Here is a 72,089-nt window from a genome sequence, read left to right as displayed (position 1 = left end):
TTCATTACAAAGTGTGCATGTTTGGGTGATTTTTTTTTCCAAATGTATTACTATGCATGTAATTAATGTAATCTCTATTTTTCCACTCCACCACCCAGTAGATGATCTGACTCAAGGTACTGTCATATTCAGAGATAATCTTCTTCACTGTAAACAACACCACGTATTTTGGGCTTTTACAGATGCTCGCTCGGGCCACCACCACTGAACAGCTTGCTCGACGCAAAGACTAAGTAGCGTCGGCCCCCATCCCGGGAGCCGACCCCCGTATCTGGGTTTCCGCATCGTTAGGGGCCGGCGATGCAAGATTTTGATTGATACGGGGGTGTCGGTCTCCCTCACCGACCTCGACGTTCCCTCAACCCACCACTCCATTTCCATTAAAGGGGTTGGAGGCAGCTCGGTTATTGCACGCCGAATCGAGGCTGTCCTCTTAGAGGTAGACAACATTTTACTCCCCGTACATTTCTGGGTTTGCCCAAACTCGGAGGGGACGATCATGGGTATCGAACTCCTGGGAGAGCTGGGGTCGGTGGTGGATGCGTTCCACCGTCGCCTCCTGTGGACATCCCGCGATATTCACAAGAGCTCCCACGAGGGGAGATGGGTGCCCACTCAATCCGTCGCTACACTTGCACCCAGTGTGCCCGTCGCCCGGGACTGGGCCAAGGACGGTGCCTTCGGAGACGTCTGCCAACTAGTCCCGGAGGAGTGGGCCACGAGCAAGCAGGACTGCGGCCTGGTCCGTTTTCCTCCTGAGTGGATACCCGGGCCCGTAAACGCCCCGCACCGACAATACCCGATTAAACATGAGGCGCTGCACGCCACTGAGGCAATCGTTGCCGAACTCACCCGACACGGCGCCCTGCGCCCGACAGTGTCCACCACCAACTCCCCTATATGGCCAGTCCGGAAGCCGGATGGCAGCTACAGGCTCACCATCGACTACACGGCACTTAATAGGGTCACACCCAAAGAACACCCTATCGTAGCCAGCCCGACCACCATCTTCAACGGCCTTGAACCCTCACATCGGATATTTACGGACCTGGACGTGGCGAATGGCGTTTGGTCCATTCCCCTGCACCGTGACTCACAGGACAAGTTTGCCTTCACGCTGTGGGACAGGCAGTACACATGGACCCGCCTGCCACAGGGCTTCCACAATAGCCCTAACATTTTCCACAGGGTCATGAGCCGGACCCTGGAGGGGTGCGACCTCTTCCCCTTCTCGAGCACCCTCCTTCAATATGTAGACGACCTGTTGATCGCGTCCGTGGACTTGCGCCAACACCTGGGGGCCCTGGCCGCCGTCCAGCAGACACTGGCCCGGGCAGGATTCAAAATAAGTCCCACGAAGTCTCAGGTCGGACTTGCTAAAGTCCGCTACCTGGGACACGACATCAGCCAGGGGAGCAAGACCTAACCCGCCGACCGCAATTAGGCCATTGACGACATGCCGTGGCCGGGCACAGTCAGGGGAATCCGCCGCATCTTGGGGCTTTTTAACTCCTGCCGTCCCTTCATTGCACATTTCGCCACTATCGCCGAACCCATTCAGCGCCTGGTGAAGGGGGGCAGGCCGGGAGCGGAGAGGGTGGTATGGGGACCCGAACAGGATGATGCTTATTCTATGTTAAAGTCCAATCTCCTCAGCGCCCCAGCCCTGCGCCTCCCCGACCTATCCAAGCCCTTCCACATCTTCTACGGTCTCGAGGGGGGGTTTTACAGCGCTGTGATCACGCAAACCTCAGGCGACCACATGAGACCAGTCGGTTACTACTCCACAAAGGAGTCCCCTGTCGTGAAGGGCATGCACCGCTGCGTGGCGGCGCTGGATTGCGCCGCATGGGTGGTCCGGGTCTGTGAGCCGGTCACTATGTCTGGACAGATAATACTACACACTAGACACACGATAGTTGAACTCCTGAACACGGGCCGCCTCCGGACGGTCTCGCATGCCCGCAGGGCAACTTGGGAGGCGGTTCTCCTCCCCCGGGACGAGTCTATTCAGATCGTTAGGGACACAGGACCAAACCCCGCCGACGGGATTACCGCGGTGGGGGAACCCCACCATTGCCAGGCCGCCATCGATTCGGCGGAGGGGGACTGCGTGGCCGAGAGCCCGGTCACTGCTCCCGACCTGACCATGTATGTGGACGGCTCACGTAGGCTTGTCGATGGGTCCTACCAAACGGGATGGGCGGTGGTCGACCATCCCGGACCACCCGAGCACAGGGAAAGATGGGGGACGACACCTCCGCCCAGGTCGCGGAGTTGGTTGCCCTCACCGCCGCACTCCGCCTGGGAGCAGGCAAGCGGGTGGACATCTTTACCGACAGCCAGTACGCTTTCGGGGTAGTCCATGATTACATGGCAGCATGGAGCCGCGGGGGCTTTATCACGGCCAGCGGTGGTCAGATTAAACACGAAAATACGGTTGGCATCCTGGTGGCGGCCGCACGCCTCCCCCTGCTCGCTGCGGTGATAAAAATCAATTGCGTGCAGCCCGGTGAGTTTGAGGACTGGCTGGCAAAGGGCGCAGCCGCGGCCCCGATGGGGTGTGGCGGCACGGCACCCGCGGCTATCAGAACGACCACGAGCCGGACCATGCGGGCCGCGACGGAATGCTTGCTAGGCTCCAGACTGACTGGTAGTGGCCCGGCCTCGGCCGCCACGTGGCCAAACACTGCCGCCGATGCGTTGTCTGCGCCCAGCACAACCCGGGGCGGCCCCTGCGCATTCCCCTGGCGCACCAGCCATGGCCCAAGGGGCCCTGGGAGAAAATCCAAGTTGATTTCACAGGATCCCTACCCCCCAGTGGTGGCAAGAAGTATTGCCTGGTGATCGTTGACCATTTCACGTACTGGATAGAAGCTTTCCCTACACGGGACTGTACATCCGCCACCGTGGCCAGAGTGCTGGCCTTCGACATCTTCCCTGGCTAGGGGGTCAAACTCCAGATCAGGGCACGCACTTCACCGGACGCGCAATGAAACTGGCCTGTCGCCTCCAAGGCATCGGACAGCGCTTCCACGTCCTGTTCCATCCCCAGAGCTCCGGGATGGTCGAGTGCATGAACCGGACCCTCAAAGCGGCGATCGCGAAGGCCTCACTCCCTTCGCGCTCAAGACGGGTAGGGCCATGCGACTACCAGAGAACGTCATGGTCGGGGGGGAATACATGGCCCCCCTGAGGGACACGATGACGCGCTATATCAGGCAGCTGGATACGCAGCTGCGGGCCCTTAGACAAACTGCGCGCGACCAGCAGGACATCAGGGACCAGGCAAATCTGCAACCGCATCTGCCCGCCCAACCCCTTCTCGGCGTTGGGGACAAAGTCCTAGTCAGGACCGCCCCCGACCGACCCGGCTTCGCCTCCCGGTGGCTCGGACCGCACGAAATCATCCTCACCAGCGACACGTGCGCCTGTGTCGACATGAAGGGAAAGGGCAGGTGGAAACACTGGTCCCAGCTTAAGCCCTACACTTAAGCCCCGACCGGGCAGACACCTCCCCCACCCCCGACTTGACTCTAACCGCCCCCTTTCTCCTTACAGTGCAACGGGTGGACCGGTTCCAGGGAGACCTGCTCCTACACACACTAACCCTACACCCTTGGTAAGGGTGCCTCTCTCACTCTCTTCCCACAGATCATGCTTCTCCGGTGCACCGCTCTCCTCCCTGCTCTCCTCTTCGCCCTACGACTGGCGCCTTCCTTCCCCGAAATACATGACAACTTCTACCGCCACGGTGTTGCCTTCAACGCGTCCTACGCCATCTGTATTCCTGCAAGGGACAAGCCTGATGTGATCGACGTGTTCTACAACGCCTGGCTGGAGGTCCTCCCGGGCGCACAGACACTCTGGGGCCCCCCGCGGCCGACCTGCCTCAGGCGTGCTGAGGCGATGGACTTGGGGGGTTGCATGTTCGGGACAATGTGTGCCATGCCAGAGGACCTCTCCTCTGCCCCGGTATTTGATGCCTTTACAGTATGGGATTTGTTTGTTTGCGGATATTCCGAGCCGACTGATGCCGCGGTAGTCTCTTTGTATTTGTGCTTTCCACCCGCCCCGACCACACCGCCCCCGACCACGACTCCCGAGATATTGCCATGCCCCTCCCTGGGACCGGGGCCCGCGGGGGGACTAGTATTGTGGGATGAGGGAGAGGCCCTTCATGACAACGTCCGACACGTGGTCGTGCCTGTGCTGGTCAATATATCGGGCATCTGGGTACCGGACTATTGCACAACACAGGTATGCAACCTATACGCCATGACGGGGAAGGAGGTTATAGAGAGGGCCATAGACGCCATGGGGGCAACCCACTACCGAATTTACATACATAACACGCACACACAACGACACAGACGGGACATAGTCAACGATGCTCTCACAGGACTCAACATGGGGACATCCGTAGTAAACTCCCTCGACATTCAGGGCCTTAAGGAAAAGGTCGAGCAACTAAAAGGGGTAATGGGGGACCTGCTACAGAGGTCTCTCACAAATCAGGCAGACCAGGCACGCCTGGGGGAAGAGGAGCAAACATCCAGCTCGACGGCATTGCAGTCCTGGAGACACACGCCAACACCATTAACCGCCTTGTAGACCGGGAAAGGGAAAACACGGCCCATATCCACGAGGGACAGCTGTGCCATGCGTATGGCCTGTGGATGGTAGCCCAGATCTGGCATAACCTTGACCAGGTCCAAAGTGGGGAGCTGCCCGACTGGATCGACAGCGCCAAACTGGCCTCACTCGCGGGGCGCTCCGGGCCGCTCGACAGCCGGACTCTGAAGGGTATGAGCAGAGTATACCCAGTGGTTCCCGACTGTGAGGTCAGTGAGGCGACAGGAGTCGGGATTGTCCTCCTGATCCCCGTGGTCACCCCAGAGTCGGGGCCATTTCCCCTGTTTCACATTGAGAACATCGGAGTCATACGGGAAAACGCTTCCCTCAAATTTCGATTAGCTCACCACACAGCCATATCTCGAAACGGCGCTTTGTCCGGGGTGCCGCTTACAGGCTGCAAGCAGCGGGGGGCAATTACCATCTGCCCTCACCCCTTACGAAGGAGTGAAACAGCGGAATGCGGGTTCAACCGGACACAGGGCTGTACCCTTGAAATCGAGTTCTGCTTCACCCCCAGGCGCCCAGTCACGATTGGGCAAGCTCACATCTCAGAGGTCCGACGACGGAACCCCGAGTCCATACAAACTACTGATAAATTCAGGGACACCCTCAGAGAATATCAGGAGCGTGAACAAGCCCCCATCCCACATTTGGCTGAGGTCTTACGGGAGCTTAGGACCCGGGTAGGACACTCAGTGAAATTGTATCACCAGTTGCAGTCGCATGTAAAGGACCTAGAGGAGGACTCAGACACAGCTCTGTAGTCCCAGGGGTGGGCACAGAGGGTGTGGGATTGGGGCCTGAACGGAAACATCCATCCCTGGATCCGAATCATCTTGCACACCATTGTAGGCAAACAGTTACTGCTGGCTCTGGCCTGGCTCCTGCTAGCGTGTCATTCATGCCGCCAGCACAAGAAACGAAAGGCCAGGAAGACCATGCTCCACGCCATCGACTCCTGGCGGGCGATCAGGCACCGTGAGCTCACAGGGCTTAAGTTAATGTGACCATCTCCCAGGACTATCCAAAGGCCCCATGACTGCAGCATGACGGCCGGCAGAATGTACCAGGCGAGGAGCCGACTTTTAAAATATCAGCATCGTGGGTGTGGACGTGTCCAACCCCTTGCCGAAAGGGGGGACTGCAAGCGGGCATCAGAGCCGCCCTGCTTTTGCCACGGGACTATGTCTATATCAGGAAACTATAAGAATTCATTTTGTGTTTTAAACAGCAGTCGCAGCTTTAAACCTACAGATCTCAGCAGCTGCCGGTCCGCCCACGTGACCGGGCTATAGGAGACAGAGGACAGATCAAATCCACACTAGACCAACACTACCCATGACTCATAAACCAAAACTCCGGAATTAATTAATATGGAAACCCATCTCCTAATCACATGAAGAGACTGACTGAAACACACCCATACTCATCGATACAGAACCATCCTGACACAAAGGACAGGCATCCACCAGACAGGAACAGACAGACCAATACACACCAGCACCCCAAGGGAACAAAGGGGGGTGCTAGCCCCTGCCCTCACAAAGAGAGACAAGCAGATAATACCCGGACCCGTTTGACATAAACCAATTAGCACCCTATTGTGCGTGCCCTGCAACTCTCCTGGGACGAGGAGAAAGTGAGGTCTGCAGATGCTGGAGATCACAGCTGAAAATGTGTTGCTGGTAAAGCACAGCAGGTCAGTCAGCATCCAAGGAACAGGCGTATGCCCGAAACGTCGATTCTCCTGTTCCTTGGATGCTGACTGACCTACTGTGCTTTACCAGCAACACATTTTCAACTCTCTTGGGACGGCAGGAAACATACTATTTGCACCTACTCCAGTGATGATGGGGAACTATCATCCCATTCATCCTCAAATTCAACACATCCTGACAACTAAAAGTATATAATATGTAGCAGCGCGCGGGAACAGGAAAGCAGCAGAGATTCGGACCTCGTTTGGTCTCCATCGGCGTTACTGTAGCAATAAACGTTACCGATTGTTGAACCTCACTCTCGGCTCGGACTGATATCATTTCATCCGCGCTAACAGAACCTTTCTGTTCAGAGAGCAAACCTACATCTAGCAACAGTTTATTCCTGTTCATAAGGAGGGAAAGATTGTCAGGTGCAGAGTATGCTGTACAGCTAGTAATTGAGACTCTGGTCAACAAACAGAAGGAAGCAAATGATAGGTTTGGACAGCAGGGATGAAGCCATCAAGGAATACAAGGACAGCAGATGTATACTCAAAAGGGAAATCAGTAGGGAAAAATGGGAACAAGAGAATGCTTCAGTAAATAGGCTCAGGGAGAATCTAAAGGCATTCTATAAATGCAGTAAGTGCAAGACAGTAACTGGGGAGAGAACAGGTGACCTTAAAGAATTACGGGCAGGCTATCTGTGGAAGCACAGTTGTTGGCTGACATGCTGTCTGACTAATTCATATCAGTATTTGCTGTGGAGACGCTTACGGAATCTAGAGAACTTGTGGCAATAAATAATAACTTGAGAAGTGTCTATACTAGAGAAGAGGAAGAATGGAAGTCTTAAAATGCACAAAGGCAGATATAGCCCCGTTGAGATATAACGGCTTGAGCCCGTTAATGAGATGTTTGCATCATGGAGAGCTACAGATGACGTGCCAGAAGATTAAAGGTTGGCAAATATAAGTAAAATTATTTCGGAAAGGTGGTAATGAAATGCCAGGGAATGGCACACCAGTGAACGAGACGTCAGTGGTGGGCAAGGTCTTCGACAGTATTCTGAGAGAATGGAATTACTTGTATTTGGGAATGCAGCATCTGATATGGGGTAGTCAGCATGGCTTTGTGCGTGGGAAATCGTGTCTCATTAACTTGACTGAATGTTTTAACGAAATTGTGAAGAAAATTGATGAAGGCACAGCAGTGGATGTTGCCTACATGACCCTCAGTAAGGTGTTCGACAATTTTCCATCGGGTAATCTGTTAGCAAAGTTAGATAATATGGAATCTGGTGAGAACTGGATATAATTAGCTGGAGTGGAAGAAACTGGGTTGTTGTTGGAGTTTTGTTGTTTGAAATTCAGGCTTATTGCCAGCATTCCGCCTCATGGATCAAAGGCCATATGATCCATCGAAACAACACTGGCTCCTCAAAGAGCATCACACCAGACACACGGGAAACCTATCCCTATAGCTCTGCATTCCCATAGCTAACGAGCACATCATTTGATTCCACAATACAATTTACCATGGACAATCCACCAAATCAGTGGGTTTTTCGACTGTGAGATGGAAAACTGAGCACCTGGAAGAAATACACGCAGACACGGGGACAATGTTAAAACTCATTATAGGCAGCCAGCACAGGGTGAAATCAAACCCCGCCCTAGGCACAGTGATAACCCCTGAGCCACTGAGCCACCCCAATAACCAGATGAGAGTAACTCTGAGTTTCCACTTTCTTCGGATCTGTCACATCAGTTCAGTGGGGGTACCTCTGAGATGACGTTCTCTTCTGCTCCCCGAGGATTCACAGCCGACCCCCAGACTCTGACGAGCAGTAACTTCAGCGGTGTCTGACTTCTCCTGCACTGATTCCCTCACCACTTACCCTTCTTTCTTGATCATGTCGTTCATTAATATTGTATGAACAATACTTGCCGATCTAAAAAAAAACGAAATGCAGGCACTGGAGCTCGGAAACAAAAAACTGTTCTGATGAAAAGCCATCTAAGATTTCTTCCCAAACATGCTACCACACCTGTTGAGTTTCATCGCCAATTTCTGTAATATGTAATTTCATGTTTATAACATGAACGCAATTGTCACTGCAGTATTGCCTTCGAAATACAACTCCCAACATATATGCTTCTCTTTGCAATTTCTGAACTCCAGCAAAATGTGTTTGTGAACCTGGGTGCCTTGGGCTGTGGTGACATTCGTGGTAGATTCAGCGCGGTGTTTCCTGAGACCATTCGTGATGTGAAGGTAATTTCGCTGCCTCTTGTTTAGTCTTCTCAAATGGGATGGCGAGATTCTCCCTGGGTCTCCCTTTACGCTGATAGAGTGGAGAACGACAATATTTTCCCGTCAATACTTTCCTCTCGGTGGCTGAGATTGCTGTAACCGGGGAGGGGGTTAACTTGAGATCAGATCAGCATGGTTTGGTGTCATGGCCTCCACTCATTATCCATCTGGAATAGGAATCCTGCTTGTGACCATCCCCGCCGAGAAGGAGGTTCATGCCCATGTTGACATTACGTGTTTGGGAAGCGCAGCAATTTACCCCTGCTTTCCACGTGCAAAATCAATATCAGGGGCTGAGCAGAGTAGCTCTGAACAGCCTTTGCTTGTCCCAGTGCACTATGGGCTTTCAAAGATGGTACTGATTCCTGGGATGTTGGTTAATTCCAGGATCTCAGCTGAATGTGGAGTTGCGCTGGGGATGATGTGGAATAAGAATTGGGAGAAACCTAACCTTATTCTCAGCGTGAGGGGTCGGAAACCTATTAAAGTGGGGAGTTGTTGAAACCCACTCAGACTCACGGTGGGAGTCTCTCCGCAAAATCAACTTAACTGGCACTTCCATTAAATAAAAACAATGCATATGAACATAAGAACCCGAAGCAGGAGTCGGCCATCTGGGCATTTGGATTCAGAAAGATCAGGGCTGTCCATGTCAATAGACTCAACTCCACTTACCCGCCCTCTCATAAAAAATTATGATTCCTTTCCCATACAAAAAAATCATCTTTATTTGCCGGTAAAATATTTAACGAGGTAACCTCAACTGCTTCAATCAGCAGGAAATTCCACAAAGTAACAACACTTTGGGTGAAGAGGTTTCTGCTCAACTCAGTCATAAATCTACTCTCCTTCATTTTCAGATTAGTTCTAACTTCAACCAACAGTCGAACGGACCTCCGTGCTTCGAATTCATGTCTTTCCCTTTCATAATTTTATATGTTTCCATAAAATCTGCCACCCCCAATTATTCTAATTTTCCCTGCATCTCATCCGCCCAAATCATGAACCATCTATCCACCGAAATAAAGGGAAAATATGAAACTGCTATTGGACGGAAACCATCAATGACAAACAACAAGACAATCTTTGTAAACAAAGAAAACGTTCAAATCTGGCCTACAGTAGCGATTATGAATTTGTGGTTGAGTAGTATTCATGACAGCTGAACTGAACAGTGTGCAGTTTAATTTCTTGGCGAGTCCTTTCGTTTAAACAGAACGAGAATTACCAGGCGTTATGAAATCTCTGGTTAAGAATCTGGCCCGTGCACTCACTGAACTTCCACTGGATCGACTGTCGCATCCTGATTTAGAATATATTTAAGACAGAAAGCTATAATTTAGATGTCCTATTATTTTCAATCTTTTGAATGTGTTGCTGAATACACGACTAGCTGAGGGTGACAAAACTCTTCCAGTTTCTAGCTCTTTATCATTTCTGATCGATGATACCACAGTCTAGTGGAAGCCTCCGACAAGACCTCCTTTTCTGTCAACAAGAGATCACCTAACTGTCGTGGACAGGACGTTTAGCTGTGGCTGTCCCACTCCTGCGTTTCTGCCCCATTCCTTTTCCTCTTTCCCAAAACAATGATAGAGATCCCTTTGTCCTCCCATCAAACTTTGCTCGAATCTATATTCAAGTAATATTTTTCCGCCAATTCCATTTTTGCCAGCATGATAACGTTACCAAATAGGTCTTGCCCTTCCTTCCACTATCAGCATTCCGCTGGGACCGTTTCCTCTGTGACACATTCCATCAAGCTGTACAATTCCCCAGTCCTCCATGGCACCTTCTTATGCAACTGAAGAAGATGCAACACTTGCCCATTCAACTCTTCCTTCCTCATTGTCCAAAGTCCCAAACACACCTTCCTCGTGAAGCAACATTTCACTTGTACTCTTTCACTGCTCACAATGCAGTCTCCTTCACATTTGCGAGACCAGAAACTGCATTGAGGAGCACTCTCTGTTGGAATAAGCATGGCCTTCTCATTGATTCCCATTTGAATAATCTACTTTACTGCCAGGCTAACATTTCTGTCCTGGGCTTGTGTACTGTTCCAATGAAGCACAGCCCAAGATCGAGTAAAATCTTACTTTAAACTTTGATACGTTCCAGCCGTTAGGAGTATGCATTCAATTCCATAACTTCACAATCAGTCCCCATTATGACTGTTTTCCGTTTTTCATACACTATCCCTCCTGATCTCCCTATGAACGTATATGGTCATCCCTCCTTTATCTTGCACTCAATACGGAAAACCGATTTCCCCATTTCACACATTAATTTACACTCATTTTGCTTCAGTCTCTCTTTCACCAAAATGAAAAGCTCGTTAGCTTTTTGCATTGTATGACTACACACTCTGTTTCCCGTCACCCATCCTCCACCCATTCTGAAGAATTGTCAAACTGAAAATGAAACGTCACTCTCTTTCTTTGTCTCTGCAGACGCTGTTAGATGTTTTGCGTTTTTCCACAAATGAACAGAGGCAAAACATTTCGTTTTCAAAAGAAAAACAAAGGATTGTGGATACTGGAAATCTTTAACATGAATAAAAACTGTAGGAGAAATTGAGAAGTTTTAAGAAGGGTCACTGGACGCAAAAGATGAGCTCTCCTTTCACTCCACAGATGCTGCCAGACCTGTATCGTTTCTCCAACAATTTCTGTATTTGAAAAACTTCCAAAGAGTGTGTCAAATCTGCTCAAATGCCCTGTCCAACATGGAGTGTCATACAAGGGGAAGTGAATGATCAAATCAGGTGCACAAAGTAATTGCTTCAATAAATGTACAAGATTGGCATTACTGGCACCATGGAACTCTAAATAGAGAGAGAACAACAGTGTGAAACACATTCACTGAATCACAGAAGATGACACTGCGGGATTGGAAAAAAATGAATTGCTAATGATGCTTTGAAGAATGTGGCAAAGAATGAGAATAATAAAATGAAAATCTTACAACAACAGAAACTAGACTATGTCGCGTTGAACGGGGTGATGGGTCAATGGGTCTTTGCGTGAATTTTGGGGGCAGGCAGAAAAATTTTAATGCGTACAGTGCAGCTCCAACTGGATATTTATGTGGTGCTGTAGACCACCGCAGCAGCAGGAGCAGACTTATATTCAACCATAATGTGTAACTCTTTGCCCGGCATATTCTCTGATTCTATCGTTAGCATCAAGCCAACCTATGGTTCAGTAATGAGTATGGATGAACCTGCCAGGGTCAGAACCACGTCTATCTAAATCCGAACACAACCTCCTAACCGGACGGCACTTGACTGCTTACGTTCCAAACAGGAGAAAGTGAGGTCTGCAGATGCTGGAGATCAGAGCTGGAAATGTGTTGCTGGAAAAGTGCAGCAGGTCAGGCAGCATCCAGGGAACAGGAGAATCAACGTTTCGGGCATAAGCCCTTCTTCCTGACCTGCTGCACTTTTCCAGCAACACATTTCCAGCTACGTTCCAAACAGCAGAAATAAAATCCACTGGTCAGGGTGAAAAGATCACTAGACTAACAGAACAGATCGAAGCTCTGCTGTCCTGTCCATCGAGTCGTAAATGATGATGGACGATAAAACAACACATTGAAGGATATAGCTCCACAATGTATCTACTCAAAATAACGGAAAAGGTCTGGACATCGATGTAAAAACTCGGATGTAGTATCTGTACCATTATCAGCCAGATATGTCGTGTCTGTTATCCATCTGACACCCGTCAAGATGCTTACAGAATCATAGATGTCCGTGTTCAACCAATTCGATTCACTGCACGTGAGATGAAGAAAAAGAGGATATGACAGGAGATATGGCAAAGGCAATGGGCCATGACACCATTCCAGGAATAGGACTGAAGAGTTGTGCTGAACCACAAGCCGTGTCTCTGCGGAAGCTTTTACATTCCAGCTGTAACTCTGATATCTATCTGCCTATGTGGAAAATTATTCATTATGTCCAGTTCTTTAATAGGAGAATCATTACAATCTGACCAATTACCACACCACCAGTCTCATCACGAAAGACAAAATGGTCGAAATTCTTTTTGACAGAGCCGTCAAGCAGACACAGAAATACCATGTCCAGTTTGGCTTCCGAGGGGTCTCAATGTGGAGATGGTGTTGTTGTGGAAAAGTCGCTAGATTACTGATAACACCAGGTTATTCATCTGGCAGTTGCTGGAAATTAAAAGCAATTAATAAAATATCATGATCTGAAATCTGGTGTCTATAATAGAGACCTTGAAGCCAATGTCGATTTAATAGATCAAGTTAGTTCCCCAATGTACTTTCAGGAAACAAATCTCCCATGAATTCCTGGTCTGCCCGACGTGTAACTCCAGACGCATAGAAAGTGATAAAACCGTCAATGGTCTCTGAAGCAACCAAACAGGACCTTCAATTGCAATGTCATCAAGTATAAAACTGTCCTGCACACGGTGTACCAACCTCGGTATTGGAAAACACAATGGGAAGCACATTCCTGTTGACACAGCCTTCCTGACATCTAAGAACTTGCAAAAACATTTACAGAGCTTTCCCACACATGGCGTCAGGACACGAGCAGTCCATTAAACCCATATAGTCTCTCTCATCCTAGTCTATGGTTGAATATCACCTCAGTGCACTTTTTCCAAATATTGTATATACCACGTATCCTGACTGACCACCAGAAAAACATATGTAGGAATTGAACTCCAATGGATTCTTTGGGCCATCGATATCTATCTCATTCAATATAGTCATCGATGATCATTTATCGCCAGACCATCAACCTTTTTAACGCCTAGATACCGTTATTAAATTCAGTGCCTTGACTTCCACAGGAGAACATGTCAGTTAGAACATCGCACCACAGGACAGGCCTTTCTGCACTCGATTTTGCACCGACCTGTGGAACCAATCTGAACCCTATCTATTCCGACACGATTCCATTTACATCCATATGTTTAACCAATGACTATTTAAACGCTCTTAAACTTGGTGAGTCTACGACGGTTGCAGGTCATACATTCCACGCCCATACTATCCTCTGAGTAAAGAAACTACCTCTGCTATCTTCCTGCATCTGTCATCCTTCAAGTTTTAGCTACGTCCCCTCGCGCAAGCAATCAACATCCAAGGGAAAATGCTCTCACTATCCACTTTATATACCCTTCCGATTTTCTTGTTTGTCTCAAACAAATTTTCTCCCAAATTCTTCCCTCTAACGAAACCAGACTCAAGGACCCTAGCCTTTCCTCATGTAACCAAATCTTTAATAAAGGTGCGTTCCTTACTTCTATGGACGCTGTGATGTGTCCCTGGTCGACAGTGAAGACTGGATTCCTTCAGCCATCCTGCCAGATTCCGCAAGGTCGCTCTGTCTCAGATTTTCAGTGAGAGTCCACATTATGGGTCACACTTATGTGCCCATTATCAGCGAGTTACAGCTCAGGTCGAACACACAGCAAAAAGGCAGAAAGACACATAAAATCTTTCAGAATGGCGTAACTGATACACTTCCAGCTTTGAGCACATATACCCCCTACAACCCCCTTTGATTACTCTTGGAGGTGTGCTGAAAAGTCCCTCTGTAATTGGCTCTCACGTACAGTACCTTCAACAGTTCAAGCTTGCTCATTACTGAGATCGACATGAATGTTTTCCACCCCGCGTCCCACCCCCATATGATATTTTCCAGACTCTTAACTCTCTTCCTGAGGCTTTTCAAAATTAATACTGTATTCAAGTAACGTTTGCCAGCTGCACAGTGTTACCTGCGAATTAATTGGATTTAAGCATCTTTTATCAATCTTATTACAGAACTAAAGTAGTCTGTTCATTTTTGATCAGTATCAACAAACGAATCGTGAGAGTCCCTGAAGAAAATCGCTAATTTGCAATCCCGGTATAAAAAGGGAATAAGGCACAAGTTGGTAAAAAGGAAAAGGAGTAGCCTAACCTCGGTTGTAGTTAATATCCTGGAATCCACGGTGAAGAATGAGATTTCTGAATGTTTCGAACTGTATCTAAATTTGGCTGTGTGGCAGAAGGCAGCGAGTTGGGATAAAACAGTCGTTTTCAGGATGGTAGCCGATGACAAATGGTGCGCTGCAAGGCTGATTGTATGGACCACAACAATTCACTTTATACATTAACTGTCCGGAAGAAGGAACTGAAGGATTTCTGGCCTTATTTGCAGAACGATACAAATATTGGAAGATGGAGAGGGAGCATGAAGGAGACATGCAGGGCTGCATAAGGATTTGGACACAGTAGGAGAGTGGGCAAAGAAATGGCAGTCTTATGTGTTGGAAAGTTTTCCAGGTTCACCAGTCACTGAGTGGAAACCTTTATCCTCATCTCAATGCAGAGAGGCCTGTCCATACCAAATGCTGTGGCCCCTTGTTTTAGACATGCCAGCCAGAGAAATTATCATATCTCCTACAAATCCTTTTCGTATTGTCAGTGCTTTAACTATTTCATTGAGATCTCCAGTCATTTTTCTAAAATGCATAGAATACAGGTCATTTCGACACAAAATTTGCTACCACAACAAGGCGGTCGTCCTAGTTATTAGTATGGTCAGCCTTTCCTGCTCTCCCTCAATATCAGGGACAATATCAATATTGGACTTTATAAGGTAAGGAAGACAAAACTGAGCACAATACTGCAAAATGTTCGAGATAAGGATTCATCATCGTCCTATTTTGCTGCAGTGAGACACCCTTACTCCTGTACTTGAATCCCCCTGAAATAAAGGTCAGCATGCCATTTATCATCCTTACTGCTCATTGCTCCTGCAATATTGCTTTCAGTGACTGGTGGACAAGGATATCCAGATCCTTTTCAATGTTACAGCTACCCACCTGTTCGGTCGATTTACGTTGCTCAGCATGCCAATATCATTCCCGTACTGATGCCTGGTTTCAGGGCACAATGTCCTGCATTGACCTCAGAGGTCTGCGCTGAAGAAAACAATAAAATGAGCATAAATCACTTCATAGATCAATAATTTTTACACAATCCTTCTTCAAATATAGGCTACTGTTCTCTATCTATCACCAAAGTGCACGAATACAAAATTGCTCTTCTGTTGCCATGTATTTCCCCGTTCACTCCACTTGTCTCAGTCAACTTGGAGCGTTTTTTAAACTTCATACTCACCTGACATTGTTTCGTGACAGCAGCAGGCGTGTGAAAAAAAAACAAATGTTTGATGTGTATCGCCAGGTTGGGGCGCAAGCACCGATCCATGCAATACCACATGAGACGTCTGATCCAAAAGCATATTATTTTCTGTCAGTTCTCAAATTCTTAAAACATGCCAACATATTAGCCAGCAGTCCATAAGATTTGATTTTTCCTTGTCAGCTTGGGTCTGTATTGATACTTTATCTGATAACCTAAATGTGTTGAGTCGATTGTTTCTCCATAATATATCTACCAGTCCGATTCTCAGACATGATTCCCAGTTCATAAATCTATTTTGGCTATCACTCCCAACTTTTTCTCTGAAACAATTTATTTCCTAATTATATTCCTTTATTATTTTTCTCAAAAGGCTTGGAATTCAAGCATTATTGCAAATTTGTTGTTTGCCATGTTTCCAGCCAAAGACTCCCGAGCAGTCGGCCTAGATTTGTTCAGGGACGATCACGCAGAATTAAGCTGACTGCTTTGGTTTGACACAGTAACTTGCAACTTGATGCGATGTACTTGGATTTGGCAAGAGAACACATGGTATACTATTTAAAAACAGAAACTAATGGGCACAGGTGGAAGAAGCAAACAACCAAGAGAAGAGCAAGGTAAGGCATTTGGGGACATCAACAGAAGAGAAGAATGCACAGTAAGTGAGAGGATAGACAGTATGTTCAAAACACAGAAGTTAAATGGACACTTCAACCATCTCGGTAAGTGATAGAATGGCTTCATTTCCTCTGTCAGTCAAACTGCAAAATATAAGAGTAGGATGTTTATGCTGGAAATGAGCAAATAATGTGTTCAGTCGCAGCTTATATACTGTGTGCAATTCTGGTCGCCCTGCCACAGGAAAAGATGGAATTGGACTGGAGAGAGTACAGAGGAAATTCGCTAATCTGTGAAAGTGAACTTACAGTAAAGTGGAAAGTTTGGAACAGACGATTCTGAGAGGAGATTTGATTAACAATGTTGTTCAAAAATACTGATCAACATGGTGACCTCAGCAATGTCCTGGACTACTACAACATGCTATCCCAACTCCGACTCTCAATGTTTTCATTGTGACATCAAGTTAGGGGAATGTGGGTCCTGCAGATGCTGGAGATCAGATTGTTGCTGGAAAAGCACAGCAAGTCAGGCAGCATCCGATGATCAGGAAAATCGACGTTTCGGACAAACGCCATTCATCTGGGAACATGAGTCTGTTTTTGCTCTCTTCCTCTTTGGCGAATGTTCTTTCTGAGGTTGCAGGTTTCTTCGAATTTGTTCCATTTCGTGATAACAAACGTGTCATCCAAATAGCGTACGTAAAGACTGATTTGGATCGTGGGAAGCGTTTTTCGTGAGAATCACTGCGTAACTACTTCTGCTAAGAATCCTGGTATTGGTGGTCCCATGCATGTACAGTTGCTTTGTTTGTATGTCCTGTCGTTGAAGGTGAAATGAGTAGTTTGGCACAGGTCTACTACCTTGAAGATGCTGTTCTTGCTGATGGAGTTGGTGCTGTCTGATAATTGCGTCCTTGGGTCGTCTCGAAGTGCAGTCAGTGTTTCTTTGATCAGGCAAATGTTAATTTATTTGAATAGGGCCGTTACATTGAAGGTAACCATGACTTCGTCTTCACCAAGCTTGGTGTTTTGGATTATGAACAAGAATTGTCAGGTGGAGTGGATGCAATAGCTTCTAATAGGTGTTTCAGTTTTTGTTGAAGTTCCTTTGCTAGTCTGCATGTCGGTGCGGTATGACTCTGGGTCTGAAGTGCCCTCCTGGTTTTTGTACCTTCGATAATTCCGAGAAAATGGATGCATAGGATCCAACAGGTTTCATTCTTTGGCTGTCAGTCGTATTCATTTCGTCTGTTTTGTAGAGTTTATTCAGGTGAGCTGTGATCCGGTTATCTTGCGTTGGAATCAGGTCCGTTGCCACCCGTCGGTAAGTGTAGATTTCGGCGAGTTGTGAGTTGGGCTTTTCATATTCTGTTTAGGATGACAGTCATGTGCCATTTTTAGTCGGGTAGTATTACAATATTTTAATATTTTCTGAGTCCTTCCAGGGCATTCCTTTCTTGTGTGTTGAGCGTGTTCGCTTTTTCCTCCTGTTTATTATTGGTTTTAGTGCCTGTCTGATGGTCTGCAGAGTTTCTTCCATAAGACCATTTTCTGTTGGATTGGATTGCAGTGCTACTCGAAATTCGCTTTGCCCCCTTCCCTTTGACTAATACTGCATATGTCACACAGGCAGGAAACTAGCGGCCAGGATACACAAGTACCAAATAGCCACCAAAAGACATAACCAACTCACTAGCATCTTTACGGACATTCGAAGAAGGACACCACTTCGACTGGGACAATACATTCATCCCAGGACAGGCTTAAAAAAAGATGGGTACAGGAATTCTTGGAGTCCTGGTTTCAAAACGATAATCCATCAATTAACACATTGGTTTGGCACCAATTCGCCAACCTCTTAAAGAAGACACCAGAACTGTTATCACGGGTCATAACCGACCAAGACTAATAAACAGAAAGCGGGACAGTACACCAGCAATTCAGCGAAGGCTCACTGATGATGTTACCTAGCATCGTGACGAAACGTCTGATAATAAATCTTCCAGCACAGCGAGCAAGTTGACAACTTGAACTGCAAATACGTCATGCCTTATGCTGTCTGCTCCGTTCACTGTGAGTGATCTTACCTCGTTGCAGGATTTATTGAAGTCTCCGGATCTTCCTTCCCTCTATCTCACCAATTGCTTTAAAAGAGGTGATGAGTGAGACTCGAAGCTTTTGTGAAGTCTACTGAGTCATGCATTTCCTGCCTAGCTACTGCAGACAGAGAAATAGAGAGATTCGGAAAGTAGAGTGTCACAGTGAGTGTTACACTTGGGGAATGGCAGTGAGTCCCCTGGAGACCTGCAATATCCCAGAGTGGCCTGTGATGCCTCAATTCCATGGAGCAGAGAATTTCGTACACTCCGGATCTACAGTAGCTGGAAAAGGTGAAGCCAGAGACAGTTAGACACACATGGTGAGCTACTGAGTGAAAGCACCAGAGTTCAGCAAGGTATCAGGATCAAACAATGTTCACGACGAAGGTGGTTGATTCATTGTAGAATTGTATCAGTACTCAGGGGTGAGTGAGATATTAGTGGACATACGATGGCCGAGTGTTATTCACAAGACCGATCAGCAAGGGATATGCATCTGATAGATTAATATCTTTCAGGTAAGGAAATTTGTTAAAGGCAGCTGTCTGTCGTACATATCATCCAGACCCAGAACAATGTGTTTGAGTCTCAACTGATCTCTGAAATTGTCTAGCAATCCACTAAGTTCGAGGCGAGCTAGGGCAAGAAACACTGAGCAGCAAGAAACATCAACATCGCAGACGTCAAATAAACAGAACTCTGCTGGGACACGTGTCCAGGCCAATCACCTTGGTAGGATTATTCAAAGGTTTTTAACCTGTCAGAGAAGGCGCAGGGATAGGGTTAAGGCGAAAGGAGCTTTCCGAATTCAAAGACAAATTGTGAAGTGTTGGAAAAGCATTTGGGGCATGGCTGAAGACAAGGAGAATGGAACTAGAAGGGACAGAGTTGATATGAAACTGCACATCAACTGATAGGTTAGTTAGAGGAAATTGTGAGACCATGTAAATTATAATGCCCTTGTTTTGGATAAGACAAATTATCTGCAATAAGATAGCTGGACACAGACATAAATTAGATTCAGACACTAGACAGACGTAGTTGCAGAGTTAACATTTTGTGGGACATAAATATTCAACGGTACACAACTTTATGGAGGCTCAAACAGAATGGAAAAGCTGGATGGCTAACCCTGACAAAGGCAATACAAAGGAATCATTTGACCGAAGATTATACAGTGGAATCCGCCTGAATGCAAATTCTATGTACTACGTGTCAAAAGCACGAGCAGGAGAACAGGTATTTGGCTACCGAGCAACATTCAATTACTCAGCACGGCGTTTACCAGGAATTATTGGAATTTGTAACAAAATGTATTGTGATAATTTTGGGAGACCTCTAACTTTCGACAATTTGGGGCAGTCACACTAGCAAGAGTGATAATCAAAGAGGAGTTTGAAGAATGCTGTTTGGCAATATTTCATTGAATAACATATTGTGCAGTGGTCATGGACGTAGCTATCTCAGATCGATGAGGTGATGAATGTGAGTGCATGAATGATATCACACTGAGCGATCCTCAGCGAAATTGTAATATATCGGAATTCAAATAGATGATGCATTTTAAAAATGACCAGTAGGCACACCCAACAACCAGAAACAAAGGCGATAACATGAGTTTCATTGGAGAACTGTCCAAAGTAAACAGGGCACACAGACTGAAAGGTACTATTGGAAGTGAACAGTGGAAAACATTCGAGGGAACTGTGTAAAATATTCAACAAATAGACAAAACTCAACACGACATTCCCAACTGTGCTTCTCACAGGACGGAAAGGATCAAATTTAATTAAGAATGCTTAGAAGACAAGAAAAAACTCTAACAGTCCCGAAGAAACGAACGGTTTAGAAATATGGAAGTATTTGATAAAGGGATAGCACAGAGTCTCCAGGAGGAGGAGGCCAATGGGAAGGGGAATCATTATCAGAGTTTAATAAGAAGATAGGAACAGGGAGGGTTCAGGACGATGGAGATGTTGAGAGTGCTACAGAGAGTGGCAAGGTCCTGAAGAATATTACGGAGGCAGTATGCATTTCTGTAGCTGGAGGAGTTTGTAACTGTAGCGATGGAAGTATGCATTTTAGTTTATGCATGTCACTGAGGATGTCACTGGCTGGACCCACTGTCCACTGCTACTTGCATACATTGTTCACTGCTACTTGCCCGAGGCCGCTCAGAGTCAGCCATATTTCTGTGGGTCTGGGGTCTCCTGTGAGCCAGAACAGGTAAGAATGTTAGATGTCCTTCCCTAAAGGACATGCATAAATCAGATAATCAACAATAATTTTATGGCCGTTCCACTAATGTCTTGTACAGCCAGAAAATGACATCCCAACTCCTATTCTCAATGTTCTGACCAATGAGAGCAAGCAACACCAGCCTGATTACCTTCAACACAACTTTTGAAGAACTGTTGTTACATTCCTCGGTTTCTCTGTTTGACAAAACTTCCCAGGGCACGAAGATCAACTAGTCTAGTCCTGCTCTGATTTGTTTTAGCAAAATGTAACGTCGTTTAGTTCTCCACTTGCTATACCTCAACACTGTATCAGCACTGTTGATTTCGTTTTACTCTTCGAAAATCCACTTCACCATCGACTGCACTGCCAATTTCATTGTCTCTTATAAACTTGTTAAACATAACACCTGCACTCTCATACAAAGCGTTTATATAAATGATGCACAACAGTGGATCGGTATCGAACTTCACAGCACACCATTGGTCACAGGGCTGCACTTTGTGCAAAAAACAACTATGAACACGCTCTGTCTCTGACGGTCAATTACATGTTGAAACCAATTGGTAGGCACTCCTTGGTCGTGTGTGGTCGAAACGTATTAACCAGTCTGGGGTGGGCAATAAACAAAGAAATAAATAACGTCTGTGAAACTGGTATGGCAATTATCATGGGGAACTTTCATCTATGTGTAAACTGGTGGAACCAGCTTGGTCAGAGTCGACTTGAACAGCAGTTCGTTCTGTGTTTCCGTGATTGTTGACTTGAACAGTATGGAACATAAGCAATGAAGGAGCAAGCTATCCGAGATCTGATCCTGCGTGATGAGACAGGAATATTTAATGACCTGTTCGTTAGAAATCTTCTTGGAAGGAGTGATCACAGTATTTTCAATTTAGAGTACAGATGGAGTGTGTTAACATAAAATCCAATACAAGTATCACGTGCTTAAACATAGGAGTCGCCAATAGATTGATCGAGGACTTGGCTCAAATAGACTGGAAACAAAGAGTATAATGTGATCATGTTGACTACCAACGGAGAACATTCAAAGTATTATTTTTCAAAGTGCTCAGCCAAAGCATATTCCAGTGAAAAGGAAGGAATGTCAGAAAAGGTGTAATCTGCAATGGGTATTTAAGGAAATAAGGGAGTATAACAAATTGAAAGAGAATAGATACAAATTTATTTCCAAAAACAGCAGGGAACGAAAAGATTGGGAAAACTTCAAACGTCAAGGCAAAGTCACAAAATGCATTATGAAGAATAGTAAGGTAGAACACGTGATAAACTTTCACAGAAGACAAAGAAAGTTCACAAATTTTTCTATAAATATAAACAACGCAAAAGAGTAGCTAAAGTAAATGTTAGTTATTTAGATGATGAGGATGGGCAGTTAGTTATGGAACACGAATAATTGGCTGAGGCATTTCGTTATGGAACATGATAAAATGTCTGAGGCATTAGACAGGTGTTTTGCATCTCTCTTCACAATGGAGGGCACTATTAACATGTCAGAAATTGACAATGAGACGAACGTAGGTAAGAAGAGCGGTGTTCGGAAACCTGTTGCTTGCAAACAAAACTGTTGATTTATAACCTGGTTTTGTGTGATTTTTAACTTTGTCCACCCCATGTCCAACACCGGCACATTCAATTTTTTTTCAGGAATAACAGTAGAAACGATTATTACTTGCATGGCAAAAACGTTGCAGCACACTACTGTGCAGGGGGACCTGGGTGCCCTTGTGCATGAATCACAGAAGCTTGGTCTGAAGGTGCGATCATTAATTAGGAAGGCAACTTAAATATTGTCCTTCTTTGGTGAAGGGACTGAGATTAAAAGCTCAGAGTTTTATATTGCGACTGTACAAGTTCCTGGTGAATCCACAACGAGATTACTGTGTGAGGTTTGGTCTCCTTCCTTGGGAAAGGATGTATTGCCACTGGAGAGTGTGCAGCGGACGTTAACAAGCTTGATTTCCGTGTTGAGAGTGTTTGCTTATGCGGAGTACAAAGAGTAGATTGGGACTATATTCATCAGAATTCGAACGAATCGGAGTAATCTCAGAGAAACATAAGAAATTATGAATGGAATAGATAAGATAGACGTAGAGAGAATGTTCCACTGCCAAGGAAGGCTAGGACAAGAGGGTATAGCAACAAGATTATAGGGAGCAGAGTTCGGACTGAATTGAGAAGAAAGTTTTACACCCAGAGCGCTTTTAATCTATGTAATTCCTAGCGCAGTCAAGCGCTACTTTACTTCAGTCAATGTTTTTAAAGCTAAGGACGACATATTTTTGAAAACAAAATGAATGCAGGGATACGGTGTGTGCGCGGGTATGTCCAGGGAAAGGCAAACCATGACCTTATTGAATGGTGCAGCAGGCATGAAGGGTCGGACGGCCTACCCCTGCTCGTAGTTCTTACGTTCTTTACTTTTGCCATGCAGAACCTTGTCAAAAGCCTTGCTACAGTCCATGTCGATAACGTCGACTGCTCTGCCATGATCTGTCACCTCCTCAAAAGCTATTCAGATTTGTCAGAAATGACTTTCCATGCACCAGGCCATGGTGACTATTGCTTATTCTGTATTGCTTTTCCAAATGCATGATAATCTTTTTCTCTCAGAATCTGCTCCAACAACGGATGCAACGCATTCCTTAGTCGTATTGGTCTTTAGTGGCTGACAATGATACAAATATATTGCGTGTGACCGCACAATTTGTTTCTTGAGAGTCTCACAAGATATTGGGACACATCTGCTCGTGTCCCGATTTTTAATAAACCTTTCTTTGCATTTCAAGACATCCAGCACATCCTGTTCCACAATGTGAACAACTTTCAAGATATTACCATGAGTTACCTAAGTTCCCGAGCTTCCCTGACTTTCTCCAGAGGAAGTCCTAACACAAAACATTTGTTTCAGACCTACGCCATCAACAGTGGCTCCACAGCAACAGGTTCATTGAACGTTAAGTGGCCTTAGTTTCTCACTCGCTAATATTTATCCCTTTCTAAACTGTTCAAAATGCACCTGGAAATTCAAATATCCCCTAACCTGCAATCCTCTATCCCACCCCTATCAATTGTGCCATTAATGGTCACGCCAAAAGTAAAATCCAGCAGGTTTTTAAATATTCCTCTTTTATTAAATCATGCGTATCCCACTGTTTCTAAGTGTACAGTTATTTATATTATATATCCTTTTTAACACAATCCAGCTCTACTGCTAGACTAGCACCATTTGTTTTCAGACTGACTGCACATAGAGTTCTGAGAATCCAAGATTCTCAGTGCTTGTGCCAGGGTTTATACTGGGCGGTTAGAAATTTGGAACAGGCAGCGTACAGGTCACCATGTAATAGAGAAAGCAAACAAGATGCTGTCATTTATGACAAAGGGAATGGAGTGTAAAAATGGGGGAAGTCTGTCTAAAACTATACAAGTAACAAATCGGATGAAACCCAGATCATTGTGAACAAGTGCCCTGAGGGAAAAGAGTTTCTGACCGTCCATGCTATTCACGCCTCGCCTAATGGTATATACCAGGATCAAGTCGCCTCTCAAGCTTCCTCCACTCTAGAAAAACAATGCAACTGTGAACAGCCTCTCCTCATAGTTAACACATGTTCATACAGGTAACACTTCTACTTACAGTTATCACAATCTCATCCTGGCAACATCTGGTAAACCTCTTTTCTACCTTCTCCAAAGTCTCCATGTCCTTCCTAAAGTGTGGCGATGAGAGCTACACATACCATTACAAACTGAGCCGATTGAAGGTTTATTCAGCTACAGAATGATATGCAAACGTCTGAAATTAAGGCTGTGATCGATGGAGGCAAGCATGCCATACACCTTCTTTCTCATCACATCCTGCTGTGTTGTTATTTTCAGGAAGCTATGGATTTGAATCTGAGATCCAACAGCTTATCAAAGTACTCAAGTGTCCAGCTATTTATAATGTATTTTTCTCTGCCATTTGACTTCCCAAAATGCTTTACCTCATTCTTGTCACGATGAAATGTATTTTCCATTTCTACACACAAAGTTCCAGCTGACCGACATACTGCTGCATTATTGTGCATTCTTCATTATCCACAATTCCCCCAGCTAGCCCAAGACGTAAATGCCTTTCCAAATGTCATCTGTAAAATTACTAATCAGAACGCTGACATTTTACTCTTAATTACGGATATAAATTGCAAATAATGATCGCAGCACTGATTCTCGAGAAACATCACTGGCCACAGACATCCAATCAGAAATAAATCCTCCGCAAATCTCTGCTACTATGAGAAATAAAACTCTGCAACCAACTGAATAAATACCATGAAATCCATAGATTGTGATTTAATCTTGCAGATCAACCTGCTATTGTCAAGTGCTTCAGTAATGGCAACGTGAACAATCTCCATCGCCTTACGTTGAACATGTATTTTTGTCACTTCGCTTTGTTTTACCTTGTGTGAGAGTCTGTGACCAGAAACAATCACATTCGAACAAGAGCTCACTAATTTAATAAACAAATGAGGAGGATTTTAGGCTCTCAAATGATAATGAAACTGTGGATTTCCTTACTATAGAGCACTGTCGAGTCTGGGTCATGAAGCATATTTACAATAGAGATTATCAAATTTAGATTAGTCAGTGAAAGAAGGATTACATCGACAGCTTTGTTATAAATGCCAGGAGTGTTTCAGTCATATTTTGTGTTTGAGACATGCTTGAGATTACAGAGAGTCTGGATTAGATTCCAGAGATAGGGAGAGGTGTAAGGCTGTGGAAAATTACAGTGACCAAACTGAGCAGGCTGTCGGAATCTTCGGTGTAATCGAGAATGTGATAGATTTCCAGCAGTCGTGGTGTCTGGAGAATATTACACGAATAGGCAGGATGGTATGGACTGGAGAATATTACAGTGATAGGGAGGATGTGATGGACCTCAGTATGTTACAGGTTTGGAGAGTATGGTATGGACAGGAGAATGTTGCAGCTTTAGGGAATGTGGACTGGATTGGAGAATGTTACAGGGCTTTGGAGGATGGCCTGGACTAGAGATAATTAAAGTGATAGGGAAGTTGGTATGGACTGGAGACCGTTAGAGATAGAGATGCTTTAATGCACTGGAAGATATTTCAGAGAGAGGGAGTAATGTGCATGCTGCATGGTGTGACGGATGAGGAGGCTGGTTGAGGCTGGAGGAGGTTACAGCCATGGAAGGGGTTGTGAGAGACTAGAGTCACTTATGAACATAGGATGTGCTACAGGGAAAGAAGCGGTTTGCAGATATAAAGACGATGCAATAGCCTCAAAACAGTCACGCTGATGCGGAGGTACATAGCAAATGAACGAGTTTACACACGTAAGGTGGACTGTGGGGAGTTGAAGAGGTTACAGAGATGGAGACTGTTGTAGGAACTGGAGGAAATTACACTGAAAGGGATGGTTGTCGGGACTGAACGATGTTAGGAAATAAAAAAAAAACAGGGTTGCAATGGTGAGAACAGGTTTCATCAAGTTGCAGGATATAGGCCTGAAGAAAGTTATACACTTAATGATGACTGTACAGTTTGTACGGGGCCTCTCCAAAATGGAGGTTTTAGTGACTGGAAAGATTTGCAATGGTATGGAGAGTACTCGTGTTAAGCAGAATTTACAAGAATGGGGAGGATTGCAAGAGGTCAGAACACTACAGAAATGTCGAGGTTTGCATCAACGTAATGTTGCACAAAGCCAGGAAAAAAGGTATGGGATAGGAGCAGCTCACCATGATATAGAGGAGTATAGAGAAAGGAGATGCTGCAAAATTACGGAGAATTGCCGACTTGAAATCACTGCAGTCGTTCAGAGAGGAAATTCTAAGGTCTGGAGGAGAATACACTGATAAAAATGAGTGTAGGGACTTGATGATGTTGGACATCCGAGTACTGCTGTTGGGATTGAAGGTGGGAACAGAGGTAGAGAGAACAGTTGGGGACTCCAGACGTATGGAGGGTTGTGATATCTGGTGGAATTTCCACCTGCAGGGATTGCTGTTGGAGCTGTCGGACCGTACAAAGATGAGGGGATTCGAAGGGCCTGGAGCGGTTCACAGAGGCAGCGAGAAATGTAGCGACTATAGTTTCCAGTGATGGTGAGGACTGTAGGAGAAACTAGAAATTTGGAGCACTGAAGAGACGGGAGGGGATCACACAGACAAGGAGGATTGTAGGTATGTGAGGCGTTTGAACAGGTAGTGAGGCTGTGGCATTCCGCATAATTAGTGGCTTGGAAGACTGTTCAGACTGCGGGTGGTTTCAGAATTAGGGAGTGATAAAACGTCTGGAAATGGTTGCGGAAAATAAATGGATATCAACATATTCAGTACTGTGCAGCTGAGGGTCATCAGAGGAGAGTTGTTCTCTTTAAAATACTCAGATCCTCAGAGGATTTGATAGGCTGGAATCATAAAGGATGTTTCCTTCCCCTCTGGGACAAAAGCAAAATGGAGTCTCCATTTGACAAAGATGAAGTAGGGGGTTTGTCTTTTGTTCAGTGGCCCAAACCGACTTCAGGTTTGTTTTCACACAGCTCAAAGGAATGCAATGAGATAACAAAGAACAAGATCATTTGGGACTGCAGGAGATCTGAGACGAAGGGCAGGTTGTAAGGGCTGGAGGTAGTTAGAAAAAAAGGATATGATCAACAGCGGTAGGGGTTTACAGGGATCATACACTATCAGGACTGGAGAACTAGTCAGGCTCACTTGTAAGAGGGAGATAATGAAATGGAAGAAGGTCATACACAACAGAATGTTCCCAAGCTCCCTCTCATTTACTCAGTGAGCTGCTCTTACCGAGCCTGGTGCAAAGCCCAACATACAAAAAATGTGAGGCTTCCAAATTCCAGGACCTAGGACCCTCAGGACCCAGTGAACACATGCCTTAATCGGTAGTAAGGTATTTGCACGGTTATCAACTTTCCAGAAACACTGTCCAAGCAGACATAAACCGATAAATTCAGATTCTACCAAGCAAAGACAATCTGCACTCAGATTCCCTGATTATACAAACCTCTGAGTGATAGTCTGCAGAGAACATCAGAATCCACAAAACTCCATTGCATGGCGCAGGGTGAATGATAAATGTTTTATTCTCTCAAAATGGAAACAAGCCAATTGTTGTGTCTCGTAAAACTGACAATTCAAAATAATGAAATAATAAATAACATGACAAACAAAGGCTTTGGTGAGGCGCACTCTGAACAGTCAGGTAGAAATGGTGATCAACAGATGTACGAAGACTGCTTTCTACCAGAGCAGCGCTAGGTCAATATTGGGCACAGATACAGAATGTGTAAATATATTCATATCTGAACTCAAGTCTGAGAATATGAAGCTATGCATAACCGTTCTGCTGAACATCTCCAAAATTATGTCATCAAGATCGCACCCACAGTCTAATCAAAAGAAACAAAAGTCCTTTATTGAATTTGTGACATCTTTCAGGTTCTACAATCCACTCCTCGCCCACTAATACTGCAATTTCGTGTGGTCCACTTTATTACAATGAAAACACAGGAGATTTCTAATTTATTTGTCCCCCTCAAGGCATTCTTTATTACCCTGTGGTAAGTAATCATTATGATTTTCACTGATACCTACCTTACCCTTTCCACGTGAGAATGTCTCTTTGCCCCAATTACTATCTTGCATTGGCCGAAGATGTTTCTGTTTGCCAAACCGAGTTTTATAGACCAGTTCATAATCATCAACCTCTTCAGCTGCTAATCTTGCTGTTATAAAGTTGTGCTGTTTCCCATGAGTTCGCACCACTTCAGACAGTAAATAATTTTAATTCCTCCAAAAGAATTACCATTCTCAGGGCATCATGGATCTTTAAAACTCTTATCCATCAATCGAAACTACTGTTTGATTCTTTCAAACACAATGTATGTTTGACCTGGGTCCCTACTTAGATTCCTGAAGCGTTGCTTACCAGCTTCTAGTACAAACTTATCTGCACTTAAAATGGCTTTTTTTCATCTCCTTATAATCCCCAGATACTTCTTCTAATAGTTCTGCGATTACATCACTAACCCTACATGCAAGATTCTTTTGGATCAACAAAACCCGCATTGCCACGGCCACTACATTTGTTTAGCCATCTTTTAAATTGAAGTGAAAATGGTGCCTACGTCCTTCTCACCAAATTTAGACCACGCTTGAACATACCTGAACACTTACTTACGAGGCTTCTGACTACCAGGGGTTTGTTCATCCTCACTCTTTTCCTCAGTAAGCCTACCACTAGCCTTAACCTCCAGCCGTTTAAGCTGACTTTGTTTTTAAGTATCAGTTTTTGATGTTCAAAAGCTCTGTCTTCTTCTTTCTCTGTTCTCTCTTCTCCCCTGATTCAGCTGGTCTCTTTTTCTCTCTGTTCTACTGCTGCTCTCTCTTATTCCCTTCCTTCTGCTTTTAACTGTAACTGAACTTGTTTTCTTTCTACCCCTTTTTCCTTATCTCTCATCTCTGACTCAAACTGTTACATTTACAATTGAATTCTTGCCAAATCTATGGATTCTCTTGGTTGCTCAGCAAGTTTAATGCTATGGTGCTGCTGTAATTATCTCTCGTTTCCCCACAAAAGCAGGCAGTTTCAATTGCAGCTTCTCTGTTAATTCTTCCAACTCGTTGTTATCACCGCATCCATATACAGAAAAATTCTGGGGACTAAAAGATCCATTACTATCCCAAGCTCTATCTACCCAACCGAACCAAAACCTGAAATAATAACTCTAGCATCTACCACGCTCAGGGAGGAGCCCTAGGAAGAGTCATGGACTAGTCCAGACCATTCGAAACATTCTTTAGTCGGCAGCCCCAGGCCATTACTTTGCAATTTGTTTCGTCAAGTGTACAGTGAAAATTACATTGAGTAAGTCAGCGAGGTTGTAGTCTAGATATTAAAATAGACAAAATGTATTCCCAAAATTACACAATCAAACACAAAGAACAGAATAAATGACCCCATACAGAACTCACTCTACCCAATCTGGACTTAATTATGCTGTTCTGAATATACACAACGGTCCCAAAAAGAAACCTCAATTGCAGGAATTAAGGACGGCAATGATAAGGATAAACTGCACCACAGAAAGGAGGAAGTGAAGGGGTTAATCAAGGAATGGCAAAAGGAGTGTAAGATATTACGAGAGTCAGTGGAAAAAAAAAACATAAACACAAAGGGAGTAATTGGAAGTAGAACTCAGGTTACTTCGGACAGTACATGAACAAAAACAGTATGAGGAGTTTCTCAACAATGAACAGAGTGTTGAATGGTGTCAGAGGAAAAGTGACCCATAGAAGTGGCAAAATGAAGTATAACAGCGTGTTCAGAGGAGGACCATTAGGCGATCAGCAGGAGACTGGTCAGATGAAATGGAGATGGAATCAGGATCAGGATCCGAAGGGAACTTCCTGGGTGAGGATGATAGCAGGGACAAAGAGCTCCCACATGTAAAAAGAATGATGCTTTCGTTCATAAGATAGTTGGGAGTGTGTCAGACAATCGCAATATATTTGCTGGGGTCCCAGGATCTGGACTGGCTGAGCAATGCATTGCCCAGGATACATGAGGGTGCAGGGAACTGTATTAAATCTTGTGAAGAACGGAATAAACTTTGGAAAATGTTTTTGTATGTATGCGAGAGACAGAGAGACAGAAAGACTGACTCAGCGTTGATTCCCTGCAGCTTGGCGAATGTTTAACCCTTTGCGCTCTAGTTAGAATGCACATTTGTTTGTTGGTGATTGAATGTTTGTGATTTATTTACTGGAGCTCGAGATTCAGGAGTGTTTTGAATTTAATTTGCACTTTGGGAATTTAAGGCGGTATCTTTTTAACGTTTATTTTCACTAACCATGGGTGATTATGAAATACAAAAATGGAAGATAAAGTAATATTAATGAAATATTAACCCACCATTTCTTCTTACAGACCGTGACTGCTGTACTGTTAATTTCTAACTGGTCACAGTTTATGTTTACATGAAAGCCAACCTTATTTAAATTTGAATCAGTTCAATATAGAGGGCGACGACTTTCCGATTAGCCACTGGTATGAACCTGCTCTAAAAACACAGTTTGTGTCAAGCGACTGCCAAATTTGAAGTTCACCCATTTTTGATCTCATTGGATTCATCAAAGATTTGACTAAATGCAGGAAACGCAGTAGCCCTGTAAACCTTGGCGTCACAGGTGCCTGCTCTTTTTTCATAGATAATAATCCAGAAGTAACATTGAGAAAAATCACCTTAGACTTTAAGATTTATTCATTGATTGGAGGAATTACATGAGCGTTATAGAATTTAGTTTACTTAAAAAACATGGAGCTGAAAGTATAACGATAGATCTAAAATATCCCAACTGACCAATATTGTTTTCAGAAAATGATACTGGCAGAATGTTTTGTTTGTTTGTTTCAGACTCGTATGTCTCCACTCAATCTTAAGACTGTTGCATCTCATTCGTGATTATGGAGTGCCATTTATAGCCTTGTTTTATATCAATTCCTCTCCGTCACTGAGAATTGACGTTTTGTTTGATCATTGTGTTATGAAAATCACTAACAAAACTTAATACCATATTTTTAATATCTTTGTCTTTGGATTCGACCATTATTTGTGTAAGAGAAGTGTTTTGTTGCCACGTGAGTGGACACAACGTCTTTATGCAGCTGCAGTCATTTCACAGCTTTTTAACATTGTAAATGTGCAATGACTGGTCAAAACCGCTTAAGGTGCCTTATCTGGGGTTGAAATTATGGGACTAGAACCAAGTAATTGTAATAGTTTTTATAAATGATTTTCCACTTTTTATTGATCACTTCAGAAATGTAATATTCACTGGCTCAGTTTCCACCTCTGAGTTACACCTAATTATTATTTTTAAATACCCAATTGTATTAGCCCTGAATCACAAAACCAGAAATCATTGGCAGATTGATTGGTTTTATACCTTTTCACATTGGTATTGACCTGTGTCATTGCCTCGGGGTTACCATGAAGCATGGTTGCATTGATTAATTATTAATTTTTAAAAAGTGAAAGATAAAGCGGATAGTAAACGAAAAAAAAAGCTTCCTTACCAGTTCAAGGAATTCAGCATGTGATAGGGTAATAAAGGTTTGTACACCAGATGGAACTCGCCAAAGCTGGGAGAAGTTAAAACCTGAGTGCAAATGGCCAGATGAAAACGAAAGGGAACTGGAGAAACAGTGGAAGGCCACTACGGCTGAGGAATGTGCATAAGCGTGAAAGCAACAACACTTTAAAAAATGAATTCAGATATTCCTCAAAATCCTGAGCCTTGGTCTGGCACACCTATCCTATTTGAGGATGGGGATGACACTGAAGTGGGTTTTATTCCAGGATACCCATTCAGCCCCTTACACTTTCTGATTCTCACCAGCAAACCATTTCATTAGAAACTTTTCCTTATTTTGAAAATGAAACGTCCAGTCTTCAAAGCCGATATATTGCGGCTGTGTGGCCTGAACCATCCTAAACTAGGGGCCACCCCGTGAATCAGAGTAATGTGAATGAAGCATGCCCCGACCACAAGAACAAACTGGCCCAATTTGCTCAATATGTTCAAAGGATGATATAGATGTGCAGACAGCAAAATTCTCTCGTGACCTGAACACGAATGGCTTGCGTTATAAAGTTGAAATAAGTGACCATCTCTCTGACAGAAATGGTATACAGAACACGAGTGAAAAGTAATCGAAAAGCTTACTTACTTTTGTTTTATCCTATGTTTTTGCTATGTATTCCTTCTGATTTCACTGACATAATTCAGAAAAAAAAGTATGAGGTACGTTCGGAATTTATATTCGCACATGAGGATAACGATAGTTTCCTATTGAATGGCCAGAACCAGACTGAAACACAATCCAGCTAGCAAGTGAAATCGTACATATCAACGCCTTCGCGATTGCAAACGCTGTGTGCCAGCCCTGGCAAAGTTCATTCGGACCAAAATGCCCCTGGGGGAGGAACCAACCTGAAATTCCCGCTCCCTCCCTCCCTTCCAATGTCACTCGTTAGCTCAGTCTCTCCAACCGAGGCCCTCTTGATAATTCGCCGTCTCGCTCACACTCTCCCTCCCTCCATCCTTGTTTCACTCGCTCGTTCGCTCTCTCCCACCCAGATTCGAACCCTGCCTCCTGATGTGACTCGTTCGCTCGCTCTCTTCAAACTAATTTCGCTCTCTCCCTCCTGGTCTCGCTTGTTTACTCATTCTCTCTCATGCAGGCTCGTTCCCTCCCTTCCTCCACATCACACACGCTCGTTCACTCTCTCCCAAACTGGCTCGCACACTCCCTTCCTCCTGGTCTGATTTGTTCAACTGGTGATGCCTACCAAGAATCATTTGCTCCCTCCTCACAGTCTCACTGGTTGTCTTTCACCCAGGCTGGCTCGCTCTCTCCCTCTTGGTCTCGCCTATTTGCTCGCATTATCCCACACAGGCTCCCTCCCTCCCTCTCTCCCCGTCTCACCCGTTCATTTGGTCTCTCCCAAGCAGGCTTGCACCATCTTCCCTCCTGGTATGACTCGTTTGCATGCTCACAGTCGCCAAGGCACACTCTATCCCTCCCAGCTGCTCCCACATGTTCGCTTATTCTCTCCCACAGAGGCTTGCTCACTCTCTTCCTATCAGACTCTCCCTTTCGATCGATCCCTCCCTCCTCGTCTCAGTCATTATCTCCTACCGAGGGTCATTCACTCTCTCCCTCCGGTTTTCTTCAGTTGCTCGCTGCGTACCTCTCAGTCTCAGTCGATTGCTCACTCTCTCCCACCCAGGCATGATTGCTCCCATCGTCCTGATATCTATTGTTCACTCACTGTCTTCCAGTCAGGCGCACTCGCTCACTTTCTCCCCATCCCATTCATTCGCTCACTCTCTCCTAAACAGGTTCAAATGCTATTAACCTCCTGGTCTGATTTGGTCAGTCACTCACTCCAACCCAGTCTTACTTCACTACTCATTTCTCTCACCAGGATTTTTTGTTCTATCCCTCCCGTATCTCTCATGGAATCCCTCCCTCCCGGTCATATTCATTTGCTCGCTCTCTCTCACCAAGTGTCACTCCCTCCCTCCCTCTCGATCTCACTCGATCACTCGTACCCTCCCACTCAGGCTCACTCGCTTCCTCGCTCCCCATCTCACTGGTTCGATCACTCTCTCCCAACAAGGTTCGTTCGTTCTCTCCCTCCGACTCCCCCTTGTTTGCTCGGTCTCTCCCACCCAGGCATGTTCACTCCCTGCCTCCCCACCTGACTCATTAACTCGCTTTCTCCCATACAGGAAAGCTCCCTCCCTCCCTCAAGATCACACTGCTTCGCTCTCTCTCTTCCACCCAGGTTCGCTTCCTCCATCCCTCCTGGTCTTGATGTTTACTTACTCTACACCCCATCTTCGCTCTCTCACTCTGTCCTAATCTCGATCGTTCGCTCACTATCTTCTACAAAGCCTCGCTTGCTTCCTCCATCCTATTCAAGTTCATTCCTTCGCTCTCTCCCACTCAGGCTCTCTTCCTCCCTTCCTTCCAGTCTCACTTATTTGCTCGCTATGTTCCATCCAGCTTTGCAAGCTTTCTCCCTCTTTTTCTCGCCTGTTCTCTCACGATCCCCCAGACACTGTTGCTTGTTTCTTCCATCACGGTCTCACTCTTTTGCTGAATTACCCCACAGAGGCTCGCTGCAGCCCTTCCTCTTGATTTCATTTGTACGGCCTTTATACCAGCCCCAGACTCGCTGTCTCTCAACCACCCCACGCTCGGTCCCTCCCTGCCAATCCCGCTTGTTCTCTAACTCACTCCAAGTGAGACTTGTTCACTCGCTCTTCCCCACCCATTCTTGCTGTTTTCCTTCCTCCTGGGCTCATCCACTCGGCCTTTCCAACCCAGTCTCATTCCCTCTCGTTTTCCTGGTCTCATTTTTCACTCGCTCTCTTCCAGCCAGGCTCACTGCCTCCCACTCTCCTGATCTCACTCGTTTGCTCATTTTCTCCCACCCTGTTTCTATACCTATTTCCTTCCTCGTTTAACTCTTCCACCCAGGCTCTCTTACTTCCTTCCCTCCATGTTCGCTCTCTCCCGCCCTCCGGGTCTCACTCGTTCAATCGCTCTCTTCCACACATGCTCGCGATCTCCCGCCCGCCCCATGTCGCATGCTCTTTTGCTCTCTTCCAGGCAGGTTCGATCTCTCTCTCCCTCCCTCCCCATCTCTTGTCTGTTAGCACTCTACAACGCTTTCTTGCTTGGTCCGTCCTTCCTGCTTTACTTGATTGCTCGCTGTCTCACATCCAGGCTAGCAACGTCCTCATTCTGGTCCCGTTGATTCACTCGCTGTTTCTCCCACCAGGCTTGCTCGCGCTCGCCCATCCAAGCTCACTTGTTTCCTCACTCTGCACATTGCTCGTTTGCTCACTCTCTCTCACCCAGGCTTTTTTTGTTCCTCCCTCACCGCCTCACCCGTTTGCTTTCTCTCTCCCAGATAGGCTTGCCCATTCCGTCCCAACCCGGTCTCATGAGTTTGCTCTCTCTCTTCCACACAGAGTCGCTTCCTACCTCACTCTCGGGAATGATGTTCGCTTGTTTGTTAGCACTCTCAGGCACTATCTCTTTACCCCCTCCATTCCGGCATCACTTGTTTGCTCGCTGTTTCACATCCAGGCTCACTACTGCCCTTCCTCCTCGCCTCGTTCATTCACTCGCACTCTTCCTCCACCAGGTTCGCTATTTCTTTATTACTCGTTCCCTGTGGAACTCTCTCGTTCGATCCCATCCTCCCAACCTCACTCGTTAACTCACTGTTTCTCCAGGGATGGCTTATTCCCTGCCCTCCGGTCTCAATCATTCACTCGGTCTTTCCCACCAATGCTCACTCGCTCAAACCTACTGTGTCTCAGAACAATGGCTATTGGCCCAGGCCTGTTATTGTTAAAATACCTTTCGTCTAAAGCGCCGCACCAATCTCTGTTCGTGTAGGATCGGTCTGAATATCCGCACACTTCCTCTGCTCCACTTGCAATGACAGGTGAGACAGGACTCGAGGAAGAGAGGAGATTTGGAGGGAGGGAGTACATGACGGAAAGACAGTGAAAGAAAATGGGAAAGGGAGGGAAAATGAAATATAATTAGTAAATAGGTGCACGAGAGAGAGAGACAGAGGGACAGTATGACATTAGGAGAGAGATACGTAGGGAGGAAGAAAAACGGAGACAGATTAATCGTACAGTGTCCAGATCGAATTAGGGGACACAGAGTTGAAAGTCAGGACAGAGTGATTTAAAACCAATTCCTGAGCTCAGGCCCGATACCGTCCCCGTCCCTGAGGACCAGGACTTGGGGCTGAGTCTGTCTCTGCTCACATCAGCTTCCTCAACGCAAAGACAAACAAACATACCACACACTCTGCTGCTCGGGACTTTTTAATATACAACTTTATTGTTTACAAATTGAAGTGATCGATTCAGTCAATGGGATGGTGCCTTTTCTCATTGACCCCTGAACTGTGAGAAGCAATGAAATGTGGTTCCGAAGTCCCTACTGGGATAAGCTTGGACAAACCAGCACTACAAGCAGTGTGTTACCATAGCGATAGGCAGCTTTATTGCTGAAGCATTATACTGAAATTTAAAAATCTGAGATGGATGGATTAATGTGTGAACTTAATTGACTGATGGATTTTGATAAAGGGATATTTCAGCACATTCTTCACCTGCTGTCTGAACTTAGTCTGGGTCACGGCATAAATCGCCGTGTTTGTGCAGCAACTGAGGAGCTGCAGCATGAAGCCCAATTCTCGCACAAAGGGATGCAGATAAACAGACTGATACCCAATATAATACATCCGTTTCCATATAGAAAACACCATTAACATTGACCATAACAAGATGAAATTAGCCGAGATGACAAACAGTAAAACGAGAGATTTTTTTCGATTTCTTATTTCTGTGTCAGACTGAGCTGCCCCATTGGTGTGAGCCCGGAGTCTCGTGCGGGCTCTGCTGGTCACTAAAATGTGTCTGACTGTGAAAACATTAAGCAGCAGAATCAGGAGAAATGGGAGAGCTGGGGTTAGAATGTGGTGGAGGAACTCGATTGTGGCCCAGTCACGGGAGAAATGCACAGCGAATGTTACATCACAAAACCAGGGGGCGTTGGACAGCCCATACCGTGCTGTAAGCATAAAATACCAAAAAATGTTCTTTAAACAGCTCAGCACAGTCACTGCTCCCAGAACCACAGCCGCCTTTTTCTCACTGCAAAATTTACTTCTCAGCTTCTGGCAACAAATGGCCACGAACCGATCAAAGGTGAAAGTGACGGTGAACCAGACAGAGCAGTCAGTGGCTGTATAAAGCAGGACGGCGTGGATATTACACACGGAAATGTTCCTCAGAAAAGAAAACTGTTCCATATAAACAATGGGAATGTGTCTTAGTGTCAGGTCGAGGATAATGACCAGTAGATCGTCACTGCCATCGCCTCCAGGTAACGTGTGACGCATGGAGACAATCCACAATCTTTATGAAGCAGAACGTAGACCGTCACTATATTAACTGTGAGGAAGGAAAACAAACAAATTGTACATTAGACTGGAGCGAAATTGAACAGTTTGACAGAGGGCCCAGTGAGATGTTTAGATGTGTCACTGTATTCATGGATTTATTAAAATAATTCGAAAGGAAATAATAAATGGATGGTCTGAATTAATGAGAAAAGTGTCACAAAACACAAGAAACCATCCCTCCCCAAACACAGAGAGACACATTCATAAGAACAGACGGTTTTTACAACAATTTCAACACATTCGATCAGTTGAGAACAGACACAGTTCACTTCTTTCAAGTTCCTAATACCTCGTGTGTAAACGTTACTCTCCTGAAGGATTCCCTCCCAGTTCCATGAAAACAAACGGAGTTTGGAAATTTCTGACTTTTCGTGTAAATTGTGGTCGATCCTGTGTCGTGAAGACATGTAAATGCAGAGAAAACGTATTAACCCCTTTAGATGCTTGAGGGGACTTCGGAACAGTGTCTCTATGTCCCTGGGATGGGATCTCTTCCCTCAGGATCGTATCTTTCACTCAATCCGCTGACGTCCGGCCGTTGACAAGTAAAATCAGGGAAGTAATATTCTGGGTAATTTCGGCTATAGAATGCTCCAGGAAATGTTGAGTAAATAAATTTGAAGGGAATGTCGGGTACAGAATGTTCCAGGAAACGTGGGCAATGTATTATTCCGGGGATTGGCCGGTATAGAATGTTCCAGGGAATGTCGGGTACAGAATTTGATAGAGTCATAAATACCTTCATCAGAAAGACCCTTCTACCCACTAACTTTGGTGAGACCCACTCAGGCTCACGGTGGGAATCCTTCCCCCAAAGAACTCAACTTCGTGCTTTGTTCACAAAATGAATAAGACAAAGATAAAGCTCAACAACGTGATGCAAGGTCGTCTTTAATGTCTGTGTAGATGTCAACGCTTATTCAGCTATTCTCCCCCATCTCGTTTTCAGTTCTGTCAAACACTCCCGGATATAAAATGTTCTGCTATTCAGTTCCCAATATTGGTGACTCCTGTAGCCATGTGTTTCTGATGCCATTAAATCGTATCCATTTCCCTCAATGTATTCAGTAATTTCCTCAGTCTGTTTTGAGAATATAGAAGAAATTCAGGTCGAGTGCCTTTCATTCAGCTTTTTAACCCATTATTCCCTGACACATTGTAACCTGTATTCGATGATGCCTTCATACACACATATTCAAACTTGATTGTTAATGTTTCATGAAGCCCCAACCACCATCCGCGGTTATATCCTATCCCACTGGCAGGACAAACTCAACAGTAGTGGTGGCACGGGAGGATACAATCAGGAAAGGAGTTATCCTGGAATTCCCCAAGGTTGATTACAGAACACGGGAAATCTCATAGGAACAGGTTAGAGATGGACAAGGAAATCTCCTGGTAGTGTGCCATCCACACCACACCGCGGTTATAACTCAGATCCCCTCGATGTTGAAAACAAATGGGAGGAAGCACTGACAGTCACAAGGGCACAGAACCTACTCTGGGTGAGGTACTTCAATGTCCATCACCAAGATGTCTCCACAGGCTCACGGCTGACTGAGCAGGGCGAAGCCTCAGTACACAGCAGCCAGACTGTGGGAAATGACAGTGGAACCATGAAGACGGAAACATGTGCATTAACCCACATGTCACAGATCGCTCTATCCAGAAAAGTATCGGTCAGAGCAATCAGCATAGAGTCCTGTTGGAAGGAAATTCTCAGCCTCATTTTGAAGATAATGCCCTCTGTGTAATGTGGCACTACATCCTTTGACGTAAGACATACATCCCGCCGACCGAACAATTGGAAACTGCGCATCCATGAGCCATGATGGTCTATCAGCAGCTGCAGCATCAGTGGCTTTCCTCCATCAAAACGTCAGGAGTGGGTTGTTCATTGATTGTTCGAAAAAGGTTGTACATCAATCAAAACTGCACCTACACTGAAACAGGCTCTTCAACACGTCAAGAGTTTCAAACAGGAGCAGAATGAGTCGTTCCAGTTATTCGACGCTGTTACTCACAATTGGAGTCGATCTTTTAATCTCTCAAACCTGTTACACGTCAAATGGAAGGGAACATTCAGCCTTTCAGGGCTGCTACACAGGAATACGGTGAGGATTGGTTACAGGGTGAGGAATTGTTGATTTTTTTGTCAGTTTAACACAAATTAACTGCAGTGACTCAGTGACGAGTGCTGCGGCCATGACTATTTACATTCAATCTCAGTGATCAGGAGTGGAAAAATGTACAGCTGTTGAGCTTGCTGATGACTCTTAGATAAAAAGGAAATGATATTGTCTAGACAAAGTGGAGGTGCTGCGAATGGATACAGCCAGTAAAATCAATGGATTATTGTTTGGCAGGTGGAATGTAACATGTTATAGCATCTGCCTTTTGTTTTCTGGAAGATTGGAAGACAGTATGTTACTGAAATGGAAAGCGATTATTGGAGTTAGTGATACAGTGTGCACTGGAGGGCTCACTATCACCTATTCAGACATCAGACATGTTGCTCCATCTCCCTGATTGCCTGCTCTCTGAATTTCCCAGTGGCAACATTGCTTTCAGTAAACACAGTATATTTTGTTGTGGTTGTTGGCAGTGAGAAATGGTGATGAGGATGGTGCATTGAGAAGTCTATCAACGTGACCGCCTTTATCCGAGCTGTCATGCTATCTTTCCACTTGGAAACCTGAAGACGATGAGAGTGGCTGCCTGCTTCTGAATGAAGAGGCTGTGGCTGCAGTGGGCCAGGACAGTGGGTCTTAATTAATATGATGCACTGGGCGTGTGTACACTTCAAGATTAATAGAGTAAGTTTTGAATAAATACCTCTGCGTCTCCCGATTGATATGGGGACTCTGCCGAGCCATGTGCACCATCGCGACACCCGCTGTACTGGGAAAACATCCGGCAATCCCTTGTGAGGGAGAAAATATTGTATTCATCTCATCCACCATATGTATCCTCTGTCAACTAATGGTGACACTGATGGCGACATACGATGAGATGATGGATATGTCCCCGGGCCTGATGGGACATTTCCTAGGATTATGTGGGAAGCAGGAGAGGAAATTGCAGTACCGTTGGCAATGATGTTTTCATCTTCACTGTCAACGGGGGAGGTACCAGGGGACTAGAGAGTGGCGAATGTTGTGCCCCTGTTCAAAAAAGGGAATAGGGATAACCCCGGGAATTACAGGCCAGTTAGTCTTACTTCGGTGGTAGTTAAAGTAATGGAAAAGGTACTGAGGGATAGAACTTATGAGTATCTGGAAAGGCACTGCTTGATTAGCGACAGCCAGCACGGATTTGTGAAGGGTAGGTCTTGCCTTACAAGTCTGATTGAATTCTTTGAGGAGGTGACCAAGCATGTGGGTGAGGGTAGAGCAGTGGATGTAGTATACATGGATTTTAGTAAGGCATTTGATAAGGTTCCCCATGGTAGGCTTATGCGGAAAGTCAGGAGGCATGGGATAGAGGGAAATTTGGCCAATTGGATAGAAAACTGGCTAACCGGTCGAAGTCAGAGAGTGGTGGTAGATGGTAAATATTCAGCCTGGAGCCCAGTTACAAGTGGAGTTCCGCAGGGATCAGTTCTGGGTCCTCTGCTGTTCGTAATGTTTATTAATGACTTGGAAGAGGGAGTCGAAGGGTGGGTCAGTAAATTTGCAGATGATACGAAGATTGTTGGAGTTGTGGATAGTGAGGAGGGCTCTTGTCGGCTGCAAAGGGACTTGGATATGATGCACAGCTGGGCTGAGGAGTTCAACCCTGCCAAGTGTGAGGTTGTCCAATTAGGAAAGACAAATAAGAATGCGGAATACAGGGTTAACGGTAGGGTTCTTAGTGAGGTGGAGGAACAGAGGGATCTTGGGGTCTATGTTCTTGGGCCTTTGAAAGTTGCCACTCAGGTGGATAGAGCTTGTAAGAAGGCCTATGGTGTATTAGCGTTCATTAGCAGAGGGATTGAATTCAAGAGTCGTGAAGTGATGTCGCAACTGAACAGGTCTTTGGTTAGGCCACATTTGGAGTACTGTGTGCAGTTCTGGTCGCCTCACTTTAGGAAAGATGTGGAAGCTTTGGAGAGGGTGCAGAGAAGATTTACCAGGACGTTGCCTGGAATGGAGAATAGGCCGTACGAGGATAGGTTGAGAGTGCTAGGCCTTTTCTCATTGAAACGGCGAAGGATGAGGGGTGACTTGATAGAGGTTTATAAGATGATCAGAGGAATAGATAGAGTAGACAGTCAGAAACTTTTTCCCCGGGTACAATAGAGTGTTACAAGGGGACATAAATTTAAGGTGAAGGGTGGAAGGTATAGGGGAGATGTCAGGGGTGGGCTCTTTACCCAGAGAGTGGTGGGGGCATGGAATGCGCTGCCTGTGGGAGAGGTAGAGTCAGAATCTTTGGTGACCTTTAAGCGGCAATTGGATAGGTACATGGATGGGTGCTTAAGCTAGGACAAATGTTCGGCACAACATCGTGGGCCGAAGGGCCTGTTCTGTGCTGTATTGTTCTATGTTCTATGTCACCTACGCATTCCTGGAAAGTGCCTGCTCCTAGAAGCTGTCTGAAATTATGACCATAACAACCACTGGCAGCGCCGTTCTCCCCCTTGTGTGAAGCTGCAGATCGTGTTGAAGGAGGCGACAACGCTCTGTGAAAAGGTCCTTGTTCCCTAAGGGTCATCTTATATTTTTATCCTGGGCTAAGTATTGCTTGGGAAGCTGTTCCTGAAAACCACGGGTTGGATATAGCAGATCCCTATCCCCAGACAAACACTTACTCCGTGGTTTCAGAGCTACCCTGTCTGCAGCCTCTGCTCCATTTGTTGTTCATTTTGCAGACCCAGGTGCTGTAACTGCCGAGGTACGAAAAGCAGGGACGCTACTGAGCTTCCCGGCTCTGCTGCATAGACACAGGAGGCGATCATTTATTCATTCGAGAGTATTTTTGGAAGCAAGAGGAGGCAATTCAGACACTGAAACTTGTCATACAGGAAAAGGTGGAAGCCATTCACTCACATGATGAGAGAAGAGTGGTGTACATGATCTACTTGGAATTCAGTAAGGCCTTCGACAAGGTTTTCCATGGGATACTGTTCAGCAAGCGTGGACGTCTTGGAACACGGGGAGAACTAGCCATTTCAATGAGAACTGTCCCGAAGGTAGAAAATAGTGTGTGGGGCTGGAGGGTTGCCTTTCAGACTGATATCTGTGACCAGTGGAGTGTCACAAGAATCGGTGTTGGGACCACTATCTTTCGTCATTTATAAAAATAATTTGAATGTGAACAAAGGAGGTATATTTACTAAGAATGCAGATGATACCAAAATTGGAGGTGTAGCAGAGTTACCTCAGAGGACAAGGGGATCATTATCAAATCAGCCAAAAGGCTGAAGAGTGGCAGTCGAGTTTAATTTAGATAAGTGTGAGGTGCTGCACTTTGGAAAAAGCACATCTTAGCAGGACTTGTACACTTAATGGTAGGGTCCTACGGAGTGCTCGTGAGCAAAGAGACCTTGGAGCGCATGTTTGTATTTCCTTGGAAGTAGAATATCAGTTTGATACGAGAGTGAAGAATGCATTTGGTATGTGTTCCTTATTGATCATAAATTTGAGTGTTGGAATTGGGAGTCAGGTCGCGACAGAACATTGGTTAGGCCACTTTTGGAATATTGCGTGTCGTTCTAGTCTCCTTCATATCATTGGATCGTGTGAAACGTGGAAGGCTTCAGAAAAGATTTACAAGTATATTGCCTGGGTTGACGGATTTGAGCGAAACGGAGATGCTGGATATGCTGGGCTGTTTTCCCTGGAGCGTCCGAAGCTGAAGGTTGATGTAATAGAGGTGTGCAAAATCTTCAGCGTCTTGGATAGGATAATTAGAGACAGTCTTTTCCCTTGTGTATGGTAGCCCAGAACGAGAGGGCATAGGTTTAGGGTGAGAGGGGAAATATATAAATGGGATTGTTGTGTGTATGTGTGCAATGTGTTGCCAGGGGAAGTCGTGGAGACTGATGCAATTGCTGCATTTAAAAGGCATCTGTATAGGTCTATGACTAGGAAGGGTTTGGAGGGATAAAGTCAAAATGCTGGCAAACGTGAACAGATTAGGATAGGTTATCTGATCAGAATGGACTAGTTCGACTGAAGGGTGTATTTCCGTGCTGTACATCTCTATGACTCTAAGACTCTGAAGCCTATTACACATTGAGCTTCCCAAACCTGCCACACAAAAATACAGCCAGTCATCTTGTTTGCTCACTTACTTACAGTAAAAAAGAACACAGCTACATTATTCAGATTTAAAGGATGTTTTACAGAAGCAGGAGAACGTTTTTCAGTCAATCGAAGATGTCAGGAATGTGAACAGGCCATTCAGTCCCTCAATTCTGTTCCATAGGAGCAAAAGGAGAGCAAACAGCTATTGTAGCCTGTTACTCAGGAACAGGAGGATGACACTTGTTTCCACAAATCTAATACACAGATACAGTAGGCAGTCATTCAACTGCTCAAGATTGGGACATAGGAACAGGAGGCAGTCCCTGAACTCCTTGAGACTGGGACACAGGAACAGTAGGCAAACATTTCACTGTTTGAGACCGGGATACAGGAACTGGAGGCAAATATTCAACTACACGAGAATCGGGCACAGGGAAATCTAGCGTCGAGTGAGCCGATACTGTTACCCAGGATCAGGAGAAGAGGCTCAATCTCTACAAGTAAGTGGCAGTGGGAGAGAAGGTGAATTGGCTTGTTACGATCAGAAATATATGAATATGTTGCAGGAGTGTGTCATTTGAGCGAGTCCCAAAACTCATTTCGACTATGGCTGATCTGATTATGACTCCTCATTCCATTTTACGGTGATTCCCCTCTTGGCAGGCTCTGCTCCAAGTGTTGATCATGTTGTCGGCCCAAATGCAGTCACTGCAGTGACCATGACTCATCGAGATTGGTCGCCAAAGCGTTTTGTCTTCTTGACTGTTCACAGCAGTTTAAAATACAACCTCCGGCAAACTATCCTCAGTTATTTCCAAAAACAGAATTAAGTCAAACGCCACACAACTCCATGTGAAAGCCTGGTATGAATCAATAACAGTTGAGGGGATCGCTCATGTCACTGCGCACATGATCAGCAGAGAGTGAAAATGACAAGCGTTCAGTGGATAGGCACAGAACAAGTTGCGAAAAACACGTCTCAAAGCCACTGAAACACCACTCTCCAAAATGAAGCTCAGGGCAGGACATCAGGAAGTGAAAAGACGCAAACTATACATTTAAATGTTTTTTCTAAGCTTTGTAATGGGAGAAACAGATGCTGTAGGATGAGTAACAGTAAGGTACAGGGAAAGATACAGGAGAGTTATTCACATCAAAACTCGGCAATTAAATTTGGACGTAGGTGAATCAGTTTAATTGGCAGCAAATTGTTGTTCTAACAGCAGTACGTGTGGGAGCATCAAGCAGACGTCTGTAGGGAATGTGAGCAAAAAAGTTAAAAACTCACCTCGAGCGTCGGGTCCCACCGTTGGTGTTCAAGCAGCAGAAAGTGCGGCAGCGTCGAGCAGGAGACTGTTGGAGAGTTAACCATGTTACAAATTTGAGCGTTTGTTTTAACTGTAACATTACTCGGGTAATGTCTCCCACCCGTCCTCCTCCCCTAACCAAACAAAAACTGTGCGTCGTTTGGTAAGATGACACGTGTTTTCTTTCGTGTTTCATTATTTTCAGTGGTCTATTTGCGAATGTAGAACAGTGATAATCATGGTTAAGGCAGTTGCACGTCCTTCCTGCAGTACGTGGTAGTTACGGTTCGCCCCTCGTGTCCCTGTTCATTTAATTTGTTTCAAGTGCACCCAACGTCAGCTCCTCTAGAACAACGTTAGCGAACTGGAGCTGCTGCTGGATGAACTTCCAATCATTCGGGAGGCTGGATGGGTTATTGACAGGAGTTGCAGGGAGGAATTTGCTCCTTTGCCACATAATGAAGGTAAATGGTTTGCCATCACGAGTAGGAAAGGGAACTCGTAGTTACTGCAGGGATCTCTTGTAGTGGTTCCCCTCAACAACAAATAAACCGTTTTGGATATTGTTCGGGGAACGGCTTAGCAAGGATCAGGAATGGGGCATAGGTCTCTTGCGCAGAGTCTGTTCCGGTTTCTCAGATGGGAAGGGAGAAGAGGAGCAGAGCTTTAGACATTGGAGACTACACAAATGAGGGAACGATAGGAGGCTTTATGGGAACTAGAGACATTCATGAGCGCTGTGATGCCTCCCAGGTGACAGTGGTCATGATGTCTCTCATCGGGTTTTCGGGATCCTGGAAGCGGAGGCGGACCAGCCCCAAGTCGTGATCCACCGACGATATAGGTAAGAAGAAAGATGGGGACCTAAAGTAGAAATTCCGGGAGTTGGGTGGACGCTTAGAGTTATAACAGAGTTGCTATCTCTGGATTGTTGACCATGCCGCAAGCCATCAAATCGAGGAACAGAGAGAGTGGAGCTGAACATGTGGATGCAGGGATGGTGCAGGAAGGAGGGTTTTGCGTTCTGGGATAATTGGAGTTCTTTCTGTGGAAGGTGGGACTTCTACAAACAGGATGGTCTTCACCTGAATCAGAGGGTCACCAATGTCCTGGGAGGGAAATTTGCTAATTCTCTTTGAGGGAGGGCAGGATTGTTAAACAAATGCAGTAGGGGTATGAGAACCTAAATTGTATTTCTAGTGTACAAGAGGGACAGGGTAGTGAGGTCATGGATAGGTTTAAAAGATCATGAAAGTGCACCGGCAACCAGGATTTTGATTTCAAATGTGTGTACTGCAATGCCCGGAACATCCGGAAGAAGGTGTGTGAACTTGCAGCATGGGTTAGGACCTGGAATTTCAATGTTGTGGACATTTCGGAGACATGGCTAGACGAGCGACAGGAATGGTTGTTGCAGATACCGGAATTTATGTGTTTCAGCATGAACAGAGGTGATGGTAAAAGAGGAGAATGTGTAGCATTCTTAATCACGGGTACTGTTACAACAAATGGATAACATTGGAGGACTTATCCACTTAAGTAGTTTGGGCTTTGGGTCGAAACAGGAATGGACATGTCACCCTGTTGGGAGTTTTCTATACACCTCCGAATTGTTCCAGGGATGTAGAGGAAAGGATAGCAACGATGATTCTCGATAAGAGCAAGAGTAACAGGATAGTTGTTACGGGCTCTTTAACCTCCCCAATATGGACTGGGAATACTAGTGTTCAGGTAGTTTGCATCGGTCAGTTTTTGTTCAATGTGTACAGTACGCAGACTGTCTAACAAGGGGAGATGCCATATTGGATTTGACACCGGCGAACTGTTAGATTTGGAGGTAGATGAGCACTTGGCGATAGTGACCATGATTCGGTTATATTTACTTGAGTAATGGGCAGGGATACGTATAAATCCCAGGGAAAGAGATATAATTGTGGGAAAGGCATAATGGCGAGATTAGGCAAGGTTTAGCATCCATGGAAGGGTGATAGTAATGCAGGGGATGGACAAACTTGAAACGTTGAACTTATTTAAGGAACAGGTACTGTGGATCCTTGATAAGTATGTACCTATCAGGCAGGGAGATGGTTGTCTAGAGAGGGAGAAATGGTTCTTTAAAGAAGTTGAACCTCTTGGCAAGAGGAAGAAAAATGCTTATGTGAGGATGAGGTGTGAAGGCTCAGTTAAGGGGATTGCGAGTTATATGTTAGCCGGGAAATAACTAAACATAAGACGAAGAATACCCAGGAGGATCATGAATAGTTGTTGGCAGATAGAATCAAGGAAATTCGCAGGGACTTCTATCTGTATATCAGCAAGAAAAGACTGATTAAGATTAAGGCCAGTCAAAGGTAGAAGTGGAGAGTTGTGTGTGGAATCTAAGGACATCGGGGAAGCGCTTAATGAATACCTTTCATCAGCGTTCACATTGGAAAAGGGTAATATTAGTGAGAATACGAAGATGCACGCTACAGGATTAGATGGGATTCGTATTGACAAAGAGGACGTTTTAGGAATTTTGGAAGATCTGAAAATGTGTAAGACACCTGGGCCAGGTGGGACTTATTCTTGTATTCTCTGGGAAGCCAGGGAGGAAATTACAGAGTCAATGGCTTCGAACTTTATGTCATCATTGGCGAAAGGAGTAGTGCCAGGGATAGCAAATGTTGTTCCTTTTTTTGAGAAGGGGAGTCGGGACAAACCTGGTAATTATAGCTCAGTGAGCCATACTTCGGTTGTGTGTGAGATGTTAGAAAATAAGAGACAGTCATTATAATCATCTAGAAAGGAACATTTTTTTTAGGAATAGCCAACACGGTTTAGTGAAGGGTAGGTCGTGCCTGACTAACATTATTGAGTTCTTGACGTTTACAAAACAGTGGGATGAAGGTAAAACGGTTGCTGTGGTGTACATGGAGTTCAGTAAGGCGTTTGATAGGGTTACACACAGTAGGCTACTGCACAAATTGCAGTGTTTCGGGATTGAAGGTGATTCGGCAATTTGGATCAGAAATTGGCTAGCTGAATAAAGGAAGAGGGTTATGGTTGACAGAAAGTTATCATCCTGGCGCTAAGTTACCAGTGATGTGCTGCAAGCATCTGTTTTGGGGCCACAGCCGTTTGTGATTTTTATAAATGATCAGGATTTAGGCGTAGAAGGATGGGCTAGTACATTTGTGGATGACACTAAGGTAGGCAGAGTTGTATAGCGCCAAAGGACTTTGCGATTGATATGGGGACATAGATAAGATGCAGAGTGGTGGCAAATAGAGGTTAATGTGGAAAAATGTGAAGTTGTTCACTTTGGAAGAAGTAACAGGAATGCAGAGAACGAGGTTAATGGTAAAATTCTTGGCAATGCAGATGCACAGAAAGTCAGATAACAGCATGATGTTGTCTGTTATTGAAGGAATTTCTGCTGAAACTTGATATCTGCTTCATCATCATCGACACCACGAACTGCCAGCTGAAATTAGAGAGTATCTCCAAGAAGATCGCAGCACAACCACCTGAAAAAGAACAGCACTCCGAAAGCTAGTCCTGCCAAATAAACGTCTTTGGTTATAATCTGGTGTTGTGTGATGTCTGGAATTTGTATTTAACTGAGGGTGACATCAAGGGGTCTGAACAAAATTGAACTTCATGAGAATCATTTGCAAATCCTCCACTGTTTGGAGTCATTCATATCGCAAGAGAAGATGTTTATGGTTTGTGCACATCAATCATTTCAGCCCTACGGCATCTCTGCAAGAGATCGTCAGAGTTCCTGTCCCGGTCCAGACATCTCCAGCTTGTGTTAGGAAGTGTGCAAGGAGGCCATTCAGCCCATTTAGTCTACACTGAGCCAAAGTGAGGTGTTCACTGATGATCACATGATGTTCAGACTGTTTGTCTACCCTCCACACTTGAAGCAGTCTATGTCTATTGAAACAATACCTGGACATCATTCAATATCGTGCTGTTAATGCGTGAGTAGCATTCATGTAACAGCACTGCCACACACTGTTCAATTTCACAGTAAACGCAGGAGCTCATTTAGTACCTCAACCTCGTTTTCACAAGAATGTGAGCACCTTATTCAGCACATCAAAATTACTGTGCAAGAAAAGGGACAGCTTATTCAGTACCTCTGCTTATAATGTAGGAAGACAAGCAGTCTGCTCAGGGCTACACGTCTAATACACGCATCAGAAAGAGACTATTTCAAACCTGAAATCATTTACAAAGGAACAGGAAGAGGTCATTCCGCTTCTCAAATTACTTACACAGGTGTCAAAATGTTCCAACATCACGAAAGAAATGGAGTAAGGATTGCACAGATGGACTTCCCCACTTGTTCCTCGTGGCTTCATTACTCAGTTCATACGTATTATTTAGCATGATGTTCTGGCACGAGGCAGAAGCCTTCTTTTAAACTGGTCACAAAGGCATTTTCCAACTGTGAGAGAGCAGACCCATGTTCTCTCTTGAGGTCACAAGCTGGTGGGAAATGGCTGACTATTTCAGAATGAAGATATCGTGGGTGCTGACAGGATTTTGAACAATATAACTTTGTGTGCAGAGATACACAATAACTCTGAATTAAAGTGTTCAGAGTTCATTTAGAGCCTTTACCTCTCTGCAAATCTATGTGAGATCTCTGCATAGGCATGTAAACTATCTGGACTTGGACATTCGATGGAAAGTATGGCATGTCTCCCCTTATCAATGGTTGTCTGCGACATAAGGAACGTTTGTCCATAACCAAGTTTTAAATTCTTAGACTCTCAAAGCGCTACAGATTTAACCCTTAGTTACTGCATTCTCTACTTATGGTAACATTAGGACAGGTTATGGTCTGGTGCAACTCCTTCGTATTGTGTCGATGACATGGAGGTAATTATTTATAAACTAGACTCAGTTTGTACGCAATACTCCAAATACTGTTTCAACAAAAGACAACCTTGAGTAGTATATATTTACTCTGGTACATTTCTTATTTCGCATTTCACATGTCATTTACAGTTATAATTACTTATTGTCCCCTATGGATTCTGAAGGTGACGTATAACCAAGATAATTTTAGAGACAACACTTCCCAACATCTCCCTTTTTAAGAAACATAAATGAGAATTATTACATTTGTTATTCACAACTGAATACTTTATATACATTGCGAACTGTTTTTACAAAACACTGATTTTTGATACCCCACAGCATTCCGTCCATGGAAAATCACGACTTTCTTCATTTTGCCTATGATGGAATTTTTAATCCATTCGGACTATTTTCTACACTTACATATCCATGGATTCGAACACCACTCACCTGCATTCGACCGTGTCAAACTTTTGAAGTTTCCAATACTCTACTCCCATCGTATCTCAATTGTCGATGTGACCACGGACAATTGGTGGTTTAATCCAGCGGTTTAAACAAAGATCATTTCCTTTTCCTAAATCTAGGCCGACTCTACCAAATCATAACATTATTTTCCACGTGCCTAGGTGTCACATTCTTCACAAAATGCGCCAATTTTTTTCTCACAGTTGGCAACAACCGATTTAGTTTCTGATTTGTCTATTTTCCTGTTCGAATATTTTGCAATAGCTCCTTTCCTGTCTGTAGAACAATTTCTAGAATCAGTTCTGAAGAATAATCAGTGATTTTTTCACTAGCTCTACTACCAACTACTCAATAATATGGAATGTAGATAATCACATGCAGCAATTTACCAATCTTCAATTCAATTAGATTTTCAAAAACGTACTCTTTATTATTTCTAATTTCCTATAATTCATCATTTAAACCAGCCCCCTTGTTTTCTCCCATTTTTGGAAGGTAGTTTCTATAACTTTTTGGGGAAGATAGAAACAATGTATTCCCCTCAGTGGCAGGTGGCTTCTCTCAGCGAGTGAAAACATCCAAGGACTACACTCCAGACATGGTGGATATGTTACCCACACCTGCCTGAAACGTTCCAAAATCAATGCAGTTCACTTCATGGTGAGTGTCAGCACAGTCCCATCCATAGTCTGAGAGTACAGATTATACTAAAGCAAGTGCAAGAGCTTCATTTTTGAAACAAGCTGATTTCACTCATGCCACCTCAATGGGTCCATTGTACAAAAAATGTTACTGGAAATCCCAGGGAGGAAAGTGCAGTGCTCTGCCCCTCCCTGTTTGCAAAGTTTCCCTTCTAGGTAGTCTCAGCTGTTTTTGTTTTCCATGGACGCAGGCACTCTGTAAATGCAGCGTCCAGAATTGGGTCAGCAGATCCGTGAGTAACCAGAATGAAACCAGCAGCTGATAATATAAACCTGTGGATTGCGTCTACAGAGTCTTGCCTGAATTTCCAATGACAGGAGAACACAGTGCACCCATTCAGTGTCGAAAATGCCTTACTCTCCTCAATTTAGTTTCCTCATGGAAAAAGCTTTTACGTCTCCACACATTCCCTCAGTAACAGTTCCTCTCTCCAAAGAAGCAGTTGACAAAGTAACATTACGTTTCTCTGCTTCTCAGCAACTATAACGGCAGCACCAGTATTGCCGATGGAGTTAATCACCACACTCAGAGGAGAGGGACTGAGGGAACATAATTCAAATTAAACAGGGACATACCTAAATTTACATGATATTTAGGAATATGGGAAAAGGGAAAATGTTAGAATATCTTCCCTTTTATTTTGATTCGAGTTCGTCAAAAATAATCCCTTTGTTAGCTTTTCCTTTAACCCTCTCTCTCTTTCCAGCTGTTTCGCCATCCATTTAATTCAAAAATTTAAACCTCCACCCAACCCTCCAACCCAAACATCCCTAAGACCAGCATAATTAATATTACTTCCCAGTTGCTTTCAGTTCTGATATAGGGTCACTGGACCAAATCGTTGTCTGTTTTTTCTCCTGACAGAGACGACGATAACTACAGATATTCTCCAACAATCTCAGACGCTGAATTGGAAAAAAATCCGATTTTCAGTATCCACAGTAACTTGGTTTATTTCACAGTTAATATTGTGGTTTCACGGAATGTTAGCATCGCTGAAAACGGGGGCATTTGTTCTCCATCCTATTTGCACTTGACTGTGAAGACATTTGTCAAGATAGGAAGGAGCCAAACATATTGTTCTGGGTCTGTTGTTAGACTATATCCAAAACTGGGCAATCACGATAATTTATTTATCGAAGGATATAAGTGAGTAATAAAAGAAATCTTAGTGGTTTATTGTTGTAATTAGTTAAAATACTTTTCATTCCAATTTTTGTCAATCGAATTGAACTTCTATCATCGGATATGGTAGAATTTGAAGCAATACATTTAGAGTCATAACGTGTGCTTCTGAATTGCACGTCCTGTAGCATTATTACTTTGATATGGCGTCCCTACAGTGAAATAACTGTAGAATTAAGAGCACGGTTCTGTTTAAAAAATAGTGTAATTGGAAGAGTGGTCAGAAGAGAACGGGAGCTGTAAAATCTGAAATTAATGTAGGGGTAGATGGTGGCTAATAGAGCAACCAAATGAGGCAATGCAGGAGACTGGGGATATTGTAGAGGTGGGTGTGGACAGTTATGATGACAAAGAGAATTACAGAGACAGACAACAGTTCAGGGGAAAAGGGAGACTTAAGGGTCGAAACAGTTTTGTTCCTCCTTACATGAATTTGAAATGCATTTAAAAGAAATGGAGTTTGTGACTGAAGCTGAAGACAACAGTTTATTTATTTGCGAAATATTCAAAATATCAATAACGTTTTCGATATTTTAAAAAATTGACAGAGATATGCTTGGCAGGAAGACCAACAATAACGATGATGGGATAATATCCACCTGAATACTCATCAGTACAGCTTCGATCCGCAACGCTAATTATGTCCAATCCAGAGAAAGATGATAAACACGGAAGGAGGAACTCTGTCGATTGTTGTGACTTGTCAGTTCTATTGTTCGCAGATTCTGAGCCATTGTTGGTTCCTTCCAGTCTAATGTTTTTAGATTCCGATCGGCTGTTGGAATATTTCAGTGTAATGCACTCAGATTCCGCTCCATTGCTGGAACATTCCAGATTACTTTTCTAAGACTAACTTCCAGTCCCTCCCTGTCGCTGCTGAACCCAATCATGTTGACAATGACGCTGCCACTGATATTAAGTGATAACAGGTTGAAGGAGGTTCCTTATTAATAAAAGAGGAAATCTTCCAGTACCACTGTTATAATACATGGAGACTAACATCAGTCACAATAACTGAACGAACAGTTCTTATTAACTCCTTTCACAACAACCTTTATACCTAACCATACTACTTTATCTCGACATCCATGACTATTGGACTAGTAACAAAACTCCAATCGCAAACTTAGAGGTGAAAGAGAGAGACAATGCTTTCTCTGCATGATCCGAATTATTGTACTGTGTTTTGGCAGAGTAGGAAGTGCAGGGCTCCCAAGGCCGTCTGCGGCAGTTCACCAGTCTGCTTCATCCTTTTTTAAAATTGATGCGTAACTTCAAAATTGATCTTGCTATCATTTAAATGCTGGAATTAGCTTCGGCCTTTCTTGAGAGGCTGCTAATGTGGCGTAGGCGTTGTGGGCATGGTCTGTTCTTTGTGGGCATTGTGGCCCCGTCCTGCTCCTGTGGAGAGCTGGTCTGTTTCGGTGGAGCTTTTGTCAAACTCTCATAGAGCCAATATTTGTCGTTTTACCTTTGGTCACTTATTTCTGCATTCTCAGCAGTGTTGAAAGGCAGTAAATCTCTCCCATCTGCTTTACTCTCTTTCTCTCTCTCTCTCTCTCTCTCTCTGTGATTTCTCTCTGAATTGTCTTTTAATGTTCTTTCCTCCTGGATTGGAAAACTGCATGTGAGAGAATCTATTTTCTGAATTTGCTTTATGACAAAAGTGTTTTTATGGCATGTTGCCATGTTAGAGCAGTTGCTGTTCAGTAGTTAAACAACATTTTATTCTGTTAAGTTTCCCAATGGAATAACGTTACTACAGGTTCCTCTTAACTTTGTCTTATTTGATCCACAATGTTAGAATACGTTTTAAGTGTTTTGCTGAATGCGGAATACTTTGACCGAGCGAATTGTAATTGAAACAGAGCATTTCACATTTGCCTTTAAACTAAGAAAATGTTCGTGTCGAGGTTGCCTCCTCCACGTATTTTGGCGACACCCGCCTGGTTCATAACAATACGGATAGGTTTTCAAGTTTTAATTGGATCCTCGGACCAGCACGGTCTTGAGACTGGGCTTAGTGTGGATTGGAGACTCAATTGGATGACGCCTTGAGACTAGGCCTTGTGCTGACTGGAAAAGGGGTCCAGTGCGGTCTGGAGACTTGGTTCAGCACAGTCTGAAGACTGGACCCAATGTGGTCTGGACACAGGGCTGAATGCGGGCTGGAGACTGGTCCCCGTGCGGTATTGCAAATGGACTGGTCTCGTCTGGTGATTAGGACCAGTGTAATATGGAGACTTGATCAGTGCCGTCTGAAGACTGAGCCGAATGTGGTCTGCAGACTCGGCCCTGTGTGGTTTGGAGATTGGTCCTGGTGTGGTCTGAAGAGTGGGTTCAGTCTGGTCAGGAGACTGGGCCCAGTGCAGTCCACAGAATGGGCCACGTGTGGTCTGGAGAGTGGGCCTAGTCATGTATGGCGACTGGGCCTGGCGCTGTCTGGAGACTGCACAGTGCAGTCTGGACACTAAACCTGATGCAGTGTGGAGACAGGGCCTAGTGCAGTCTGGAAACTGGTCCAGTGTGGCCTCGAGGCAGAGCCCGGTCCAGTCTGGTGATTAGACCCGGTGCAATATGTAGACTGTGCATGGTGCGTTTTACATATTGTTGCCAGTATGGTTTGGAGAATGGGGTCGGTGCATGTCTGGAGACTGGGCCTGGTGCGATCTGGAGACTCGACCATATTTGATCTGGAGTCTGGGCCCAGTAAAGTCGAAAGTTTTGGTCTGACATGGGCTGGAGTTTGGGCCTGATGTGGTCTGGAGACTAGACCCTTCAATGATCTCTGAAACGTCCAAACAACAGACTCGTTTGTATCAAACTGCCCCGAGGACTAAAAGGATAAGTACTCGGCACCAACATCGGTATTGGAAAACGAAATGGGAAACAGTGTTCTCCTGCAGCGACCTCCTTCAGAACATCTGAGAGCTTGTGACAAGATTAACAGAGCTTTCCCACAGACAGCACCAAAAAATTGGGAAAGGAGTAGGGCATTCAACACTTTGAGCTGCCCTATTCTAGCTCATTGCCGAACATCTCCACAACGCTTGTCTCCCACACTGTGTAGATATCCCTTAACGTGATTAACTACCGTGAAATATAAAGTAGGAATTGCAGTACTCGGTTCGATCCATTGATTTTGCTCTCCCAATCAATATTCATTCAGTTCTCATAAAAAAAAACAAGTTTACCAAAAACAGTTTGATTTAATTTAGATGAGATTAGATTGCTTACAGGATGGCACGCGATTAGTGAATTGCAAACTTTTTTTAATAACGCGAGCTCCCATTCACTGTTACACAAATCCATGCCGTTCAACAGCTCCAACGCAAAACCCAGTCTCATGATCATCTGTCTGCAAAATGTACACACAGTGTTCAGTTAAAACAGGAATGCCATCAGCTCGACCAGCCTTGAGACTGAGCCTGAAACTGCAAAATGTATTCTCCATTTAGAAGGTACACTATTTCAAAACAGGGAAAGTATCTTGGAGAGAACTGAAATTCTGCTTTGGCTTCGCCTGGTCAGTCGGCTCACGCACTTTCCAGTGCAGAGTTACGTGAAAAGTACAGTGCTTGTGGCAGTGATTGTCGTGTTAAAGGGTTTTGTTTACTGTAGCGTTTCATTATTGTATATGATTTAAAGATTTAATTAGAATGTACTATTTTGTGTGTCCGGCTAACTTTAATTTTTGGATTTGACTCATATTTTTGGCTGTTCACCCTTTTTTTTGCCATCAAAGGGATTTGTTCGGATTTCTCCACAAAGTGTTCACAGAAACGCAGCCAACGTATTACTGGAGAACTCCGTGCAATGTGGCTGTTCCACTGTTCCCACAGAATTTTCTTGCTGTCTTCCCATACCATTTGTATCTATAATTCCTTAAATTTATTCGGTGCCTGACTTCCACAGCATTACATTGCAGAGAATTCCCCAGGTTCAACAGTCTCTGAGTGCAGACGTTTATTCTCATGTCAATGCAGAACAGCCTGCATGTATCGATTACTGTGGTACCCTGTTTTAGTGTTCCCAGCCAGTGGACTTATCATACCTGCGCCCAATCTGTCTCGCTCTGTCAGAGTTTTATATATTTCACTGAGATCGCCACTCATTTCCCTGGCTCAGTCGATCCACACTTTGTTCACACAACAAGGCTGTGATCCCGATTATCAATCTGGTCATATCTGCTGCACTCCCTTCATGTCATTTCTTTCCCCTTATTAGGTAAGGAGACCAAAACAACGCTGCACTCTGTTCGAGATGAGGTCTCACCAAGACCCTGTACAGGTGTAGTAACACACCCTTACTCCTGTACTCAAGTCCCCCTGATATGAAGGTTAACAAATCATTTAGCTTCCTAAATGCTTTCTGTTTCTGCAATATTGCTGCCAGTGACTGGTGCACAAGGAGATCCAGACCATTTTTTTCAGTGTTGCAGCTCGGCACTTCGTGGATCAATGTATACTGGTCAGGGTGACAATGTCATTCGCAGTGTTGACTTCTGCCTTCAGAACTCACTACCCAGCATGGATCTCGGGGGTTTGTGAAGAAGTACGGAAATGAAGGAGTGCAAATTCCTTTGAAGGTCAGCATTTTGCAAGTAATCCTTATCAAATGATAGGCACCAAAGTGCATATCGTCACATCTACCCACATTGCGCTACATCTGCCGCGTATTTGCCGATTCACTCCACTTGTCTCAATCAGTTGGAGCTTCTTTACATCCTTCTTTACACCCACTCACAAACCAACATCATCTCGCTCTTCAGCAGGCTTGGAAATGTTACCTTTGATTCTTTCAAAGAAACATTAATTGTGCATTTGGAACAGGTGGAGCCAAGCCCCAATTCCTCTGACAACGCACGAGCATTTATCTCAAAAAAAGGATTCCTTTATTCCAGTCCTTCCAGTTCAAAGTCTCCTGTCCTGGAGCTTGTCCGCTCTGAACACTTTACTTCTTCTGATTCTCGTCTCCCCACTTGTTTCATTTTTTTGGTGGATATAAACTGGTGTGGTGATTAATATTGATTACAAATGGTCGAATGCCACTTACATTGTTCTGACACCGAACATTGTCTTGTTTTTCAGCAAATCGGTTAATGTTGCCACTACACCGCTAGAGATTGGAACGAACTTCCGGTAGATTCCATTTATTCTTAAGAATTGGAGCTCCTTGGCTTCCAGTTTGTTCCTGGAAATACCTCGATGGCATTCGTCTTTGCGTTCCTTGGGGTCAACCTTCCACGATCGATGCTATGTCTGAAGAACATCTCCACCTACGTGCGGGACAGCACCCACGCCCTCCACCTCCTCCATGAGTTTTGCTTCCCCAGACCCAACGCCTTATCTTCACCATGGACATCCAGTCCCGATACAACTCCATCCCCATGACGAAGACCTCAAAGCCCTCCACTTCTTCCTTTCCCGCCGCCCCATTCGTGAAGAAGGGCTTATGCGCGAAACGTTGATTCTCCTGCTCCTTTGATGCTGCCTGACCCGCTGCGCTTTTCCAACAACACACTTTTTCAGCTCCGATCTCCAGCATCTGCAGTCCTCACTTGCTCCGAAGTACTTCACCCCTACTTTCATGAATTCAGTTTTCTTTAAATTCCTGACCAGTTTGCTTCACGTCGTCATTTCAGGAGCTCTGCAACTGTACCATGTGATCTTTCAAGGACTTACTAAAGATCACTACATCAACGAAAGAGAATGCTCAGTTTGTTAACCCAAACATAAATCTGTTCATCAGTCTTCGAAATTTGGTTGATGTGTTCGTCATTCCAAAGAGCATGACATTGAATTGATGTAGCCCATTTGGGGGTATAATGCAAAAAGTTCCTTCGCCATCTCTGTTCAATATAATTCTGGCACTAATTACGCAGTAAGTCCAACTTGGTGATGTATCTGCCTTGTCTCGATATAGTACTCCAATCTCAGTATTGGATACGAGTCCAATTTTATAATAGCGTGGACATTCTGATGATCCACGCAAAATCGTTGTGTCTTGTCCAGACTAGGAACTATGATGATCAGCGAACCACACTCACTCCGGCTCGGTTCTATGATACCCTCGTGGAGCAGCGCTTCCACCTTCTTCTGGACCTGTCTGGCTTTGAAAAGATTAAGATGACAAGGGTATTATTTTATCGCAGCAGTATTCCCTACGTCTAATTCGTGTGCAATAGCTTTAGTCCTTCCTATCTGATCCTTGTACATGTCCTCCTACTTTAGGAACAGACCTTTCAACTGAGTTTTATGCTCTTGAGACAGATAGTTAACTCGAAAAGGGTTTCTTCACTTTTTAATATATTTTGAGACACATCAAAATTCAAATCATTGGATTTGATTCTTCACTCCGTTGGCAGTAAGCAGCACCCATTTCTCCAGGTACGTCTCTTTTCTAGTACTCAGGAAGGAACCGAGACACACATTTCTAATCCACGTGAAAGGTTCTTCAAATATGAGAATTTCCAACAAAGGTGCTGGCTTTATTTCCGCCTGTAGCTTAACTAGCATTTAGCATGTAATGACACGTACTGTAAAAGTTAACGACATCCTTGCGCATTTCAGTCCAACAAATTCCCCTATGTGACCTTCTACCGATGGTTCATATGCTAGCCATCACACTTCCTGTCCGTATGCTGCCGGCAAAACAATCTGTTTCACTTCGGCCCATTTCTCCTCTGCACCACGTGCCTTGGTATTCATTTCCATCTTAGGAGTCCATATTTCAGATTGTAACAATCAAGAGTTTCCCCTGCCTCATTTTCAGTGTATGCATTCACATATACATCTTCAACCATCTTGATTTTCTGTTTCAATCCTTTAGCCTTTAAGGACTAAAACCTTCTGTCTGACCCGCTGCCTCTTTACGTTGTTCCTGTGTTATTACGTGAAACGGTGTGTCCACTCTTTGAACCTCAGCTCCTTCATCTTTCCCTTTAGTTCCTGCCTCGTGCTGTGATTACTGATAGTGGAATCTGATTGTGAAGCATGTTGGAAAGATACAGGATGTTTCTGTTTTAAATCGTCAGTTTCTTGTTCTTCCTTCGGCTTCTACACATCAAGGGGTGTCACTCACACCGTGGACCCTGCTAAATCATTCGAAACTACAAACCAGATTCCTGGAACTGACACTCTGTCAATCACTCCCACTGTTGTTTCAGCAGTCTTGAGATGACACTCCAAACTGAACTTACATTGGTGAATGTAAATTTCTGTCGCACAAATTGTCACACTCTCGGGTAACAGATCAGTAAGAGTTCGAATTCGTCATCACTTACTAACAGTGACAGTTTAAACCATGTTTCTCTCAAAATCATAGCCTCTTTCCCTTCATCACGCTGTGCTCGCTGAACTTTACCGCAGTAGCAATTTCTTGATAGACCTCAGGCACTAACTCCATACCCAGCTTCGGCCTCGGCTGTGTACTATCCTGCAGCTCCTCACCTCTTTTGGGGGCTTCCTTTACTACGTTCAGTAATGCCACTGGCTTGAACTTTTACCCCATCGTTCCCCACAATACGTTACTTTAACGAAGAGCACTGTGACATCACATGTCCGACTTTCTGGCAATGAAAACATCTTTCACCAGAGCCCTTCTGAAAACACTGGCACAGTAATTTTCTTTGTCCCAGTCCATTGGAGTGAAAACACCCAAAGCATGTCACCTCTTTTCCACCCTCTTGGGCTTCTTGAACCTTTGGTAAATTCCTAAAAGTGTGCACTACTCTTTTTGTTCGTAGTGTGGGATCTCCCCTTCTCCCGACGTTTATTTCTGACAGAACGAATTTCTGGTGGAAAGATTTTCGTTTGCACCATCTGCTATTTCTGCAGCTCTTCTCTTTTCGTGGAATTTCTCTTCCTCGATGCGAATTCTTCTAATCTCTAGAAGTGAGTTTTCAAACTCCTCCAACAGAATCATCTCTGTTAGAGATTCATAGGTCGTATCTGTCTTTATCGGTCGCACCCATCCATCAAACAACTCTGCATAATTCTTTCAAACTCAACAAAAAGCAAACCTCATTCCTCTTGCGTTTCTGAACGCTGCCCGTATGCTTTTGGCACCAATTCATAAGTAATTAAAATAGCCTGTTTGACCTCCCCATAATCTCTTGACCCCTCATCGGACAGCATGGTGTTCACGTGTTCTGCCGGCAGGTTTAGCTTGAACTGGTATTACCCATAATTCCTCGAACCGCTCCATTTGCTTAGCTAATTTTTCAAATGAAATAAGGAAGGCTTCCACACTTTTCTCATCAAAATGTGGCAGAGACTTGACATGTTTGCATATATCACGACATTCTCATTTTAACTCAATTCTGCTACCTTAAGTTGGCTAAGTCGCAACTTATCAAGATAAAATTTCTCTCTTTTTTTCTCATTTAAGAGCCTTCTTTGTGGCAGAGACTTGACATGTTTGCATATATCACGACATTCTCATTTTAACTCAATTCTGCTACCTTAAGTTGGCTAAGTCGCAATCTATCAAGAATGAATTTCCCTTTTTTTTCTCATTTAAGAGCCTTCTTTCTCTTTTTCGTCTCTTTTTTCTCTCAATTCTTTTCTTCTCTCTCTTTCTCTCTCCCTTCCTGCTCTCTCTTTGCACAGCTAAGAATCCTCTCTTTTTGCTCTTTCGTTCTCTCTCACTCTTTCTTTTTCTCTCTCCCTTTCTTCAGCAGCAAAAGCCATTTTTCTAAATTTTACTTTAAGTTTTGCAAACTGTACTGCACTTGTCTGTCCAAGACTCTTCAGTGATTTGCTAATTCCCTTTAAATTTTAGCTTTAATTTGCCTCTGGTTAATCACAAATCTAACTTATTTGCTAATTCTAAGATTACGTCTTTTTTCTTTCCTTCTAAACGTCTTTAGCAAATTTGAGAGACACTCTTAAAACACTGTACTGCTTTGGCAATTTTAACAGCCATTTCTTTCACCTTTAATTTGTCCCACCACTAGTCACCAAAATTAAACAAATTGCTTCACCTTTGTATCTTGAAGCTCGAGGATACTGACCAGCAAGTGATTAAATTTACTGGGCTTTTCTGTAACCCAAATCTGTTCACATCCGTCCAAATCTCAGACTGCATTTGTTCGAAATTATTCAAATCACAGACAAAAGCTCCCAAACTGTTACGACACGCGGTAACCCCCTCTACTAATTTACAGCACGAACACAGAAAAAGTTTAACTCATTTTGTAATTTGTCAAAGTTCAAGAGGCAAAGAACAATCCCAGAGATGACTACGTTCAGTAAAAATATTCAACTTTCTTGTTTAAATCCAAGAGAGAATATTATAACTAACACATATTTGCATCTTCATTTCCTGAAAGCTACCTTTTAACTCTCACTCTCCAAAAACAGTCCCATCAAACATCCCGATTAATACTTACAAAACAAAATACATTTTTCAAAACCAGTCAGCTTTCCGTATTTCTCCTTTGCAGATTTTCCTCTTTAGATTCTCTCCAGGTGAGTTTCGACGTTCTGCTCTGCAAACTTCTTATCCACAGGAACGTTTCAGGAAGTTCTTCAGCGAGCAATCTACATTTGTTGGTCTTTGGCAGTTCTCCTTCTAAGTGTTCAAAATTTCCGATTGATAACATACAACATTGGATCATTGATTTTGATATTTTCAAAATACTAAATTCAAATTAATTGGATTTTGTTGTGTTGGGACATAATTCAAACTGATGGGCAGAATTTGAATTTCATCATGTTTCATGGTAAACAAGATGCTGCAATTGTTTCGTCCAAGAGTCATCTTGTTACCTTTTTCAAGACTCCGCGTTTTGTCGGTTCTTGCGAGCTTTTGAACTCTATTAAAAATACAGTACACCTCTAAACCTTCATAGGGGCATAAAAGTGAATTCATCTCTGGGACATGATCAGTTGTCCCCAAGAACTTTGTTGGACGCTAGGAAAGTGATTGCCATGCACCTTGCTGATACATTTATGTCATTATTGCCACAAGGTCGGTGCCAAAAGATTGGAGATTTGTTCATGTGATGCCACTACTTATGAAAGTAAGGAACTATAGTCCGCTGAGCCTGACTTTAACTTTGACTCAGTTTTTCATGGAGAATTTCGAGGGAAGGGTTGATTTGTGGATGTGAATTTTTTCGCTGAGCTGGAGGTTTTGCATTCGTTTGATTCGTCAGCATACGGGGTAACACTAGCAGTATGGTGACTAAACGTGAAAGAAAAAAAAATTATGATGTTCCCTAACTTCGTGACGAAAGGTTTGAAACCAAATCTTCCAGCTCAGTGGGCAAACTAACATTCAAAACCTCAACTTGAACGGCACATGTTCTCGAAAATTGGTCGAATGTATATGCATTTGGAAAAGCAAGGACGAACGAGATTGTGCTGAGCATTGGAAGATGGAATTTATTTCACATAAATGTGATGTGTTGCATTTGGTACGGCAAGGCAGGGTGGTAAAATAGGAAGTTTCTGCAATTACCGTTGTTGGACAGTGCTTTGAGTTAAAGTGCTTGGATGACGCGTTGCATCTGTATGGACATTGGTTCGGCCAGTTTTGTAATAGTGCCTTTAATCCTTGTCTCTCTGCTTCTGGAAGGACATTGATAAACTTGAAAGCTAATATAAAAGTTTCACAAGTATGTTGCTGGCATTTTGATGGGGGTGGCTTAGTGGGGTTGAGCTACAGGGAACGTTAAGTAGGCTGGGGCTATAATCCCTGGAGTGTTGAGGCTGAGGAGTGACCAGAGCGGTTTTTTAGTGGTGTATCCCGATAACCTTGGGTGAGTAACACCGAAGGCCACTAAATTATACAGGACAGCTGTTCACGTTAAAAATGGACAAGTGCATTTTGGACAACAATGCTGAACTATGGAGGTAGATTGGCGAATGGGACTAGCTGAAGGAATTAGAACTTGGAGGGGCCAATCACAAGAATGAGAACAAAAAATATATTGCCAGATTCTCAATTCACCTCACATAACCATCCTAGATTCTCACAGACAGAGAAAAAATAGTAGGCGGTATCAGTTGATGTACCAACAAACGTAACTGGTTTGGGAAATAGACAGAGAAGGGGAGACAAAGAGACAGTGACATCGAAGAATGTGTTCACAGGTTTCTGAATGCTGCAATGTAGACATTTCAGTACATTCTACAACATGAGATAGTGTTCCCAGTAATGATGGATGGGTGGGATATTATTCTGAGTCCAGATGAGGGAGACTTTTTGGTGACGATTTTTTCTACAGCTTTGTAACTGTGGCTGGGGACAGCAGATACTTCGTCTCACTGGCCTAAATCAAACAATAACTGGTCTCAGTGACATTTTCTTTGTGACGGAGGGATCTTCTGCACGAGGCTGACTTAGTTTCCTGGTGCTATCTTATCGAACCCACCTCATTAACCAGTACCCATCCCGAAGGTGATCCTCTCATTCAATGCCAGTCCATTTCTCCCACCCATTATGTCTGGAGGTAGTCACCAACACCCGGATGCCCCTGGATATTCCTTGATCCCTGGCAGTGGTTTATTCGTTAAAAGACCAAGGGGGACACGTTTGAGGTTTCTCAGTGTAGAGTTGTCCTATATAGATAACTCAGAGCATGGCAGGTAGGGGCAATTATATCATCATTTGTCGACAGGGCACGGAGTTCCTGGTAGATGGGCTAGTACAGAGGAAACCATTCTGTTCCCAAAGGTGGCCACAGTGCAGATCAACCGAGCATAGTCTGGGTTCACCACCAAGCTCATTGCAAAGCCAGTGATCTTAAAATATGTCCAGCAATACAGGACAAGAACCAATAACCTTTCCCGCTCTGTCAGGATAAGTGTTGCTGTATATTCTCTGCTCCCTCACACTCACTGTCTATTTGTTCTTGCACATAACCCAAAACAAGGCTCATGATTTTCCTCTCTCATTACTGCATGCAGTACCTCCCCCACCATTCACCTCTACTTTAGCCCGCCCCCCAACACACTAATAACACGGCTTGGATGCAACATTGTGGACTGACTCCCTTCATTAAACACACCATGACCCCACCACCAACACCAGGACGAACAGCAGCGTCATATATTACCACGCTCACTCATCCCTCCTTTTCTACTATTGCAAGAAAATTAAACAGCCTCGAAGAGGACAGAGACATGGTCAAGCTGGGTCATTGAGTGGCCAATATCCGTTCCCTCACACACCCTCCCCCCGCACGAGCACATCCCACCAACCAGGTAAGGAACAATGTTCAGGGAATGGTAATTCTCACTTTCAACCCACTGTCAGTTCCGTTCCCTCAGAGCAACCACAAAGCCGTGACCCTGGTGCCATTTCCCTTTTGTGTTGAGCTGGTTCAAATGAAATCTCCAGGGTATCGTTGGGCTGACGGTGGGTGGAAAACATATCGTCTCCACCATCTCCCAGGAAGGGAGCATGGAGGACCCCTCCAACACCCCCTCCTGTAAACAACTCAGAAAATGAAACTAATCTGTCATATTTTATGCTCTCTCCACTTGTCCTGAATTCTTCAACAATCCGTGCTGATATACACTCAGTCCTCTATTCCCTCATCCCCCATTAATAACTCTGCAGACTACTTTATATTGTCTTTCAATGTGCTTCATACCAAAGTGCATCACATCACACTGCTCTGCATGGAACCTCAGGTGTCATATACTCGAATACGTCACCAACTTGTCACTGTCTTGTTGGTGTTCCACTCTGTCCTCTACAAATCTTACAATTCTTCTAGGTTTGGTGACATCTGTAAGCATTGGCATTTTCTGAGTGTCAAGATGCGCACACAAGAAGTGACAAATTGGCACAACCATTAATATAAGCAAGTGAAATACTGGAAAACTGCACATGGAGGGACTGAACTATTGACACACTGCTATTGGAGCTAATAAAATAATGACACCATGCAAAATAAGCAACAGAAATGCTAACACACACTTTCTAGAACAAGTGAAATAGTGAAAAGCCCTCCACAGAGCAAGGGAAATACTGACAACCTCCCTGTCTCTGCATTTTTGTTGATGCTTTTGTGTCTGTATTTGGGTGGGCTTGGTTATGATTGACCTTTTGTGAGTGTGCGTTTCTGTGTGTGTCAGAGCGAAAGTGCATGTTGCTCTGTCTGCGGATTAATGTGTTTGTTTCTTGATACCTCTCTACATTTATGCATGCAACTGATTGGTAGTTCGTGTGGTGACGCACATTATGCAATGCCACTCTCTTCTGGCCTTCTGTAAGACAGCCCATATGGCTACGGAACAGGGTGAAAAACAGTAGGGATTTCGCTTCTTTTCATGTATTCACGGGATGTGGCCATTTATAGCCTGTTCCAAGGTGAACGTGTGGTGGTGTTGATGTCGTCATTTCTTGAACATTCAGAGGCTGTAAGTTGCTTTAGTGATTAACACTGCTACCCTACAGTGCCAAGGACCTGGATTCAACTCCATTCTTGGGAAACTGTCCGTGTGGAGTTGCATCTTCTTCCCGTGTCTGCGTGGGATTGTTCCGGATCCTCTGGTTTCCTCCCAAGCCAAAACTACGCAGTTAGGTGAATTGGTCGTGCTAACATTGTCCACAGTGTTCAGGGATATTTATGTTAGGTGTATTAGCCATGGTAAATACAGGGTGATACGAACAGGGTAGGGGATGTCTCAGTTTGGGATACTCTCCAGATGTTCAGTGTGGATTGGTGTGCCGAATAGCCTGTTTCCACTCTGGATGTCGGTTTTCTCGCTCAGCTGGAAGGTTAATTTTCAGACTTTTTGTCATCATACTAAGAAAAACCATCAGTGAGCGTCTGGAAGAAAGACTGGTGGCATGGCGAGAATTTTATTTAGTGGTCATGTTTCCTTAAGTTTGTGACGTCATGTCCTGTGGTGACGGAATTTCATGTGGTGCTGTCATTTCTTGTTAATTTTCTCATGGGGTAGTAAATGTAATCGAAGTCAATGTGTTTATTGGTAGAGTTCCGCTTGGAATGTTATGTTTTTTTAGGAATTCTCATGCGTGTTTTTGTTTGGCTTGTCGTAGACTGCATGTCCTGTCCCAGTCAAGGTAGTGTCCTTCCCCATCTGTACAAAAAGATACTAGTGAGATTGGGTCATGTGTTTTTGTGGCTCGTTGATGTTGATACAACCTCTTGGTATCATGGCTTTCTGCCTGTTTGATCAAGTAGTATTTGTTACAGTACTTGGAAGGTATTTTGTAAATGACATCAGTTTTCCTTGTTGTCTGTATGGAGCCTTACAAATATTTGAGCAACTGTATTCCTGTGTTGCTGTGTTTCTGGGTTTATATGATACCAAGAGGTTTAAGTAGTCTGGCAGTGACTTTCGAGATGTCTTCGCTGTAATGGCGAGTGGCTTGGCTTCTGGACGTGTTTTCTATCCTAGTTGGGAGTGTTGCTGAGAAATCGGCGGATTATGTTCATTAGTGACCCATTCTTTTGAAGATACTGTTTACACGCTGAAGGGATTCTACGATTACCTCACAGTCGACATGCAGTATAGAATCATAAAGTCACAGAGATGTACACGCAAACAGACCCTTCGGTCTGTCAGAAATGGGGGAATGTGTTGTTCTTGCAGAAATAGAAAAGCAAGCATGTATATGTGCAGAAAAGGGGTACAAGAAAAATATCAGTGAAGAAAGCATGAGGGAAATGTGTCTTTATATTTGGGTACTAGCTTTAGTCCACATTTATTAAAGCAAATAATTTATTTCATCATAATGTTTTAAATAATAGTCTCAGCAAAATAGCTGAGATAGTTGAAACACATAAACTAGGCAAGAAAAGATACATTGTTAAAACGTATGTTCAAGAATGGTATGTACCTGTGAACAATGGAAGATGTTACAAGCAATGCAAAAAGAACACCAAGATCCAAGTTTAGCAGAATCTTCCTTATGTCAGCACGTACAGAGGGAAAGGTCGCCAACTTGGAGAAAGGGGGGAATTAATAAGACCACATCGCAAGTTAGTCAGAGAATAAAGTTGATTGGGTAATGTAGGAGTCAGAAGAGGTGACCTCAGGCAGCTCAAAAGTATAACTGTGTACAAGATTGAATGTTCATTGCTCATTTGCTTCAGAAATTGATGCTCTTTTTTAAAAGATCGTAGAATAAATTGTCTTGTTTTCGGTTTTGGTTGTCTCGTCTAAATTGTATTGGTTTTGTTTCGAACAGAGTTGGGAACTCGTCCGGGATCCCAAGTTCTGGTCGCTCAGCAATTTTTGGGAAAACGGAGAAGTGCACCTCGCTGATTTCGGCTGTCTCTAGTTTCCCTACTTGCTGTGGCAGCTCAGGCGAGCGTGATCCGGACTGGTTTACCCTGGAAACAAAACACACTGAGATGTGTCGGGTTCGGTCATGTAACACTTGTACACAAGACCCGGGTAAGAAAAGATCTTATAAGTATTATCCGGGCGACCGGGATAGGTAACGGTATTTGCTGCCAGGCATTGCCGTGGGACAGGGCGCGATGACACGCGGCGGGTTTTGTCGGATAACTCTTTTGTACACAAAACCCGGGTAAGATATATATCTCTGGCCGACCGGGGTAAGCAACGGTGGTTGCTGCCAAGTATTGTCATGGGACACGGCGCGCTGACACGCGGCGGGTTTGGTCGTGCAACTCTTTGGTATACAAGACCCAGGTAAGATATATATCCCGGCGATCGGGATAGGCAGCGGTAGTTGCCAGATATTGCCACCGGATGGGGCACGCTGATTCGACCAGGTAACTCTTGTGCACAGACCAAGGTATGAAAATGGGCCTTTAAGTATTGCCTTGGTAGTCGGGCGCGTACAAGAAGTACAGGGAATTGGCAACACATAAAATAAAATATTTAATTGGCTGAATGGATCTGACGAGTAAGGTGTCTACCTGATCGGACCACCCAGCCTTTGTCCGGATGTAAAGAGGGGTAATCGCCCACGAAAATGCCAGTACCCTGAAATGGGTGCTGAAGAAGGTGACACCGGACCTCAGTAAAGTTAATTAAATTACATAAAGAAACGGCCGAGTATTGAAATGGGAAACAAGAATAGTGATTTAAGTTTAGAAGGAGACATTAGAGGGACGTCCGGGTACCACATCCCAACGGACAGTCCGTTAGGAAAAAGGTTAAGAAATTGGAAGTACAATCCTCGGATGCGAGGAAAGGAGAAAAAAAGATAAAATGTCAATGGAAAACAGCCTTACAGTCAGAAGGAATCAGATTATGCTTCGTATCAGAAGGGCTAGTCGCTGAAGGGCCACTGAGGTTACACTTTGTAACTAACTTATAGCCAGACATCTAGAAAAAATATTCAAAACCTAGAGGAAGCTCAAAGTGTCTGTGAGATATGGTGTGTGTATGTGTGTGTGTGTGTGTGTGTGTGTGTGTGTGTGTGTGTGTGTGTGTGTGTGTGTGTGTGTGTGTGTGTGTGTGTGTGTGTGTGTGTGTGTGTGTGTGTGTGTGTGTGTGTGTGTGTGTGTGTGTGAGAGAGAGAGAGAGAGAGAGAGAAGAAGAAATGTACAGCTAACAGAAAGTTTAACCCTTTGGAATTCAATTAGAATTCACATTTGTTTGTTGGTGATTGAATGTTTGTGCTTTGTTCCCTGGAGCTTGAAATCCGGGACTGTTTTGAGTCTGATTTCTATTATGGAAATTTTGACATGATTTCTTTTGGGGTTAAGAATTTTGCAGATTGTGAAGTGGAGTGTTGGCTTTTGCTATTTTTGCAGATTGTGATTGCCTTACTGTCGGTTTCTGGCTGGTCTCTTATGTCCTTACGTAAAAGCGACTTATGGAGGACAGTTGGGGTTTTGGTTCAACATTAGATTGCAATAAACAAAAATAATCCTATGGTTGGGGATCGGTGACCTTGGATTTGTCCATTGTTCATGTATTAGAAGTTTTTTTTTACCAACCTATAGCATTGTAGTTGAGCGGAGGATGGTCGGGACTACTTGGGATAACTAGTTTTGGATTTGAATTGGGGGACTAAAACCGGGCAGTTGTGGTGGATTTCAAGGTTGCGAGCTGTATGCATTTCACATTTTAAATATTAAACACTGAATAAATGAATTTATGATATATAAATGTATGTTTACAGGTAGGATTCCTAAATGTATATTTGGGAACGTGGTTTGAAGTTGGACAGGCATAAATTGATAAATTATATTTGAGTTTATAGATAGCAAGAAATATTGCAATAATTCTTTTAAAAAGTCAAGGTCTAAACAAAACATTGAGTGATGATGAATGGCCATGAGATGGCCCTAAAGCTGTTCAGTTGGTTAAATCGGCTCAGTAATTGATCTGGCAACGTAACATGAGAAGCAGAAACAGAAGGCAAAAATAATGATAAGCCACAGTTGATGAGGTCATAAAGAAAAAGGACAAACCTAAAAGGAAAAGGAAACCGGAAGAGTGGCTGGCAGTATGTTGAAAATAAAAGGAGGGGAAGGAGATGTTAAGGGGTCTGGTAGACAGGAACAAGGATCAAAGTGGAAATCCTCACAGGCGGGATGTTATTACTATGGAAAGACAGGTCACTTTAAGAGAGAGTGTCCAGATCCAAAAAAGCAAGTAAAGGCAGTGCCGTTTATGAACCATGGTGAAAAAAAAAGTGGTGTCAGGAGTTCCTGCCCCCGGGGATCCACCAGGAACAGTTGATAAATTTAAAGGTGGGACCTTACAAAGAGGACGTAGTTTTCCTAGTCGATACGGGGGCAGCAAGATCATCCTTAAATTCTAAGCCCAAGAAAGCGGGAACGAAACAGTTAATTGGTTTATGGCAACAGTTTTGTGATGAGAGGCACGAAGAATCAGTTTTGCGCTCATGACGAGTTATTGCCACCAAATTGGGGATTGAATTAACTGTAAATGGTGCGACGGAATCTTTTCAGGTTCTTACATTTGAATGCGCTCGAGCAAAACAATTACAGAAACAGAATGAGAAGTCACACGTGACTGGTAAACAAACAAAAGTGCGCGGTTACAGTTTTTAAAATGTTTTAGTCACTTGTTGCGTTTCCACCCTGACTTATATAATATATACAATTAATAATTAATATTTATAATAAATCAATTGTGTTAGCCTGAATCAATATTAATTGGCAGGATTCCTTAATATATTCTCAGTGACCTGTCATATTGATTCATGCTTAATTTAAAGCATGACTGCATTAATTAATTGTTAGTTAATGAATGGAAAGCTACATTACTGGCTGGAGTGTGTGCAGGTATTGTCAACAACAACCTTATTGTAGAGGAGAGTCGGAAACGTACTTTTGGGGGAGACTTAATAGTCAGCACCCCACACCAGGTACGGACCATACTAAATCAGAAAGCACGACAATGGCTCACAGACTCATGGATCTTGAAATATGAGACAATCTTAATAGAACAGGATGACCTTGTGTTAGTCACAGACAATTGCTTGAATCCAGCTGCATTTCTCTGGCGGGGAGAGGGGGGTTGCCTTTGGCAATCCAGAACATGACTGCCTTGATATCAGCCTAAAGTGTGAATGAACGTAAGAGACGTACCGTTGCATGTGGGAGGTCGGTAGTTCATAGACGGGTACTCCCGGATGATTGAGGGTAAAAGGCACAATGGATATGCTATAGTAGACGGGATAGAGGGAAACGTTTCGAGTCTGAAAGACTGCCTAAAGGCTGGTCAGCCCAAACTTGTGAACTCTATGCCCTAGAAAGAGCTCTCAGGACCTTAGAAAATAAAAAAAGGAACGGTATGTACAGACTCCAAATATGCGTTTGGAGTGGTTATTACCATTGGAAAAAATGGCAATAAATAGGACTGAAAAATAGCACAGGAAAAGAACTAGCTCATGAGGAATTGATAAAACAAGTGCTGGAATCCCTGTTACTCTCGAGAGAAATAGCGATAGTTAATATAAACGGACATCAGAAGGGGAATGAACAAGAGGTAAGAGGAAATAGACTGGCCGATGAAGTAGCTGAAGAAGCGACCCTGAATCCACAAAGAGCAGAGATAGCCTTCCTAATACCTACAATTTCAGATCTTCAGGGTGCCCCATTGTTTACTACAAAGTAGGAAAAGGGACTAAAAGATTTAGAAGCTGCAAAGACAGCAGATGGGCGCTGGTTGTTACCCGAAGGGAGGAAAGTGTTGAATAAAATGGTGATGCGAGATTATAGCTGTCCTACATCAGGGGAGTCACTGGGGAGTGCGAGCAATGTGTGATTTAGTCGTAAGGAAATATGGATGTAAGAGATTATATGCGTTGGCAAAACAGATATGCGCAAGCTGTACAACTTGCCAAAAGATTAACAAGAAAGTAATGCAGGGGCAAGAGGAAGAAGGAACCCGGGGTGAGACCCTTCCAAAGTATACAGGTGGATTACACCGAACTAATCCCAGCAGGGAAGCAAAAATAAGTATTAGTCCGAATAGATCACCTAACTGGGTGGGTGGAAAAAAATTAAATGTGCTCAGCTACCTCGAAATGAGTAGTGAAAACTCTTTTAAAACATATAATCCCTCGATATGGAGTGGTGGAAAGTATAGATTCAGACCAAGGTAGCTATTTTACCTCTAAGATCCAACAAGACGTAATGGCAGGATTAGAAATCTCTTGGGAATTCCACACTCCTTGGCACCTGCCTTCCTCTGGATGGGTGGAACAAATGAATCAAACCTTAAAGAAGCGATTGTCTACGATAGTCCGAGAGACTCGATTACCATGGACCAAATATTTGCCTATTGCGCTATTGCACATTCGGAGTGCCCCAAGGTGCGATATCGGACTTTATCCTTATGAAATTATGTTTGGGCTACCAATCGTAGGAGGGAGAGGAGAAGTGCCTAGCTGAGTTTAATGTCAAGTTTTTGAAAAAATACATTATGGCATTTGGCTCTTCATTATCTATTCTTTGGAATAAAGGCCTGTT

Source organism: Chiloscyllium plagiosum, unplaced genomic scaffold (assembly GCF_037043375.1).
Source record: "Chiloscyllium plagiosum isolate Xiang-an unplaced genomic scaffold, Cpla_swu_hap1 HiC_scaffold_8, whole genome shotgun sequence".
Classification (NCBI taxonomy): Eukaryota; Metazoa; Chordata; class Chondrichthyes; order Orectolobiformes; family Hemiscylliidae; genus Chiloscyllium; species Chiloscyllium plagiosum.
Note: the sequence above shows the minus strand (reverse complement) of the source record.